The sequence below is a fragment of the Eschscholzia californica genome, unplaced genomic scaffold (genome assembly GCF_041429995.1).
Source record: "Eschscholzia californica isolate CP2 unplaced genomic scaffold, dmEscCali1.0.p SCAF_2, whole genome shotgun sequence".
NCBI lineage: Eukaryota > Viridiplantae > Streptophyta > Magnoliopsida > Ranunculales > Papaveraceae > Eschscholzia > Eschscholzia californica.
This window is the reverse complement of record NW_028238309.1, coordinates 44,824,149-44,895,222: the sequence shown is the minus strand read 5'-3', so window position 1 is coordinate 44,895,222 and position 71,074 is coordinate 44,824,149. Positions and strand designations below refer to the sequence as shown.

The 71,074-nt window shown below is 36.2% G+C and overlaps 4 protein-coding genes and 1 pseudogene across 15 annotated transcripts; 1 reads left to right on the top strand and 4 right to left on the bottom strand.

Annotated features, from left to right (window-relative positions):
* Positions 1 to 8,664: 8,664 nt before the first annotated feature.
* Positions 8,665 to 15,151, bottom strand: LOC147558254 (uncharacterized). 6 transcript variants are annotated; one of them, XM_086659809.1, is made up of 6 exons: positions 14,478 to 14,947; positions 14,073 to 14,326; positions 12,673 to 13,982; positions 9,675 to 10,081; positions 9,524 to 9,584; positions 8,665 to 9,345 (listed from the first exon to the last, which is right to left on the bottom strand). In XM_086659809.1, exons 2-6 carry the CDS (start codon positions 14,260 to 14,262, stop codon positions 8,860 to 8,862), a joined length of 2,454 nt encoding a protein of 817 aa, XP_086515935.1. In that variant the 5' UTR covers positions 14,263 to 14,326; positions 14,478 to 14,947; the 3' UTR covers positions 8,665 to 8,859. The 6 variants fall into 6 exon arrangements, with proteins under 6 accessions (XP_086515935.1, XP_086515933.1, XP_086515934.1 ...); XM_086659807.1 differs by having other exon boundaries at positions 14,073 to 14,293; positions 14,404 to 14,926; XM_086659808.1 differs by having other exon boundaries at positions 14,073 to 14,293; positions 14,654 to 14,919.
* An 8,983-nt stretch (positions 15,152 to 24,134) lies between these two features.
* On the top strand, positions 24,135 to 25,047 carry LOC147558253 (GCN5-related N-acetyltransferase 8 pseudogene; annotated as a pseudogene). The gene has a single exon (XR_015234314.1). The product of XR_015234314.1 is annotated as a GCN5-related N-acetyltransferase 8 pseudogene (transcript).
* Positions 25,048 to 25,052: 5 nt separating this feature from the next.
* Positions 25,053 to 29,018, bottom strand: LOC147558252 (electron transporter, putative (Protein of unknown function, DUF547)). Its single transcript, XM_086659803.1, has 10 exons — positions 28,520 to 29,018; positions 28,225 to 28,281; positions 27,744 to 27,860; positions 27,110 to 27,646; positions 26,451 to 26,881; positions 26,246 to 26,345; positions 26,075 to 26,134; positions 25,900 to 25,989; positions 25,678 to 25,785; positions 25,053 to 25,562 (listed from the first exon to the last, which is right to left on the bottom strand). Exons 1-10 carry the CDS (start codon positions 28,934 to 28,936, stop codon positions 25,254 to 25,256), a joined length of 2,226 nt encoding a protein of 741 aa, XP_086515929.1. The 5' UTR covers positions 28,937 to 29,018; the 3' UTR covers positions 25,053 to 25,253.
* Positions 29,019 to 41,913: 12,895 nt separating this feature from the next.
* On the bottom strand, positions 41,914 to 57,145 carry LOC147558251 (ABC transporter G family member 28-like). Of its 5 annotated transcripts, XM_086659811.1 has the most exons (16): positions 56,403 to 57,101; positions 54,976 to 55,834; positions 51,369 to 51,537; positions 47,840 to 47,916; positions 47,370 to 47,645; positions 47,154 to 47,217; positions 46,917 to 47,063; positions 46,738 to 46,772; positions 46,410 to 46,483; positions 45,145 to 46,046; positions 44,041 to 44,337; positions 43,430 to 43,921; positions 43,094 to 43,242; positions 42,687 to 42,976; positions 42,459 to 42,589; positions 41,914 to 42,280 (listed from the first exon to the last, which is right to left on the bottom strand). In XM_086659811.1, coding segments are annotated over exons 2-16 (3,261 nt in total). In that variant the 5' UTR covers positions 54,977 to 55,834; positions 56,403 to 57,101; the 3' UTR covers positions 41,914 to 42,123. The 5 variants fall into 5 exon arrangements, with proteins under 5 accessions (XP_086515937.1, XP_086515939.1, XP_086515940.1 ...); XM_086659813.1 differs by lacking the exon at positions 51,369 to 51,537 and having other exon boundaries at positions 56,403 to 57,143; XM_086659814.1 differs by lacking the exons at positions 47,840 to 47,916; positions 51,369 to 51,537 and having other exon boundaries at positions 56,403 to 57,145.
* LOC147558250 (ABC transporter G family member 28-like) lies at positions 56,979 to 65,167 on the bottom strand. 2 transcript variants are annotated; one of them, XM_086659816.1, is made up of 14 exons: positions 64,261 to 65,167; positions 64,027 to 64,103; positions 62,971 to 63,246; positions 62,429 to 62,492; positions 62,199 to 62,345; positions 62,015 to 62,049; positions 61,694 to 61,767; positions 60,297 to 61,219; positions 59,241 to 59,537; positions 58,624 to 59,115; positions 58,303 to 58,451; positions 57,924 to 58,213; positions 57,697 to 57,827; positions 56,979 to 57,483 (listed from the first exon to the last, which is right to left on the bottom strand). In XM_086659816.1, the coding sequence occupies exons 1-14, from the start codon at positions 64,494 to 64,496 to the stop codon at positions 57,327 to 57,329; spliced, it is 3,348 nt and encodes a 1,115-aa protein (XP_086515942.1). In that variant the 5' UTR covers positions 64,497 to 65,167; the 3' UTR covers positions 56,979 to 57,326. The 2 variants fall into 2 exon arrangements, with proteins under 2 accessions (XP_086515942.1, XP_086515943.1); XM_086659817.1 differs by lacking the exon at positions 64,261 to 65,167 and having other exon boundaries at positions 63,863 to 64,039.
* Between the last annotated feature and the right edge of the window lie 5,907 nt (positions 65,168 to 71,074).

Genomic DNA, 71,074 nt, shown 5'->3' with positions numbered 1-71,074 from the left:
CAAATTTACCTCATACCTTAGACTGTGTATGAATCTCATACTATGTCTTAGGTGACAGTTTAGTTTGACTACCGTGATAGTCAGTTTTAAACTTTGCTTATTATCAATTAATTTGGAGATTGCTATCTTCAACCTTGATAATATCTAGTAATCTTTACTAGAGTTAAGGCTTTTAATTTCTTATGTAGAGTTTGCAACGGTTACGGCTTAAACACTTTTAAGCCTACTTTCCTTCCATGTCTGGAAGTTTGCTACGATGACTATTTGTACTACTTTCATCCTTTAGCCTTCTAGGATGTTTCAGTAGTGTTTCGGGTTTCCAATCCGAATTGGATGACTAAATGCTAATCACGTTCAACATGACTTGACTTTATGTTTTCAAACATAAACGTCTCTCTCATGCGTGCTTGCTCATCGGTGTCTTTTCAAACTCCGAGTCTTAGATTTTCTGTTTCGGATCTCAAGCATCTCAGCATACTAAGTCTCTCTAATCCTATTATCTTTTTGATCTATGCTTATAGATCTTCAGATGCCCAAAATGGCATTTCATCCTTGTGTGTGGTCCTTTTATTGAGTCAGTGTTTTCACTGTTACACAACATTTTATGTCGTACTCAATCTTTTGTATGTACTCTGCATACGGACCCAGAAGGTTTGTTTCTCCCAGTTACCTTCTAGAAACTCGTGATTCAAGATTTTTCTTCATTCCTCAGGAATCAAACTTCTTTGATTGCCTCTTTGAATGGAAGATTCTAACTCTTGCGTGCTTTTAATCCGTCGATGGATTTCTGAAGCATGCCTATGGACATAACTTGATTGGAAGAATCTTATTCTTCTTGTCTAGTTTCGGGAAACATGAATATTTCCATCCTTCTCAGTTTTCTACTTTAGAAAACCAATTTAGGCCTTCCGTTCACTTAAATTATCAAGCTTCATGTCTTGACGAGATATGGATTCCATGATGATTTTAGCTTCTAGCCAAAATCTAGAGTCAGTTTCCGTTTCTGCGCAGGTTTTTTATCTCTTCAGAAATAACCTTTATTTTCAGAGTCTTTGAGATTTTACTTTTGACCTTTTAGGGCTTTTGAACAACAGTTTGGAATTTTCTCAACTACTTTGAGATATTCCTTTAGAGACACTTTCACTTGCTTTGAGAGTTCTCCTGCGAATGACATTCGCTTTTGTGCGGTGGGTTTATAAAATCATATCTTTAACCTTTCCTTTTCAGAGGAGCCGCAGTTTGTTGCTCTTGGTCGAATTTAATCGTCTTGTACAAGTTTCATGATTGTTCTTCATGACTCTTCATGATTTTTCTCATGATCGAATTAAATCGGCTTGTACTTTTCTCCCACTTATTCTTGTAATAATTAGTACTTTTCTCTCAGACTACTAGGTGTGTTAATTACTAGAAGAATACTATCATGAGCAACAAACACTTTATTCTCTTGATTGGTTGTGGAAGAAGCCCAAATTTCTTTCAAAAATAAATTGCATCAGATATTAGCTAGTTTTGTAACGTTTTTTACAAGTTTTAGCTTTAGACGAAATTTTGATAGTTTTATGGAAAGCTATGTCTAGACTAGTGGATTTTGGAGGATAGAGTTTGATTCGTGTTCTTCATCTTAATCCTTTTGGACACTCCAAATATGGATAGGTTAGAAGTACGTTTGAAGATCGATCTCTGTTTCTGACTCAAGACTTTCTTTCTTGTCAGTTGATTCATGTTTTGGTTATTTCAACCTATCTTGTAGGTGTTAACCAAGTTTAGAATCCTTAGGTATAGATTGTTTAATTATTTAGCACTTTTAATAACATCTCAATTTAGAAATAAAGTTATTTATTGATTCTCCATAATACTTAGTACAGAGATGATGTTAAAAACGAGAAAAACGTTTAATTTAGATTAGTGCCTAAAGTAGACTTCGATCCCATTCAGCATCCTTAGCAGTCGAGGCTTCTGCTCCCTCTAGGATCTTGTCTTCCTTAGCCAAATACTCAGTTCCCAGCTGCACCTGTACATTCACAATGATAGGGCAATTTTAGGTATCATATACCAAAGTTTGGGAATTTTACAGTATTTGATAAGTTAACTGTTTATACCTGAATTAGAAACCACTGTTCCATTCTTCTTGTCCTCCAAGAACTTAGGGCGGTTTCTTTTCCAGTGGCCCTTGCCATCACAGTAGAAACATTTGGTGTCAGGAGGACGACCTTTGCCTTTAGGTTTGGCAACCCGTTTGCCTTTTCTTTTTGACGCGGTTTTCTTCTTCTGTTTTCCACCTTTCTTGAACCCTTTGTCCTTTTGTACCATAAGAACGTCCTTCTTAGTCTCCACTATAGCGACGTCCTTTTCGGCTGTTAGAAGCATAGAATGAAGTTCCTCCAATGTTTTATCCCATCCATTCATATTGTAGTTCATCTTAAACTGATTAAAACCACTATGGAGGGAGTGAAGGATAGTGTCGGTTGCCGTCTGTTGGCTATAATGGAAACCTAGTATAGCCAGCTTGCCCATGAGCCTGATCATTTCACGAACATGAGGCCCAACTGGTTTTCCCTTTTCAAGGCGCATGTCTATAATTGCTTTAGAGGTTTCAAACCTCTCCAATCTCGACTGTTTCTGGAACATTTCCCGAAGTTGTCGCATCATGGAGTAAGCATCCATGTCTATGAACTGCTCTTGCAGAGTCGGTTCCATGGTTGCTAGCATTAAGCAAGTTACAGGCTCTGCCTTTTTCCGCACACTCCTTTCTTCATCTATCTCTTCTTTAGTCGAAGTATCATCCAATACAGGAATTGGAGTTTCTAGTACATGTTTCTTGCCTTCCATCCTGAGAACTATTCTCAGGTTCTTCTTCCAGTCGAGGAAGTTGTGCTCATTCAGCTTCTCCTTGTCGAGAAGTGAGCGGAAGTTGAAAATGTCTTTTGTCATCTTTAAACTACATAAAAGAAATGACAAAGTTTTAAAACTCGTTATCGTTTTGAAAAACTTAGTTTTCTCACATTATTCAATAAAAATCGTACCCGATTGAATAAGTGATCCAAGATCCCAGTTCTTCGGAGTAAAGCGGACGAAGGCCCTACCCTTTGACTCCGTCGTTCCGGGTGAGTGAACTACTTCACTGATCATACCTTATGACTCTTGGTTGATAGATTTCATTGATGAGTGACTAATCTATCCTTTTGCCTCGAGTATCCAAGACTCTCTTGCTGATCTCGTTGAGTAGAACCATTTAGACGTGTAGGTCTCTTCTATAGACCTACCCGCATTGTCCCAAGGTAGAGGAGGTACTCTGCGAAGGCCGACCCACCTTCCTCGAACAAGGGCGCAACGAGTGTCTTAATCTGGATAGGCGATTACTCAAGATTACGTTTTGGGGACTTTTACGCTAGTCTGGCGTTTGTTATAGTGAACTATTTAGCCTAACTAACATCCACGACATAAAGCGTAAATAAGTAAGTAAATGCGCGCGAGAAAAATAAATCAAGCAGACATGGATCCTAGTATGGCCCCTAACCTAGAAGATCTAATCTCCTTTGGTTTGCTTCTTGTTTCGCCTTTTGGTTCGTCAAGATCTCCATCTTTGAACCTCCATTGATTTCTCCCACTCGCCTTTGGATTCCTTCCTTGAATTTCTTCAATGGACTCATAGACCCTAAACTCTAATTACAAGACTTTAACGATTCGCAGATCGTATAAACTTGAAATTAAAATTAATTACAAATATGCACCCATCCGTGCTTAAAACAAGAATATAGAAATAAATCTATGGCCATACTAGTTTCCCGCATTCACATCACATGCATTCATATAATATATTAAGGCTAAGAATTATATATGCATGATTATCTTGGGAGACACTTTTGTCGACATCACATGTCACATTACGGACCTTAAGTCTAAATTCGAAGAATTCGACTAATGGTGCGTTCCGGTTTTATCTTCTATGATTTCTAAAATCAACTTCAAGAAAAACTCTGTTTCGGGTTTTGAAAGCCCGGATCAATTTCGAAAAAAATATTGGTTCGATTCTTAATGATTTCATAAATCAATTTAAAGAGAAATCCGTTTTGGCCTTCTGGATGGCCCGGATTAATTTTGGAATTATTTGGTTGGAATCGGAAGAAAATTTGGAAAAAACTCCTACTCGAATGATGGTCCCTTTTCGTGGTCCGAAAAGTCTCGAAAAAGCCCGGGACAAGTTCTAGACAAGTCCCGACCCAAGCCCACAAAAAGGCTCGGACAAGGTCCGGATAGCACGGCCCATAGGGCCGGCATGTCCTGGCCGAGGCCTATTAAGGCCTGGTCTCATCCTGGCCGGAGCCAGGACGCTAGTCCATGTACCAGACGCGTCTTAGATGCGTCTGGTGCTGGACCGGACCAGCACTAGGTGTCTCTGACCTAGCCCGAGACACCGAGAACCTCCCAGACGCGTCTCCAAGACGCGTCTGGTCGTGAGCTCTGGACGCGTCCAGGAAGCTACCAGTGCAGCTTCTGGTCGCGTCCTAGACGCGTCCAGATGTTTCCATCGCAGCTGGTGGTCGCGACCTGGACGCGTCTCCAAGACGCGTCCTAGACGCGTCCTGTAGCAATCTGGTTGCAGTTGCTGGACGCGTCCAACAGCTTCTGTCTGGCCAGGAAGCTTCCTGGCCGGACACTAGGGTTTCCAAAACCCTAGTTTCCAATTTTATTTTTTTATTTTTTTTGCATATCTCTATTTGCTAGTTTCCAGATTTTAAACTCTTTCTAAATTTTGAAATCCCTTTTAGAACACTTCTAAAATTTCTCAAAACTTTTAGAAACTTTTAAAATTTCCAAACTTTGTTTTTGGGAGTTTCTTAAAACTCAAAAACAATTCCTTTTAGAATACTTCTAAAATTCCAAATTCTTTTTTTTTTTTGAAGTTTCCCAAAACTCAAAAACAATTCTTTTAATCAACCAATTTTGGATCAAAATTCTAGGTTTTTGAAACTTTTTCAAGAACAATTTTGAAAACCAATTCAAAATCAATGAAATTCAAGGTTTTGACACACTTTCAATCATCAATTTTGATTTTTTAATTTGAAAAACTAGTTGAATCATATTCATTGTAATCAAATTATGAGTTTGTAGTACTTTTAAAACACTTTTAAAATACTTTTATAAACTCAATCTATCAAACTATCAAGCATATCAAATATCAATTAGTTCGATTCTTAGCAAAAACTAGTTAATTGCTAACTTCCCCACTGCCAAACGTCGCGTCGTAAAAGGAAGTTATAAAAGCGCTCACCGGGTTAGTCACGATAGACATGAAGTTAAGTGGTAGTACAAGACTGGATTATGCCCTCCTAACCAAGTTAGGATAAGTATCTCTGGGCCACTTGAGGAGAAGCAACTGGAAAATGTGCGGTCGCACTCAAATATATTAATAGTTAATCATTTATTTTGACAGTTGTTCTTCAGATCAAAAAGTCCGAAAGGTATGACGTATCAAATGAGATACGAAGTGACAAGTGAATCGGGCATTGCACGTGTTCAAAGTACAAGTGAGAGACTGAAGGATATATCCGTTCGGTCTGAAGGAGATGTCCTTCCGAAGGAGTGTTCTTCGACCAAGATGGAAATGCGCTCAATTTGTCAGTTAGGATAACGATGACCTTATCTGGAATACCATCTAGTCCGGTCGAATTAGGGGGTGTAATGCTTAGCTAGATATCGCTTATGATCGTCGGATCACTTCGGTGATTCGCAACTAACATAGATCGGATCCTGCGACGGGTTACACCAAATAATGGTGATTTGATTGGAGAGAGTTGACTAGTGGGAGCTGCCTATAGATGGATATGATCCAGTTTGATAGGCCCAAAAGGATAGAAAGAACCGAGCTCGAAAAGGAAGCCCAAAAAGGCTAAAAAGGGGTCGGCCATGAGATGGCTGACCAGGAGCATGGGTCGGCCATATGATGGCCGACCACATACATGGGTCTGACAGACCAAGCCCATTAAGGGTGCTGGTCTGGCTGGCTATATGTAAGGGAACCCCTAGATGGGAATCCCTCCCATCTAGGATTCCCAGTCAGAAAGAGTTATGACTTATTTTTTCTGTGGTCCGGATTAAACCCTAATCTGAATAGGATTCGTATTAGGGTTTCTCTATATAGGGACCATTATAGAACAGAAAAGGTGTGAAATTTTCTCAAAGTAAAAAATCATCTCTCTCTCTCTCTCTCTCTCAGACAGCTAAGTGGAGAGAGATGGATTATAGAGAAAATGCTCCCAACCTATCTATCTAGGCAAAACAAGAAGAGTTCTTCTTCTCAACCTTCAATGAGGTCCTAGCTGACATTAAAGAAGAGAGATCAAGTCAACTTGCTCGGGTATCTCAAGTAGAGGAGCGAGAATTGGAGCTCTCATCTTCGGGATAAAGGCATTGGAATCTAGTTCGAGGGAAAATGATTAAGGTAATCTTCTTTCAGTTTCTAGTTCATCTTTAGTTCCTGCACGTGATCCTGGTAGCTAGTGTTAAACATTAGATGTTTGAGATTCCACTTACAACACTAGGTGACACCAAAACCCAACAATATACTTGTTGAATGGATGCCCCACCAAAAATGTCCATATGACGACATCGGAAGAGGCCTCAGGCTATTATAAGCCAAGTGTGGCTCATTTAAAAGTATTTGGGGGTATTTCTTATGCAAAGATACTGGAAGCTAGAAGAACAAAATTTGATGACAAAGGTGAGAAACGCATATATCTTGGTTATAAAAGACACTTGCAGATACTTGCAGACCCTGAAATATATAAAAGAAATTTTAGGAAACTTATCTATCTGACTACACACGACAAAATATTTTTATGTTGTGAGTAGTGTTGGTCAATTCATGACTACCCCTCGTGGTTCTCCTCATCTTGAGGCACTGAGTCTGATTCTCGAATATCTCAAAGGGCATGTGTCTGAGGTTTACTATATTGCCCCAGAAACTTGAACATTTAAGGGCATACGGATGCCGATTGAGCTGGATTTCCATCAGATAGACGCTCCGTAACAGGGTAGTGTACTTTTGTTAGGGTAACCTAATTGCTTGGAAGAGTAAAAAGCACTTTTTGTTGTTTGATATTGCTGATGTCAAAAAATGGTCTTCCGCTACATCAGCATGAAACAGGGAGTTGATGTATGAAAACCTCCGTTAAGTTCAAAGTTCTGTTAAGCCGGGTTAGATCCTATCGATTGTTTCTGCCTCCAGCTCTGGTTCTCTGTTTCTTTGCTCCTGCTCCTTGCTCATGTTCCTAGCTCCTTACTCTTGCTCCTTGCTCCTGCTCCTTGCTCCTTGCTTCTGCCTACTGCTTCTGTTCGTCTGTTCCCAAAGGGGGAAAAACCTGCAAAGGGTTTGAAAACCGCTTCGACGCTCAAGACAGTCATGGTGTTCTTTGCAGTAAAAGAATGAGTATTGATCGATCCTTTTGGGGGCGAGTTATGAGAACTCAGGGTTTCTTGCGATCTTCTAGGGTTTAGAGATCGTGTCCTTTGAAGGACGATTTGGGGGGCTTTTATAGGCTTAAGAGACGGCGATGATTGACGTGGAAGAAAGTTTTCCCTTTGTGTTTATCTCGCATCCAGGATAGATGAAAGTTCCTAAGTTCAAGGATCTTTCGTAAATATCCTGCCGATGTGATAGATCTTTGGGAGAAGTTTCCTCCTTTGGACGCGTGAAGTCCAAACTTGCTTAAACACTTAGAGATCTATAGCCGACTGAGATCTCTGTGGAGATTCTGGGATTAAGTCGGTAGATTGCTGGTGCACTTTGCTTTCCCAGTTCTGGGCGTAAGGCATTGACCAAACCTACGTGGACCCCCTTATTCCTTTAGAAACCCCAGGGTTGATCCATACATGCCAAGGGCGTTACAGGGTTGGTTTCCTCTAGCCGACCTCCTAGTTATGGGAGTACGTGACGGGTCGTCAAGGGTTCAGTTTGCCTGCTACCTTAAGCCGGTTTGACCCGATGGATTTCAAGTCTGATTTTGACTCTTCAGACGTCAGTCAATGTCTAGACATTTTATGCATCATCAGATATAGTTCCGAAGCAGAGCACTGTGTTATGGCACATACCATATGTGAGTTTGTATGTGTAAAATCGTTTCTAGCAGAACATCGCTACTCTTCTTCAAGTGCAACTCCTCTTTATTGTGATAACCAAACTGTTATTCAATATCACAAGCAATCATGCCTTTCATAGGCATTCTAAGCACATGGAAGTAGATTGTCAATCAACTCGCAGATATCTTCACTAAGGCTCTTCTTAAGAGTCAATTAGAAAGTATATGTAACATGATCTTTATAGATTATTCGTGTTTACATATAGGGTGAAGAAGTTCAACTGAGATCGACTTTTCTCACCATCTTCTTCTCTATAGAATGAAACAAATTATTTCATAAAATCCACCTTTAAGGACGGTAAAAGTTAACTGTTGCGAATATCACGGTATGCAAACTTGCAAGTGTGGGGGTGACACGGATAAAGCCATTGTTAATTCTCAAATATTAGATTTGTCAAACTCCAACTATCCTTTTAACAAAAAAAACCCAAGGTATCTACTTATTTTATCATGTAATGGAATTATATATATTTCAGAATGATCATAAAATTTATCATTATTGGGTAGAATGATGAGAAAAAGTGGATTTAAAGAGAAAAGAAGAGAAGATGATTTAGATGAAAAGCAATATCACAAAACATTATGACATTTTGATCATGTCTACCCTTTAGACTCGTCTTCCCTTCAGCTTCAAGTCAATATGACAGTTTACATGTTTAAATTTCGTTCCTACTGCCAAGAACTTTATAAGAGTTATCACACTGATAAGGAATCCTAGAAATCAACCAACGAAATCGTGAAACATCTGACCTCCAAAATGTCCACCTAATTGATGCTCGTGTTGTTGTTGTTGTTGCTGTTGCTGCGCATTTTCGGAACTGTGCCTTAGTCCTAACGTAAGTGACACAGCTCCAAGTCCCCCAATCTCAAGCGCACTTTGGTGGTACGGGATAAAACCCATTAGATTCCCATCAAGCCCTGTAGGAATCTGGCACTCCATTCTAGACCTCTTATCATGGTGCCACTGTTGTCGTGAACTCTCTCCGACTTCTGCATTCATTGTTGTTGGGCTTTCTCGTCCTTCAGATGACACTGGATCTATCATGAGTTTGTTGGAGCATTCCTCACCAACCCTCTCTCCACTGCTATCTCGTCTATTAGGTTTTGCCATTCCCGTTTCTGACGATGCTTTAGTTTCCAGCAAGTGCATTTCCTCAACCATGGGCTTCCAAACTCGCACTCGGGCATTTATAAACCAGTTTGATACCTGCTCCACACAATCAAAAACTAGCCCTTAATATATATGATGTATCCAGTTAGCAGTTTTTCAGCTGTTTATATTATATATGTATTCATTCTTGAAGAAGTTTAACATCAGGTAAAAGAAGTCACACTGAGACACAAAAAGGTTACAATTCTTGAGGTAAGTGAAGTTTAGTATCTACCTGGTTTCGTGTTAGACCTGCTTGAGTAGCGAGCATATGCTTATCTGTGTCTGTCGGGTACCTAAAAAGTAGAATAACCTTTTAGCAAAAATTGAATGTGTGTGTGTGTGTTTGTTTATATGTAGAGAGTGGGAGAGAGAGGGTAGCTCACGGATGAAGAAAATGCTCGAACAACCAGGCTCTGAGAACGGCAACTGATCGTTCTGGGAGGCCTCTCTGGGGTCTCCAAACATGCTGCTGAGAATCAAGAAAACCTAGACTATTCCCTGTAGCTGTTTGTTTTCCTAGGTTGTGATCATTGAAACTTAACCTTGGAATTGTTGCATCGTCTTTACTACTACTTGTTCGGCTAGTAAGTGATGAAAAGTCTTCACCCAATGCCTTCCGTATGTACCTGAGGTGGTCAGCAATTGTGTTCTTCAAGCACCGGAAATGCTTTGAAACAGTCTTCAAAGCCAATGAGGTATAAGGTGTAGCTGCATCAAGACCCGCCACTGATTCAAAAGACGAAATCACCATTTGCATTTGTTGTTGGTACTGCTTGTATTTTCGGCAGACCTGGTGAAGGCATAAGAAAATGAACAACCATGAATTATGTATTATTTTGTCTTAGAAGACAAGGAACAGATATGCAGTTTTCTGATATTATGCGCAAAAAATGATACAACTAATGACGATTGAGATGATGTACATGAAAGCAACTACATATTCTGTTCTTCTGGCATTGGAATAGTAGTTCGTTCTTTATGCTTTGTCTGAACTTATGATTCTAATCATCAATAAGACCGATAGATTACTCATGGGCCAGTCTAAATTGAGAATGAAAAAAAGGCATCGACAGAAAGCTTGTGACAAAATTCAATGGATCATTTACCTTTAAAATTAGGGCCTACAAATGGCTTTCACAAAAGATGAGGGTTTTTTGGATTCTTTGGTTAGGGAAAGTAGCTAAAAGTTAATGGAGGATACTGCAGATAAAAATTGTTATCCTATTGCATTATCCTATGCATATGCTTGAAAAACATCAAACTCTTTCGTTCGAATATAAGCGATGAAGGTGTTTTCGTGACATAAAAGAGGCAAACACAAAGAAATTCTTGCTTTTCACACAAAGTTGAGTGACCACCACTTACTGTTTCGACTACAAGTCCTTTCAGAAGACTAGTAACTGTATAAGAATAAATAAGAATCTTGAGGAACTGTCGTGCCATATTCCCATCATATCAAAGGTGCATGCTGAACAGTTCCATTTGATGATTAGCCAAAACCAATTAATCGTATCCGTTAAGAGAATGGAATATCGACCGATACCGACCAACCCTCTCAAACAGTATATTTTGCTTTATCTCATTAGTTCCTTCTCAAGACTTACTATCATAGAAAAATGTTACAAAGCTCATAGATCCCGGAAAGTCTATGTTTAAGAAATGACAAGTCATAAGTTACGGAGACATTCTGAAGTTGCGGATGAAAGTATTTAACCACCAACCAACAAAAGTACCTCGTCTACAACTTACCGTAAAACTCTGATCAGTGATCAGATCACAAGCCCTATCCTAGGTCAAAATCGTCGAAGAAGAATACATGCAGAAGTGACCGCCCGAAAGCATGTTTATACCTAAAAATTAGTCGCTCATGTTCCTAGACCAAAACCGGTTCACTAGACCCATACCACAAAATATGGATTTAAGGTAAAACCTTAACTGGATTTTGGTGCTGATCAAATAAAAGTACTGTAACTCTAAATTCCTCAAGTACTTCATGCCGAGACAAATAATGTGAACAATGAGGTGAATTCGATATAGAAATGAAAAAAATGGATTGGGAGTCAACATTATCAATATTCTTAACTTCTTTTGTGTTGATTTAGACAAGGGAGGTCATCGAAGTAAGGATTAATGCACCTTCTGAGATCAAACTAGGCGTTGACAAAAGCAACTGGAAAATTCAACATGCATTTTAGCATCCGAAAACAGACTAACATGCCAAAATCTCCCATGGGATGCCAAAATCTCCCAAGGGATGCCAAAATTTACATGTTATATGACATCTAAAATCTCAAATTACGATTAGAATTTCTCCCCTAAGACTTACCATCAAGAACTTATCTACGCGTAGTGTGACTAACTTGCGTAGAAGACTACCAAACCGTGCTTAAATTGCTCCTTATCGACATGCTTGTCCAAAAAGCAATAAACTCCCAGCAAGGTTCATCTTTTAACTAGGCTCTCTAGAAGACATGGCTAAAAATGAACGCTTACCACTGAATAATTAAAAAGCAGCGTTTCGTAATTAGATTCACATTTTCGATACTACATCGACAATTTTCATAGTAGATGTAGTAAAGGTATTAAATCCCAAAGCTGTGAGCGATTATGGAAAAAATTGTATGAAGATGGCCTTAAGTTTTCAATTTTTCATGTACTTAAAAAAGCAGTATTTAGTCCAAAAAAACAGTTAATAAAAATGGAAGGAAACTGCAACAACAAATGTACGATAATCATTTTTTTTTTTTGAAAACATGATTGTGTCAATGTACGATAATCATGTTTTCAGTATGATGCATAAAATCCCATTGCACAACTACTTATCCACTACCTTATAACGAAAATTGACACAATCAATTCGAGTACATGCCAAAGTTACCTGATACCCGGATCGCTCTGGTACGCGGCACCGGTACGCGGTACGCTACCATGTGAGTATCGGGTACGCTAGGGGTATACCTCTTTGGTACGCCATTTTCGATTTCAGTTCGTTTTGGACTATTTTCCTAGACAACATATACTTTCTACGATTCATTTATAATAAGATGCAACTACTCTCGGACATCCTATCTCCACAAAACTTATAATTTGTTAACTACCTTACTAGTCAATTTTATAGATTTTTACAAATACTTTGGTTATAATTAAGACCAAAAACTCCGGTACGCTAATTTTGGAGTACTGGATCGCGAACTTGCCCAAAAAGGGTATGGGTGCACGGTACACAAGGGGGATGAGAGTATCTGGTAACGTTGGTACATGCACTTAACAGTACCATTTCGACAAAAGATGGAAATAGTAACTTTTCGAATAACTTGTGCCATATGCTAGAAAACAAAATAAACTTAATGTAAGAACTCTTAAAACAGTGATAGCACTGACCTCCTCTTGCATACAGACGAGCTTCGACTTCTTCTGCTGGAATTCCGGCAGATTAGATTGACAATGTCCACTCCCAGCTTTGCCTTCGTCATATGATTTTGGACTTCGTGTCGAAGACGAGATACCGGAGTTCACATCCTTCCTGCCACACTCATTTTCAACATTCATAAGATCTGATGAAACCGCTACGTCTCTAAAACCCCTCTCAGACATTTCACTTGTAGACGTTACAACCTTTGGAGCAGTTACCCTACAAAATTCATCCAACAGCTGTTGGGAAGGTCTCAAGAACTTCGAGTTCTTCAGAATTGTTGCATACCCAGTAAAGGGTCCAAGAGGACCCGTACAAAGACGAGCGTAACTAGAACAACCCCCAAAACTATCGACCGTATTCCCAACCTCTCTATTACTACAAGATGCTTGATGATCCTGAAAGTAATAACCAAATTTACTAGATCTCATATCTTGAGAACCACTAGAAACACCAACCCTAGATTGAACATTACCGGACGCAAACCTTATTCCATAATGGGGTGCGAGCAATTCCGAATGAGGGTGATGTGAAGAAAGTGATAAAGACAAACTTTGAGTGGTCGAATCGCCAACAATACCCTCAAAGTTCCTTCTACTCCATTGATGACTTTCTACATCATCTGTTTGGTGGTTCCCATAAGTAGGAAGAAGAACCAACTCATTCCCTCCATTATCAACCCAAGATCCATGACTTGTTTCCCTAACTTGTTGCATGTTATTAGATTGGTAATTAGTCATCTGAGGAGTAGTACTAAAGTTTATTTCACCAAATGACTTTTGATCTGATATATCACTGCCTTGTTGGTGGTGGTTGTTGACAAATGAAGATTGAACATGATCTTGGTATCCTTCATTATGGGCCACTACTGAAACTGAACAATCAACTTCCTTGTACCTTGGTGGTGGTAAGTTTTCACCAACTAATAAAGGACAGGCTTCATTACTATTACTACAACCACCACCCTCACCACCACCACCACCACCACCACAAGAAGAAGAAGACCCATTCACAAATTTAGAAATCCACTCACAATTTTGTTGTGCCCCAACACCCACTTCTTTCCAATGGCAGGGGCTTGGTTGAGAATGTATTACTTTAGAAGAAACCATGAAGTTTGATGGAACAACATGAGAAGAGCTAGCAAATGAAGTATCGTCCGACGGATCGGAACCTAAATTAGCCCTACCCGATTCATCTTCACAACGATTCGATTCTTGGTTCATTACCAAACACTCTTTTTGAGCAAACAAAAGATTGTTGTTGTTGTTATGAACATCTGATGATGATGAAGAAAACATTGTTGGATCACCAAGTAAATCATAGTTTCGAAAACTTCTAAGTTGAAAAAGATCTGGATTACTTAAACCTGAATATGATCTTATTGGTAAATTTACTGAATGGGTTGATGAAAAATCTTGAATATGATGATGAGAAGTGGTTGATGTTTGTGGGACTCTAAGCTTATCACGGCGGCTTTGTTGAGCTACATGAGATTCAGGCCTGAATCCATTAATACCCATTAATGAACTCTCTATGTTTGTAAATCTATCAGACATGGTTCAAATAGTAATGATTTCTTTTAATCACCTGTAAAAGTAAATGTTAAGTAAATGTTAAAACCTAAGAGAGATGAAATGAAAACCCTAAATTCAAAGTGAGACTAGTTATCAACAAAACTAACACTTCAATTAACTAACCTTGTGAATCTCAACTTCTTACAACTCAAATCACAAAATTAACTTCCCAAGTACTTAAAAGTTAAAACAGCAACTCATACACTACTTGAGACTCATGAATTCTAGAGAGAGGAAGATGGTTTAGAGAGAGAAACTCCGTTCTTAATCTGATCAAGCACGTTTTCATTTCTTCTTAAAAAAAACTCAAAAGATGAATTTTAGAGAGAGAGAGAGAGAGAGAAAGATATGTATGGGTTTTACTATAGTCTACCTATAAAGAACATGGTCGATCTTAGCTTTCTCCGTCGAAGTCCGACGACGAATTTGAAGATTCCGACTAACCGGGTTAGTGTGTAATTTTAATTGGGTGGTAGAGTGAAAAACGTGAAGAGAATAATAATGTCTTCGAGATGATGATTAAGAACTGAGAAAAACGCCGTTAAGTTCCGCTAGATAGATAAACGTCTTTCTCGGTTAAGTTTAACGTCACAGGGCGAATTACCACTTCCAGGCTTCCAGCTAACATTTTTCTCAAACTTTTTCTACATTACAAAGGGAGAGCCATAAAAGAAGAAAAAGCTAAAACTAGAGGTATGGGCCCTTTAACCCTACATAAAATAAAAGGGTCAATTCTGTTTTGACACCTAATTTAAGCTCAATTAGCTATTTTGACCCCTAATTCTATCCGGCAGTTTGTTATAGCCTCCTGTGAATCTTACATATTTTTCTCGCTTTTCCATTTTTCAATTTTCTTTCTCTCTCTCCCCCATCTCTAAAAAACTATCTACTTTTTATGCTTTCGCTCGTTCTCTCTCTCTCTCCCTCTCCTTGTCTCCTGTTTAAGTATTTTGGGTAACAGAAATCCTTGTATATTTCGGTTGAATAAGATTGCACATAGTGAGAAGCCCTAATTTGGGTTTCCAAACATTAAAATCAAGTCCACAAGATTTTTCATACTCCTATTTCATTTGAAGTCGAGATTGAAATTTCATGCTTCTGTAGAAAAAAAACCCTAATTTGGTTTGTTAAGTAGAGATCAAGTCAAAAACTTGACAGATTTGATAGAAATATCATTGATATGGTAGAAAACCCTAATTTGGATTAGGACCCAACTTTATTGAGAATGAAATTATGATGTCTGCATTTAGATATTCATGAAAGGTTATGGTTAATACTAATTCTTGGTGTTTGGATGTTCGTGAAAGGTTTAGGGTAAAAAACAACTCTTTGAGTTTCGATATAAAAAGCTTAAAACTAATTATCTACAGATTGAGGTTGTCGAACGGTGTAAGGAGTAGTAATTTGGGTTGTAGAACTTTGGACTCACATTACAGAATTTCTTCTAATTACATTCTTATTGACTAGAACCAATGTGGGGAGGGCTATAAAAAGAGGTAGAGAGAAATTGAATTTGAAGATCAATGATACCTTTTGACTGTGATAAATTATAGGTTTTTTCTCTCACGGAAAGAGATGTAGACAACTGTGAACAAAAGAAAGAGAAATGTAGAAAAATAAGAACAACATCTACAATTTAAAATGCATGAAAAAGGAGTGTACACAAAGGACACATGGCAAAACTTAGTAAGTTTGGCAAAAATTTGGGACCTAATATACTATCGAACACAGTTGGAGACCAAAACAATAAGTTAGCCACAAATTAGGGGCCAAAAAGAAATTAATCCAAAATTTAGTTCACTGAAGTACAATCCGGATTTGAAAGGTTTGGCGGGGGAACTGACGATGTAAACCGATGAATGACGTACGTGGTCAATAACGTTTCAGTTGATGGATATGACTAGAATATCCTCTTCAAATAATATATTTACAAAACTACCCTTTAATTTGATCATTGACGTTCGATTGACAATGACAGCTATAGTAGGTGTCAGATTTTGATTGGATTGAAGTCTGATAATAAACAAACAGAGTGTGACGTCATGGTCCTTTCACAATTGTTTGAACCGCCAGATCTTTTGCTTGAGAGAGAAGGTTATTTTTATTAATGGAAAAGCTGGGCAAAAACTGTACCATTTTAACACACTACTGTGTTTGTTTGATTGGTTCTTTTTTTATCTCTCTAAAAATCTGACTTATCTCTCTCTCTAGTTTCTGCCACAGCCCACAGGACTCTCTTTGACTCACTCTTCCATGTTTATGGCAAAATTAGTAATCTCATACCAGGATCATTTGGGAGCCATTGATCTCTCTGGGTACGTAATTAGGAAACATACTAGGTTTATAGATGATTAATATGACAACCTTGGAAAAAAAATGTAACAAGGCAAAACTCTTTTGCTTGTGGAGGAAGTAAAATAGTTTGATTAAGCAAAAAAAAAACATAGATTGTAACAAACTATACTTCCACCAGAGGTGGATAGATTAATGAAACCTATCATGATTTCATGGTGGTGTTTTTTTTTTGTGTTAAAAAGCATCGGCCAGGGGAAGAATCGCTGGACAACACTTATGGATAACTGCTCGTCCGGTCTAGGCAAAACGAACACAACTAACACTTGTACACTCAGACAAATGGACTGGCATTTTAGATTTTTTTTGTACAGAAATATTCATCTTTATTTTTCCAATAGCACATACCAGACACAAGACAATCGGGCGATATGAGTCTAAACAAATCTAAAAATTTGAATAAATAGTTTTGTAGCTTACACTTAACAATTCACAATTTCACAAATACCTCGACTAACGATACGAAATAAAAAAATAAAAGACAAAAAATAAAGATCAGAAACAAGTTGGGGTCCAGTGTTGACTTGCAAAGAACAAACCCAAGTCAGAAACAACCTCCTAAGAATGAACAGTAACATATAACAAAAAAAGACCAGAAAGAGGATAATATATGACAAGAAAACGTAAAAAAATAAGAGAACCGAAACTTGATGTTATTTAGGTTATTTGAGATGATGGTATATACGATCGTTCGACTACAACCGATAACATATATGGAGAAGTAATAATTACAACAAGATAACAAGAGAAGATATTAATAATAGAAAAAGAGTAAGGTTAGGATTACTCACGGTCTTAGAAAAATCCAAACAATAGATGGAGACAGTGAGTTTCGAACTTTGAAATTTATTCAATCAAAACCGAAAGCAGGAAGAACAAAGAGAATATGATTTGATAGAATCAATTAAATTTTACGGTCAGTTTTTTGTCAAAAAGAAGAAGAAGAGGGAGTTAGTGAGACGCAAAGAGAAGAAGAGAGTCGAAGAGGCAAAGACGAAAGGATTTGGGCTTTTTCTGGTTTTGAGGATTATATACGATAATCCTCGAGACCGAACGACTACCATTAACACTGGACATCTAATGGTTGATACTCATTTGAACATAGGAGAGGGTATACGAAAACTGAAAGTATGGGGCAACATAAGTGGATGAGTTCGAGCAGCATGCACCGTTGCCCGTGTCCACTCGCTTGGGATCTTTTAGGCAAGCGGGTTTCGACAGGTTCGATCATTGGACACACGTATTCTTCAGACAAGGGTGGATGTGGGCGTGTTCCGGACAGTCGGGCCAAAATCCTACCCTAGTCCAAGCAATCATTGGGTCGATATTAATTCTTCACATCTATGAGAATTGCCTTATATTAATGTTATGGATTAGTTAAGTTTAAGCATGACTAATGGTGTTGATATTGAAATCTCATACGTGAGTGAATAGTAAGAACTTGATATTTGGACATTGGAATCATAGAAACAAAATTTGAACACTTTATAAAGAGAAAAGCAATAGATAGGTAGAAAAAGCTATTATGCTTTAATTCTTCAATAATTCAGTGACAGCTACTAATACACAACCAAAATGAAAAAGAGTTGGCAGACAAAGTGATATTCCATGCACCCTAGCTAATATCTAGAGTGTGGAAAAATATATCATAATCTAATAGTATTCAGAGTCTGCTGAAAAAGTTGAAAATGAAATGCAGCTCTAGAAATTTCACATATAATATGATAACTGCTCATGTACTAGTAATAACTTAGGTAATGTTATGATTTGACCACTTCACTTCATTTGAATAAAATGTCACCACATTTAGATAATGTTTTTTTTTTTGTTGAACTACATTTAAATAATATTAGAAGGCTTTTTAGATTATATCACCACTTACATTGACAAGAAAATTATGGACTCAAATTTGTAAGTTCCACCAATGGAACTAGCATTTGTTTAAATTTGGTCCCCGTTTTCGAAAAGAAAAAGATTTGAGAGGGATATAAATTTGATGGAAATATCCTTTTGCCTCCCTTTCATTGCCTATGAATTTTGAGAAGTTAGGTTCAAGCCGACTTACATTTACAATAAACAATTCATTTCATTTTCGTCTCCTCCGATTACCACGACCATTTTCTTCTTCTCTTCTCTTACAGAGGGGAAAATCTCTTACGTCGTAAGTCGCATTTGGTTGTGTTATGGTTTGGAAATTCCTCAAACCTCAATCTTTTCTCTTTCTACTCCCCCCTGCCTCTCTTTTTCGGCGGAGGGAACAATCTTCGCCAGAACTCGCGACTAGTTTTAGGGGTATGAGTGATAGTGCAGGGGATCCACTATTCGCTGGAACAGAGTGAGTTAAAAGGAGCAAAGACAAGAGGAAGGAAATAGAGAAGAGATAAAGATAAGAAAATAAAGGAGGAAAGAAACAGAAAGGAGAAAGAGAGTCCGTGGTGGACCTGGTGGTAGTGGTTGCAAAAAGATAGAAAAAAAAAATGTTATTTTGCAAAAAAGAACAAAGATAAATATAGGGTGATGAGTTTGGGACATAAAGATGTTCTTTACGAGTTTGGGAGATAATTTAGATTCCTAACAATATTTTTTACAATTTTTTCATTAATATTCAAAATAAAAAATAAAAATTTGTTAAATAAATAAAATGTAGATTTACATAAACTTTCTTCCCATCAAAGGAGAAAAAATGTTTCAACTAAATACTATCTCATAAATGAGGTGGCTTGAAGCTTTAAAATCAAATTGTCATCTCATCTGGTCCCATCTCTTTATCTTCTACCCCGTCACTTTCTCTATTTTCGTTTACATTCTTCTAATAAGTCCAGTAACATTTTTCCTTTACTATGTGTTTTGATATATTATTATAACATGTGACTTTAGGGTTTACGTGGATGGGGGTTTATCTCAAATGGAATCATGGTGAGAGAGATGGAAAAGATCTACCGGACCTGAGACGAAAGGAGAGAAATGGGTTTTGATTAAACATTGCTCTAATCAATCAGAAGTTACCCTCAAAAACCTGCAAAAAGAATAATCACCACTATTTAAAACAATGTATATGAAGTGAAAGATAGATAGATAGATTGAGAGAGAGAATGGATTGGGAACGGATAACGAAGTCTGAAAAATTGACATGACGCAAACCCTAATCTAATTACGTCACCTTTCACGTCCCAACAGAAACCCTACCTCTACCCTACCACTCACTGACTTGTGAAGGAAAAGCAAGCTCCTCCTACTTCCAGAAGCACCTTTGTTTTGAAAGAAATTACCTAAGTGCCATCAATCTTCTTAGTGTTGCAGCCTTGCAGGCCTATTCCCCAAGGAGTGGTAGAATTCAAAATGGGGACTCCCATATCTCACGACCCATTTTAAGCCCAAAAAACAGCAGATTACATGGCTCCTGACAACAACTTTCAAGGTCCAAAAGGACACCACACTATTATTTTTTTTTTTTTTGTTGAAAGACACCACACTATTAGGTCAAACAACAAGCATATTTTTTTTTTTTGATGAGATAACAACAAGCTTCGAGACATGTTTCTTTGGAACGGACTGCCTTGAAAGTTCTGTGTTCCATACTTGCTGATCCAACCCAAAGGAGATTTCTATAGATGGTTGGAGATATTTAGGAGAGAATTCTCTAGAATATGATGGAGCCAAAGTTATGTATAGATTGCTAAGGAAACCCCTACATTGTTCCAAGCCATTAGATGGATGCCATATAGTGCAATTGTGTCCGTCGATTTTGTAAGGCAACTAGTATAAATAGGGGTCACCTCCTTCATTTGTAATCATAAAGTGAGGATTCAAGCTAGAAAAATAGTGGAGTTACTTTGGAATTGTGCCCAGAGTATACTTGTAATCTTTGAGTTCTTATCAATAAAGATCAGGTTCTCTCAAGTGTTCTTGCGTAGTTTGAGCATACATATCTTGGAGCATTCTTAGTGTTGGAGCTTGCCTATTAATCAAGGTTACATAGGTATATAAATGGGAAGACTTAGACCGATGCTTAGAAAGGAGACTAGGACAAGTGCCATACGGTGTTAAAGTATAGGTCGAACTTTTCACACGTGACATGTAGCTCTGTAGGCGTTCCCACATAACTGATACAGACGTCTCGGATGACTGTAATGGGTTCCCTTTCGAAGGCAATTTTTTCATGTATGTGGAGCGCCTCCAACAATAATATGGTTCGTCTTTAAAACTTCCCAAATAGCTTATTTTTTAGAGAGATGCTAGAATCACAAAAGATTTTGACAAAAAAAAATTCTCAACTGATGTGGCGGTTGTGATTTTCATCTCTCAACGGCCTAGATTTGGTCAAAGTTTGAAACCACACCCGCCACATCAGCTGGGAACCTTTTTTTTGTCAAAATCTTTTGTAACTTTATCATTTCCCTATTTTTTATAAAATTGTAAGTTAACCGATAAAATTATCATATGTTCCTTCACTCTTTTCCAATGTCTAATTAGTTGTCGTTGGCGGCCAATCAACTGAGTTTTTTTCTATATTTTTTTTCTCTGCTTTCTTCTTCTCATTCTTCTCTGCTAGAAATAAAAAATATTTCATTTCTGAAAGATAAAGAACAATATAAATGCACAGACAAAGAAAAATAAAAAAGACTGGTAATTGAGTTTAATTACTCTAGTTAACTTATTTTTAATTAAACTATAAATACTGATCTATTTATAGACTAAAACTTTAACCCACTGACTATGACCACTACTAATATAATCTCATTACTTAACCACTAACTCAATTAAAGAAAATAATAATTAATTCAGTCTTAAATTTGAGTTTACATAAATTTAACACCCTCCCTTAAACTCATATGATATAATGCTCATCATGATTTTCAAAATAAACCGACCTTTAATGGCTTAGTAAAATATCAACCATTTGTTGTTCTGACTTGCAAAATTTCATATCAATTTGGTTTTTGTTCGTACCCTTTTACAACTAATATGCCCACTTGACCATCATCTGGTTTGTCCCTGGTTTTTAAAAACCATTTCACCCTAATGGACTTTTTTCCTGCAGGAAGAGAAATTAACTCCCAAATTTCATTTTTTTAAATTGAATGAACTTCATCATCCACAAATGTAATTCACTCAACATTTTTTATTGCTTCTTCAAAAGCGATAGGAGCACAATACGCAAATCTCTCGAAATGTTGTCCCAAACTCAATAAAATCCAATGCAAACTAAAAGCACAATAGACATCACATATATAATCATATGAATCATTTTTGATACATACAACAATATTATCTTTATCCATTATTAATACTTTTGATTTGTTTCAAACTTCACATCTCCACGTTCCGATGGAAAAATAGTTCTGTCTTACGACATCTATGGTTACTGCACCCTGTATCCAAGTACCATTTGTCGGAATCATCATTATCATTGATTATCATTGTTTACAGCATAGTCATGAAACCTTGATGACATAACTTGAGTACGAGTTAAACTGGAACGTAATTCTAGATTTGAAGTATCGTCGTTATCGAGAGAAATAAGTGTATTTTCACTTAGACGAGAATCTAAAGCTACTGTGATCATCAACATTGATTCCAATTTAATGCTTTTTTTCAATTGAAAACTTCCAAACTCCATCTTCATCATCTTCTCCTAAATAATCATCTTCATCAATTATGCTAACTAATAAAAGAGTTTTTTTGTCTTCCGCATCACTTGAGCAAAGTTAGCATGCTCAGTATATTTCTTAGAAACTCTACATTCTGATTAATAATGACCAAATTTTATGCAACGAAAACATCTAACTTTAGATTTGTCATACCATACATTTTTTTTGTATTCTTTACTATGGGTTTCTTCCTTTTTGTCGGTAGGTGCTCCACCACTAGAACCACCATTTTCAAACAAATTCACTCTGCTTTGAAAAGCTTGTTCTATAGACCATATGCAACAACTCTCTAGTTTATCCTATGTTCATGAGAACATAATGAACTCATTAAACCTTCAACTGACATAGTTGAGAGCTAATTTCCTTCCTCAATTGCAGCAACAACATAGTTAAAACGACACATCAACGATCTCATGAGCTTCTCAACAAACCACAGATAAGTTAACTTTTCACTTGATGATCCAAAAAATAGTCATAAGTTGACTATGGTCAATACATGATGATTCAATGGTCATCAGTTGACTACGGTCAATAAGTCAAGATAAAATCAAAAACCTAACGGATCAACCCATATCAAGTCAACAAGGAGGTTGAATCCCAAAAAAGTCTCCCGCCGTCTTTGTTCATTCCCTTTACACTCGACGAGGGTGTAGAAAGAGTCTTCAACGAAGGTTTAGGTGACCCTCGACCCACGATTTGGTTGCCGATGGCAAAAAGTAGATAAAACATATATATATATATATATATATATATATATATATATATATATATATATATTTATGAGAGAGAGAGAGAGAGAGAGAGAGAGAGAGAGAGAGAGAGAGAGAGAGAGAGAGAGACTGTATATTTGGTGGCGAAGGGGCGATAGGAACTAAATTGGTCAAAGTTAATGGGGCAAGTGAAGTATGACTTGGGCGAAGCTAAGGGGCGAAGGGGCGATAGGAACTAAGTTGGTCGAAGTTAATGGGCCAAGTGAAGTATGACTTGGGCGAAGCTAAGGGGCGATAGGAACTAAGTTGGTCAAAGTTAATGGGCCAAGTGAAGTATGACTTGGGCGAAGCTAAGGGGCGACAGGAACTAAGTTGGTCAAAGATAATGGGCCAAGTGAAGTATGACTTGTGTGTTGTGTGCCTCTGTAAGTGTCCCATAGGCTGCTAAGACCAAAGAGATGAAAGGCAAAGTTTCGATGGGAAGTTATAAAAGCGCCCTTCTCTGCATTTTTAATCTAACATTCTTTTTCAAACTTGGACCTTGACTCGATTAATGTTACAAAAACGACAGAGCCGTGTGAGGTGCCTCATCAAATGGGCGAGGACAGTCCAAAATATATAACAAAACTTGGACTCTCCCTACCCAATTTCGTAACCTATTTTAGATACTCCTCGCGGATTTTGACCCAACCTTCTCTAAGTTCTTAAAGTTGAAACCAGTGATGCCGAACCAAATATTTGAGATCGACCCCACAAATTTCAAAGTGGCCAGGCTGCCCTAATAGAGTGAGGCGGTTCAAGCAAAAATGCAAAGTTGACAACACCACACGTGAGTCGGGGTTGGGGGCGCTATTAACAAGAATGAGGCAGCCAATAAAACTTTACAAGTTCCATATGCAACATTTTTCTTGCTTAGCCCAGTTCATATTGATCTGGTTATTGATTTGGGAGTGGCAATAGAGCTTGAGAAATGTTAAATGCACTCATATTTCCTTTAACTTGAACAAAAAATACCTTTGAAATGAGTGTGGAAAACAAAATAGTGAGTGTATTTAAAATTTTCCCTAAAGCTTTCCCAATTATAATCTGATAGGCCCATTAATATCAGAATAAATGTTCCAAAGAAACCTAAATAGTGAACACTCTCAAGTCTCTCACTTTCCTAACTGAAACAACAGCAACAACTCCAGAACCTTCACAAAACCCCCAAAAATGGCCGCCGCTGCTCCTCCTCCACCACCAACCCCAACCCCTATTCCTTCAATGACACTACCGGAAAACCCCGCAGCTAACGCCATTTTCGTCAGAATCCGTCTCGCTGACTCATCTGACGTTCCTCATATTCACAAATTGATTCATCAAATGGCAGTATTTGAACGTCTGACCCACTTATTTGAAGCCACTGAAGAAAATTTAACAGCTACCCTTTTCAATTCTCCTCCATTTCAATCCTTCACTGTCTTCATTTTGGAAGTTTCTCGACTCCCATTTCAAGTTGATCAACACAGCATAAACCCTAATTACCCTCCCATCACCCAAGTTGTGAATCTCGATACACCTATCCAAGATCCTGAAGCTAGTATTTATCAAAATGAAGGAGACATTGTGGTTGCTGGGTTTGTCTTATTTTTCCCAAATTATTCATCATTCTTGGCAAAACCAGGGTTTTATATAGAAGATATATTTGTTAGGGATTTTTACAGGAGGAAAGGGTTAGGGAGAATGTTGTTATCTGCAGTGGCAGCCCAGGCAGTGAAGATGGGGTATGGGAGAGTTGAATGGTGTGTTTTGGATTGGAATGTGAATGCTATCAAGTTTTATGAAGAAATGGGTGCTCAAATTCTTCAAGAATGGAGGATTTGCAGGCTGACTGGTGATGCACTTCAAACTTATGGAAATTAGGGTTTTTCTTGGCTATGGCTTGTTTGAACTTTCATCTAATCTGGTTAAGTGGTACTTATGTTTTGTTATGTTTTTATGTATAAATGTGTTTAATGTAGAACTGAAGGAGTAAGAAACCAAAATTATCAAATGGATTTGAACTTTTGGAAGAAGTGGGTTGTTTAATCTTTCATCTTTAAGTATGAGTTCATATGAATTATCAAATCTTTAGTAACTATTTCAATACAAGTTTGTCTGAATTTAACTCTTCTTTTTCTTACATTTACATCCATGAAACCAAACAACAAGCAAATGCTTGAACTCAAACCAATTCATTCAACCCATTACATTAGATTTCTTTGCTACTTTTACAGAAACATTAAACAGATAAGAGGTACTGGAATTCGAAATCGTAAGGCATTTTTTCGACAATGTGAGATATTTTGCCACTGGTATGACCTCTAAGACAATCCACCATTAATTTCCTTAAAGAACAAGAAGTGGGTAGCTGGTGCCAAATCCATTCAATCAAAGAATCGACATCTATTGCAAAATCAAGCAAATTTTGTAGCAGAAGTTCAGGGATCACTAGTTTCTTTGTGCTAATTACTGCTATTGAAGCTTGTAAGTACTCTAACTTTGATTTCTCCAGTTCAGCTAAGATACCATCAGCTGTGTATATTCGAATCTACACATGAAACAGTTTATATATCATTAGGCCGACATGACCCATAGTGAAACAACCAAATCGGTCATAAGTTGGAAGCTATTACGTAACTTGCCCTAGTTTGTTTTTGACTTACAGATGGAGAAGATCTAGTTCCACAACACAGAGCAAATGTGACATTGGGTTCTGGCAACTCGAGTCCATAAATATTGTATGCAACAGTCTCTTTTTCATACTCATCATCCTTCATCACATAATCAACCCATTTATTAGAAAATACGAACTTCATACTGATCATAAACAACATTATACCATAATCCTTGGTAAGAATTGAGTTAGAATTGTAGTATTAACTTACATTTTTCAAATGGGTAGATGATGATTGTCTTAGTATGAAATGCTCAATTGCTAATGCCTTTATTTTATTGCCTCCTATTGTCATTGTAGCCTAAATCAAATCATTAAAATAGCATAATCATGTACCAAAGCTTCCATTAAGAATTTAGAAGGATTTCTTTTGTAGTGAAACTTACCTTGTTCATCAAAGCAAGTAGTTTTTCGGGACTAGAAGGCACTCCATAGACGAGAAATCCCTGAAACGATTAACTATATTAGTAAACAGAAAGTTATATAGGAAACCGACTGTTCAAAGAGCAGATCAGTGTCATAAAGAACGGTACAAGACAGGTATAATCATACTATACATGCATCATACAAGCATTGTACATGTTGATCCAGAATGCTAGTTTCTGCTGATGAGTCAAAAATCTTAAGTCCACATTCTGAAGATTGTTCATTAAGGCCCTGTATTTACATATAGAATCGATGAAAGAAGTTAAACTAGAATCTAGATAGAGCAAAATGCAGTTGTGATTAGAGTATAGACTAGCGAGGATTTCTTTCACTTACCTTAACTTTTGTAGTAGAGGAATGGAACTTGGACTAGAAATGCTTTTAGGGTCTAATGAAATTGAAGTGAACCTAACAAGATTTTTGTAAGGACCAACGTCTCTTGGAATAGAATCTTCGATATCGAATATACTATATGGGTCTTGTTGTCTTGATTCTTTTGATGAGTTTAAGTTAGTATCTGCTCTGAAACTTCTTGTGCTGAAAGGTGAGTGACTTGATCTTGAAACTGTGCTTAATTTCTCTAGTTCTAATGCTCTTGATTGTCTCATTAATCTCACATAAATGAATATCAAACACTTCATGATGCTTTCCGATAGCTTGTTTGGTTGTAACTTTTGGCTGCTAATATCTTGAAATGGTGATGAACTTTGTTTCGGAAACGATTTTGGTGGTAACTCCATCGATGAGTTGAAATCGACTTCAATCCGCTGAAACAAAACGGTTAACAGGCAATCAATTACTTATATTCAACAAACATAAGGACACATAGTACAACTATATTATCTTCTGTTATAACACCAGGTCACACAAAGATATGTAATGTTTTGGTATAATCATATGATACTCTTATAATATGATTCGATCAAGTACGTTTCGCTCGTCCCGCTGGGGGCAGCTTATACCTGGTGTATCTATATATATATGGAGAGACAAACCTTGGATGTTGCATGTCTAGGAGGTCTCATTGGGGATGTGTAAGGTTGCTTTTGTATTACTGAACTTTTCCTTGGAACCCTCTCTTGAAATAACCCAATATCATGTATTAGTCCACTCTTCTTTGAGATCTTGTCTTCAAATGACTCATCTTCTTCAATTCCAAAATTTTCTTTCTGATCAGTTTTTACTGAAGCTGTAACATTTCCCGTTCTTTGATTTTTAGTGAAGTCATTGATATTATAGTCACCTTTTATGGCTTTGCTAATGAAATGCAATGCCTTGGCTTCAAATGGCATCTTTTCATAAACCCATGTAGTACTGGAAGTTATGGGTTTTGGGTTCTCTGGTTGAAATGATGAAATTTCAGATTTAGGGTTCTTGCTTGGGTTTTCATGTTGTCTGTAGTAATGTTTAGATTGTGTTTCTTTAGAAGTTTCTTGTTCTTGATTCAAACCATTTTGAAGGTTTCTTACTTCCCCTTCAAGGCGAACGATCTCATCTTCAACCATTGCTAACTCCGCCAACAGCTCTTTTACCTACATTATCAGTAAAGGAGATTATATAACAAACTACTCCATATTATTTGACGACATGACATAGAAGAACATATTCGCATATGAAAAAGAAAGAGACCTCTGGTGGCAGGAAGCTAGGGAGGTGAGTCGGGGTGCCATCAGATTGACGGATAGTGCGCTCCAAAAAACTGTGAACGGATTCTTCGCGACGGAGCATTTTATGAAGCATAGATACCTAAACATAAATAAATTAAACCCCATTACAAAAATATGCAGCTAATTGATTATTTACAAAAATTAATAGTTAGGTAGTAGGTACATCAACAATATGGAGCAAAAAAATAGAATAAGAAACATTCATCATGTGGGACAAAAAGTTTCATAAAGCTAATAAATATGAAAAAAACAAATGTTTTTGGTTAGATTCTATGGACTAAAAAGGAAAAATAAGATGCTTCAATCAAGTGTTCATGAATATGCTTCTTATATTATTTATAATATAGTTTAAACTTAAGCATATTTATCTATATAATAATCAAATAATTTAATTTTTCATGAAATGATTTAGTTTCAAATAATAGGAGGAATCATATTCTTACCTCTTTCTCAAGCTCTTCCTTTTTATTTTGTTGCCGACTTTTCTTCTTCCGATCTCTCTGAAAAAACACGTACGTAATAAACTTCTTTTTTTACTACTCTTCAGAAATTTAAAAACTTATATAATCATGAAACTCGAAAAATTTTCACGAGAAACTACAATAAATAACGCCTGTAATTTACGTGGTTCAGTCAGAAAGAAAGGGTGCAAATTAGTTCATCGTTTTCTATCAACTATATCGAATAATCGTAAAATACCCATAAAAATAACAAGATCATGTTGGGTACTAAACTTACCCTTGTTGATGTTGGTATATAAACCAAAGTATCAGCTTCAGTAGCCATGAATAAAGAAAATGAGTTGCAATATAACCCAATGAATTTCCAATAACTAAACCTCCAGTTTCTTCTTCCTCTAAATGAATCAACATTAGAACAAAAAAGAGTACTACTTAACCTCTGTTTTTGGTGATGATCAGAACTTGGGCAATGCTTAGAATTGAAGAAACTTCTGTCAATGGTAGGTGTTATTCTTTTTCTTATGATTTTTGTGGTTGTTGAAGATGTTGTTGTTGTGTGATTTGAATATGTACTGGTAGAGAGAGAATGATGTAAATTAGATAAGAAAGAGCTTTCAAAAATGGTTGTGATTTTGTGAGGTTCATTTTGATTATCAGCTAAATTTTTTGGTAGAGGATGGTGTGATTTGGACATTACAAAAAGTTTTGTTGGACTTGGAGTAGCTTCAAGTTTCAGTTTTGAAAATATTTCTTTAGTTGCTTATGGTTTGTCAATAGTGGCTTTATTTTTAACCTCATCTTATATCATGATTAAGCAAATTACTAACATGCCCTTCGTTTCCTTTTATGTGACACTACTTTAGAGCTTAGTGTTGGGCTATTGGGGGCTAGTTTTGTGCCTGGAGCCCTAGCCGATTCGTCCTCACCTTCGACACAACTCAAAATTCAATTTTACGGAGTTCTGTTAAGAGGTTTCACTCGTCTGCCTAAAAATCTTCCACGTTTAATAAATTTGAGTTGACATTTATATTTCACATTATAGAGTCTAGACGTCCTCTCGAACGATATGGTATTCTCATCGCCTATCATCAGTAACAAAATCTCCCTGTTTTAATATCACCTGTAACATCAAGTTTATCAATTGTCTATATCGTCCTGCCACACAAACCCAAATCCAATGAGTTCAATATTGTATTCTAAAATAGATTTCATAAGCTCGTTAGAAAGATGTCGATACTTACTAAATTTACAAACAACAAAAATTTTTGTGCTATCTGACTGTTCGTTATCGACATTTTATAAAAATAACCCATATGTCATATGTCGAACAAAGAGTTTTTTTTGTTGCATAATCCAACAAAGAGTTAGGTTGTGTTTGTTTTTTTAATTTTTCAGATCTGAAATCTGAATTGGGTCCCAATTCAGATTCCAGGTGTTTGTTTTTTTCATTAGTGAAATCTGAAAATTAAGCTGAATCATGCATTTGTCTGAATTGGCTGAATTAGAGCCTATTTTATTCAGACTTCAAAACAAGTCTGAAATGAAGACATAAATTCTGAAATGTGTAAAATGTCATTTATGCCCATATGATTTAGAACAATCTTTCTTCTCCACCACCACTAAAACAAAACTACCACCACCACCATAAACCACCATCACCACATACCGCCACCACAGGCCACCACCACAGACCACCACCACCACATGCCACCACCACCACAGGCCACCACCACAGACCACCACCACCACAGGCCGCCACCACAGGCCACCACACAGACCACCACCACCACAGGCCACCACCAAAGTCCACCACCATATACCACCACCCCAGACCACCACCCCCAAAAGCCACTACCACCACCACGTAGGAAACACCACGGAGACAACCGCTCCATGAAAGCCATTGTAGAAAAGATTGTGAAACCTCGCCGGATCTGTGAGGGTTTTTTTGGATCCCTAGGGTTTTTCAATCAACCAACCATGACCTTCAGCCACGACGTGTAGAAGAGAGAGTAGTTATGTGTTCATTATTTGAGAAAGAGAGGGAAACCCTAGGGACCCATTAAAGCTTTTCATCCATGACCTTCAACCGGATCTGTGAGAGTTTTCTAGCAAAACCAGTCCACATATCTACTGTGTAGAAGAGAGAGTAGTTATGTGTTCATTATTTGAGAGTATATGTGTTCATTATTTAAGAGAGAGAGGGTTTTTTAATCAACCGGATCTGTGAGGGTTTTTTTAGGTTTCTGATATGTTGTGTAGAGAGAGAGAGAGAGAGTAGGGTAGAGAGAGAGTGAGCAGAAAGAGGAGGAGAAAGGTTAAGAAAAATTAGGGTTTTTTTCTTTTAAGAAAGATACATGAGGGTATAAATGTCCAAGCCATAATTCAGATTTAATTATTCAGATATGAAAAACAAACATCTTAATGTAAAATAATTCAGATTTTTCAGATTCAAACATTTCAGTTCAGCCAATTCAGATTCAGTAATTCAGATTCAGACTCAAAAAGAAAAAACAAACACAACCTTAGATTACCTTTATTTATTTATTTTTATTTTTTTTTGTTGAGGAATTAGATTACCTTTATTACTAATAAAAGGGTGTTATTTAATTAAGAATCTTTTCTTGGTTAACTTACAAGTAAATATTTTAACGAAAAAAGGGTACTCTAAAATTAGCTTGAAATCTAGGCCAAATAACAAAAGTCAAGCTATACCTAAACTTAACCAAATGTTATATATTCACTATTTCCCTTGTACATCCTCACATTTATTGACCTTTTAATCTTCTCTAGTTCTATGCAATTCTTCCGCCATTTGCAGGGGTTAGTGTTGGTTCACATTATATTCTTCTTTTTTTATTCTTTTTTTTTTGGATTTTTTACAAAGAAAATACCGTAAAACAAGTCTTTTTTTTTTTTTACAAGTCAAACCACATAAAATTCTAGGAGTGTTGTTAAAGGCACCTGAGTGAAGTGTTATAAGCGGGATATTCTATTAACACCCGACTAAAGTGCCATAAGCAGACGGTCCAAGCATCAAGTGCCTTTTGACTTTTTTTTTCGTTTTTTTCTTCTATTAGGTTCGATTTAAAAAAAAAAAGAACTCGTACATTTGTTCGTGTATTAGTATGACTAATATATGTAGTTCTTTTTTTTTTTGTAAGAAAAAGATCGCAGAACTTTAAAAGCCATTCATTTTCTTTGTTACAGATTGGTTCTAGAAAACTTAAAATGTTTGATCAGGTTATCCTAAATCTAGTGTTTGAATAGTTTTTGAATTAGTGCAACTTTTGAAAAATGTTTATCATCAGTTTCGAATTGATTTACTATTAATGCTAAAACGAGTCCGAATTTTTTTCTAAATTCAGAAATATAGTTCTCCTGTAGGGAGTCCCATAATTCTTTGGCAGTCTTAGTCTGGCAGTAGATATCGTATAAGGTGTTATCTAAGCAGTGAACAATATAGTTTCTGCATAGATAGTCAGCCTTATTCCAACCATCTACTGCTCTAGATCTACTAGGTGCATTCCCCCTACAACTGTGGTAGCTTCTTCGGATAAAACAAAATTGATATTCAAGGTTGTCAGAAAAAATAACATCTTTTGTTGCCATCTTTTAAAATTTTGACCATCAAATTTTTATGTTTTTTTATTGTTCATCTTAAAATCCATTGCCAGTCAAACAATAAGGGCTTTGGTCGATTTTGAAAAGAATTTGTAAGTCTTCATATTTTTAGTCTAACTCGTGCCTCTGTTCCACCATTACTGTTATATTGTCTACCTGCAGGTTCAATTCTCTTAGTTGGTTCATTTATTGTTTATTTAAGGCCGCGACTTTGGGGAATAAAGAAAATTCTCCGAGGAATAAATTCTCGAGGGAATCCAGATTTTTTTGAAAATTCTCCGGGGAATAAATTTTTATGGGAAATACAGAATACATTTTTTTGAAAGTTCTCCTCCATCTCATCTGTTCTCTCTGCCACTTCATCTTCTCGACACCTCATCATCTTCTCCGGCAAAAGTCGCCGGCCGGCGACTTTCAAACATAATTTTTTTTATTTTTTTTTTAATTTTCTCTCTCCTCTCTCTCTCTTTCCTTTTTTTTTCTTTTCTCTCTCTAGAACAAATCTAGAGAGAGAAGGTCTGTTCTCATGAACAGACCAGATCTGTTCTCATTCTTGAGCTTTCAGCACATTCGAGACGTTTCATAGTGGATCGAACTTGAGCAAGTTCAATTTCTAATTTCTTCCTCAGTTGTCTATTTTCATAAGCATTCATTCTAGATACAGGAAATATGAGAGAACGTGGTGGTGGTGGATTAGAGAGTTTAATGGCCTCGCTAGCCATAGTTTGATTAATTGTACTGCACCAATTTAAGAATGGGTTTGAGTCACTTGATTATAATACCACTGGATGGAAGATTAAAACCCTAAACTAACCAAGTAACAATAAAGCATGAAATAGGGTTTATGTTTGAATTTCACTGGGAGGGTTTAAGTTTGAGATAGACAATTGATTGTAAACAAAAAGAGAATTGGAAGAATGAGAAAGAAATTAAAGTACCTGAAACCTTTTCACTTACTTTCTAAAACCAGTGGAAGATGATGAATGGATTAAAAACCCTAAACTAACAGTAACAAGAACATACCTTCTCTCTCTCTCTAAATCTGTTCTAGAGAGAGAGAGAAAAAAGAAAAAAAAAATTTATGTTTGAAGGTCGCCGGCCGGAAAGTTGGCCGGCCGGCGACTTTCGCCGGAGAAGATGATGAGGTGTCGAGAAGATGAAGTGGTAGAGAGAGGTGATGAGATGGAGGATCCTTTTTTGTAGCATCTTCTAAAATTAGAAGCCCCTTAGCAATAAAAAAAATATAAAAAGTCAATCTTATTTGACTAGTTTTACGAAAAGTCTTTATTCTCCGGAGAATTTTCTTTATTCCCCAACGCCGCGGCCTTATTTAAAGCTCTGCAAAAAGATAAGTTACCTTCTTTAACTTACTGTTTTATTGCTCAATTTTAGTTTCCGATTTTGTTTAATTGGTTTTATTACTATTTTGATAACAATCTGAAGACTTAAAAATTCTTTTCAAAATCGACCAAAATCATTTACTGTTTTACTGACAATAAAATCCATTCATTTTTTTTTGTTAAAGATTAGTTCTAAAAAACTTAACATGTTTGATCATGTTATCCTAAATCTAGTGTTTGAATATATAGTTTTTGAAGTAGTGCAACTCTTGGAAAATGTTTATCATCAATTTCGAGTTGATTTAGTATTAATGCTAAAACGAGTCTGAACAATTTTCTAAATCATTCCAGACTGGTCCAGTCCGAAAGTACTTGTATGCTCTTGAATATCAAACATAACTAGATAAGGGCAGAAAGATATTAGGGCGCTAACAAAATCGCCACCGGTATGCGGATTTGTCTCTGTGAATTGGGACGCAATTAGTTACTAGACATCGATCTTTTCGGAAAGTAGACATTTTTCTCGAAAAGATTAATAAATTATTTTAAATTAACCCACAAAAAGATAAAAAACTTAACTATTCTATCTATAAACTCGAAACAAAAGGGAATAAAATTTGAAGGAAAAATTTCAAACAAATTAATAGAAATATGTCAGAATTTCGACCACTATGGTCGTCATAAATTAAAATTTCAACCAAAGTGGCCGAAATATTTCATCTTCACTAATAAAAATGGCCAAAATTCTAGCAACAAAGAAAATAAAGAAACCATGATAGTCCAGATTTTTCAGTTTTTGAGACAAAACTTCAATTAGTGAAACATCATTTTCCTTTTATGAAACATCATTTACGTATTGAGAAATAATAAATATATTACATAGGAAAGCGTGAGAAGAACTTAAGAATACATAGAATATATTGTTTACAACTGGCGATTGTTGGTTGTAGACTTGTAGAAGAGGTTAAGAATAGAGCTAAAATTTGTTGATCTAAAGAAGATAAACGTGTAAATAAAAACAAACTCAAACATTTGTACTCCCTCCGTCCCAAATTTGTAGTCTCATTTTGAAAATGTAATTTTTTTTGTCACAAAATTTACTTTTCCATTTTTACCCGTAATAATTTTTAGTATGTTTTTTGAAATCCAAAAGAATTAGTAGCACAATACATAAGACTAGTGAACTCTCCATAAACACTATTCTTATTTCTCTCTAAAAGATTATCAAAATAAGAATTATTTTAATGATGTAATAAATACTTTATATATTGTCAACACCAATACAAGGGTACAACAGAAAAAATTAGGGACTTAATATGATAAAAGAAGAAATGACACTCTTAATTTGGGATAGACCGAAAAAGAATATATGACTCTTAATTTGGGACCGAGGGAGTGTTATTTTAAGGTCGCCACTTAGGGAATAAAGAAAATCTCCGGTGAATAAATTCTCCGAAAAATCTATGTTTCTTTGTAAAATCTCCAAGACATATTTTCTATGAATACAAAAAAAATTACGATTTACAAATCAACTTTAAATGAAAAATTTCAATTTTTTTAATTTAAAGTCCTTTTCCCCTCATTCTTCTTCCCCTCCTCTTTCTTATTCTCTGGAGAAAAACTCATCTATCTCATCCCTTCCATAACTTCTAGTCAAACGTTTTGTTATTCCTTCTCCATCACTTCTAGTCAAACTTTTTGTTATTCCTTATCAAAATCTCCAACCCCTACTACCATTACTTTTCTAAAATCAGAAACAAAGTTAGATGAGATTAAGAGAAAAAATATTTTGAACCCTAGATATCTCAAACAAGATCTCTTCAAACTTTTAATACATCTTCCATGGAACGTTCAAATCAAGTATCTTCATCCACTAATCCCCCTCAAGATAGGTAAACACATTCTAAATCCTACAAATCGGTTAATTTTGAGCCCTAAACATATTTAATCACTTCTAAACATTATAGGTTTCCTCTCCATGTTTTTAGGGTTTAGTGATTAGAATAAAACAAAGTTTTGGAGAAGAATATGAAAGAAATAAGAAACATATGGAAGAAGTTTAGGGTTTAGATTCTTAGAAAGAGTTTGTTTAAGTTTATAATAGTTCTTTCCATATTCTTTTATGAGATCTGTTAAAAATTTAATTTTTTTTAACTCCCAATATTGAAAGTCCTATAACAACAAACAGAAATACAAAAGTCCATCTTAGTTGACAAATTTTTTTTAATTCTTGATATTTATCTAAATAAAAATTAATTTATTCGATTCAATCTAAAAAACCATGTCCGTTTTCCAATTAGTAGAAAGACTTAAAATCTAAAAAGATGATATTTTTACCCTAGTCCCTAATAAATCCGATGGAGTCAGGGTATGTCCGCCTGCTCATAGCACTTGTCTGGGTGCCTTTAGCAGCACCCAATTCTAAGGGTGGATAATATATGGACAAACAAATTTTTTATGTGGACAATTATATTAGGCTGAAATATACTTAATTACTATTTTTAAGGGGACAATTTGTTTCTTGTAAATTTCTTCGCAGATGCTTTCTCCGCTCAACAACCACCACCCAGGGCCGTGCCTGACAAATTAGGGGCCCGGTGCCAAACTTGAAACCAGACCCTTTTATATTAAAAACACGAGACTTGAAAGATTTCTTGTACATGATTTTTTTTTTGTACGATTTAACTATAAAATAAAGATTGAATCATTGACGAATCAAAACTCAATGTATGATGTTAATATATGATACTCCCTCCGTCTCAAATTAAGAGACCCAGTTTCCCTTTTGGTTTGTCTCAAAATAAGAGACTCGTTTCCCTTTTTATCATATAAAATTCATTAAATTTCCAACATTACCCTTTATCTCTATATTACACGTTTGTGCTCAAATATATATTGGCCAACAACCAAAAAGGTAACTAAATCAAAATTATTTAACTAAGAATACTTACTTAATTTTTTTTACTACGAATATTTTGTCCTTTAATTTTATTCGATTAATACATACACGAATTAAAAAGAAACAAACAAATCAAATTAAAAGACAATGACATCAATTGTTTAAAAATTTACTAACAAATACGTGGAAGTAAGAACTTTGTCAGACCATTGTTTCAAACTTGATTCTGCAGAAATTCTAAGACATTATCTAGTAAAACACGGTCACATTCAAGTTGAGAAGGAAGATTTCCATTGTTTTCTAACTTGAATTTCTAGTTTGGTAAACAAAAAATTACTCTAGCTAGAGGGTACACTGTGTATGAAGATGAAAGTCATGCCATATATAGAGCTCAAATTTTTGTATTCTTTTTCTAAATCAAGTTTTGGCGGCATACTGTTTGATTGATTAAATCTAATTTTAGTCTAAAAAACAAAATTTAAGTTTCAACCAAATTTTACCTCCTCCAAAAAACTTCAATTTAAGTTGGATCTAAATTTACCTCCAAAAAAATTTCAAGTGTCAACAATTTTTTTGTGAAAATATTTGTGTCAACGGAGGAATTCTATAGAAGTCTATTTGTATTTGCTTGATTATTGGTAACAATCTAACTTGGAAGAAAAAATACCATCCCATTTCAAAGAAAAATACCATCTAATATTAGGAATAATTTATATTTTTACCCAAAATAATTTGACCATTAAATTGAAATCCAATTTTCCTCCACCTATTTTCGGTAAAGAAATTCATTTTAGATTTAGTCCAAAAAAAGAATCACACAAACCTGAACATTAAATGAGGGTATAAGTGGAAGAAAAAATACGTGAAAATTTTGAAGGATTTTAGGTCAGGGTCTCTTAATTTGAGACGGAGGGAGTAACACTTTTCACGTAAAACTTCTTTGATTTGACAAGAATCATTTATTTCATAAAACATTATTTTAGAATTCAAAAACTGAAAATTAAACTACGAGAATAAGGAATTAACGCCGGGGGCTTGTTTGCTTTCTTTTTCTATGATGACAAAATAACATTCTTTTAGATAATCAAATATTAGTATGGTACGATCCAAGAAAAATTAGATTATCATCTTCTCAATGTTTGACTGTCCATCATGGTTTTGACTTAGAACAAATTTGAGAGGGAAGTGAAGTGCACGAGCAAAAGACTATACCAAAAGGTTAGTAAACTCAAACTGGATTTCGCGTTCACGCAATTAAGTAGCAATCACACAAGTATGGTGCTCTTAAAAGGAAAAAAGTCAGAAAGCACACAAGTGTTGTGTTTTTCAAAAAACCACATAAATATTATACAAATTGTCAGCCAGATAGCTCGAACTCGGGACCTCCCGCATGGATAAACAAACATTTAACCAACTAGGCTACTTCAATTTGTCTAGTTACAGTGTGAAATGTGTTTTACTTATTAGATCTCTACATCCTTCCAAGGTAGAAATGGGTCCCATGTGGTGGGGGCCCTGTGCAGGCGCACGGCCCGCACCCCCCACCAACACTGCCAAACAACAAAAACTTTAATTTTTTTTTTTTTTGAATAAAGCTTTCATACTAGATAAACCATCCATAGTTAGTTACAATCTTGATAAACAAGAAAAAGATAACCAAAGATGATACAAATTAACTGAAAGGACTAGAAAACTAATTGAGTTCTAGTCAAGGACTAAAGGCAGACTTCGCCAAATTATGAGCCTCCATGTTCGAAATTCGTGGACAGAATCGTAAAGTAATATCCACGGCTGATATTCGGCCACGAAGCATCTCCACTTCCCTAGATAGTCGCCACGGAGGGGTACAATCAGGATCACTTAGCATCTCGACCATTGCTTTACTATCTCCTTCGATTATAAAAGCTTGAAGACCCAGCTGAAGGCCGAGATTAAACCCTAATTCGAATGCCTTCAACTCGGAGTGAAGAGGCGAAACTGGTAAAAACTCCAACGTTGCCGTTCTCAAAATCTCACCCAAATGATTCCGAGCAAGCACTCCTGCAGCCGCGTGAGGTGGTTTGAAGGCTCCATCTACGTTTATTTTAATTTGGGACGGAGAAGGAGGCTGCCACTGTGTCTCCTGTTCATCATGGAGTTCAGACAAGGGGTTAGTCAAAGAAGATAGAGTCTGTACCTCTTTCTTTATTTGCCACCAGCAGCGAGTCGGATCTGGTACTGTGGATCTGAAAATCCAAGCATTTCTTTCCTTCCACCAGCCCCATAACAGATAAGTATAGATCTGCAAATCATTCTCCCCATTTTTTCCTCTTTCCAATAGATCTTTTACATTTCGAATAGGATCCACACTTAGGTTCATAAGACAATCAATATTGGTAATATTTATTAGCTCTCTGAACTTAGGGCAAGACCCAAATAGATGCATATTGGTTTCTATCTCTCCTGAGTTACATAGCTTACAATATGGTTGAATGGTGCTTACGAATTTAGCTAAGTTACCAAAAATTGCAAGCCCATCATGAAGTAGTTTCCAAATAAAGAGTATAACCTTAGGGATTATTGATTTCTGCTTCCACAATTTTTCCATGGGAAGTCTTGAATGTTTTGGTTTAAAATAGGTCTAACCCTAAGTTGTTGATAGTATGATTTGGAAGAAAAGTTTCCATTTTCACAAGGGGTCCATAGGAGTTTATCTGAAACTGAATTGGGATTGATACTAATAGAGTTGATTGCATCTACTGTTTGTTGATCAAAATGCTTTGTTATAATTTCTTGATTCCAATTATTTGTCTCATGATTTATAAGATCTCCTACCTGTTTAATGTAGTCAGGAAGTTGTTCTATTATAATTGGACGACAATTAGGTAGGTCTGCTAGCCAATTATCTGATTCAATTTGAATGTTCCTGCCATTACCCACCTGCCACAAAGTATTAGTAGCAAAAATAGTCCTGGTTTTGAGTATAGCTCTCCAAAAGGGAGTGGCTGAAGGACTGTTAGTATTCCAAAAAGAACCTGACTTAATGTATTTTGAATTTAAGAGTTTAACCCAAATAGAATTAGGCTGAGTCAGATACCTCCATGTCATTTTACCAATGAGAGAACTGTTTACTTCTGATAAGGCCCTTATGCCAAGACCACCATGCTTCTTTGAAGAGCATATAGTATCCCAATTGATAAAGTGGATTTTTTTCTCCGTACTTGTATGCCCCCACCAGAAACATCTTTCTATCTGTTCTAGCTTATGAATTACTTGCTGTGGTATCTGTTGGTAGCTGAATGAATAAATACAATAAGCACCCATAATAGATTGAATTAAAACAGTTCTACCTGCCTGAGATATGAGTTTGTTCTTCCAACCTGCTAAAGTTTTTTCAAATTTCTCTGTGAGCCAGGAAAAGCTATCAATTCTATTACCTGGTTTAAGGAGAAAAGACCCTAGATATTTGGCCTGATTGGTCATTCTAGGAGCCTGAAGGGTTGAGGTGAATTGAGCTTGGATGTCTGGAGGCACTCTTTTGCCAAAGAAGATGGAAGATTTATCAAAGTTTACCAATTGTCCCGAAAAGGTAGAATAAGTAGTAATAATATTAATTATGGCTGTAAGGTTGTTAATGGTGGCCGTCTCAAAGAGGATGAGGTCATCCGCAAAGAGAAGGTGAGAGATGCTAGGACTAGATGAGTTAATTTTGTATCCACTGTACAAACCTGATGATTCATAGTGATTGATAAGGAGAGAGAGAGAGATTGAGAGATAAGAAGGAATAGGTAGGGGGAAAGAGGACACCCCTGCCTAAGACCCCGAGAAGCCACAATATTCCCATAGAGTTGCCCATTAACCTGTATGCTAAAAGTAGAAGTAGTTATACAAGAAAGAATGAGGTCTAGCAATCGACCCGAAAAACCTGTGGCTCTCAAGACTGTCTTAACAAAAACTCTAATTATCTTATTATTTGTTCCTATAATTTGTTCCTATAATTTGATGAATAAAAAAAGAGTTAATTCCTATATGGCCCCCTACTTTGTGACCAGCTTCCTTTATGGCCCCCTTTTTTTCGTAAATTCAAATATGCCCCCCTATTTTCAAGTAAATGTCATTACTGCCCTTCTAATTTTAAATTTAAAACATTTAAAAAACATTATTTCCACCTCACCCTTCTCTCTCTCTCCACCTCATCTCTCTCTACAACTCACCCATCTCTCTCTCTCCAATTCACCTCTCTATCTTTCCAACTCACCTCTCTCTCTTCCAACTCACCTCTCTCTCTCTATCCAACTCACCTTCATCTTCCCCGAATAAGGTCGCCGGCCGGAAAATTTTCCGGCCGGCGACCTCAAAAAAAAAAAAAAAAAAAAAAAAAAAAATTCCTCTCATCTCTCTCTCTCTCTCTAAAAGCTCCGGCGAAGGGGGTTTCCCTTCGCCGGAGCTCGTGAACGAGCAGACCACTAATGGTCTGTTCGTGAACAGACCGATCTGGTCTGTTCACGAGCAGACCTTTAATGGTCTGCTCGTGAACAGACCAGATCTGGTCTGTTCACGAGCAGACCATTAGAGGTCTGTTCGTGAACAGACGGTCTGTTCACGAACAGACCTCTAATGGTCTGCTCGTGAACAGACCAGATCGGTCTGTTCACGAACAGACCATTAGTGGTCTGCTCGTGAACAGACCGATCTGGTCTGTTCACGAGCTCCGGCGAAGGGAAACCCCCTTCGCCGGAGCTTTTAGAGAGAGAGAGAGATGAGAGGAATTTTTTTTTTATTTTTTTTTTTTTTGAGGTCGCCGGCCGGAAAATTTTCCGGCCGGCGACCTTATTCGGGGAAGATGAAGGTGAGTTGGATAGAGAGAGAGAGGTGAGTTGGAAGAGAGAGAGGTGAGTTGGAAAGATAGAGAGGTGAATTGGAGAGAAAGAGATGGGTGAGTTGTAGAGAGAGATGGGTGAGTTGTAGAGAGAGATGAGGTGGAGAGAGAGAGAGGGGTGAGGTGGAAATAATGTTTTTTAAATGTTTTAAATTTAAAATTAAGAAGGGTAGTAATGACATTTACTTGAAAATAGGGGGCCATATTTGAATTTACGAAAAAAAAGGGGCCATAAAGGAAGCTGGTCACAAAGTAGGGGGCCATATAGGAATTAACTCATAAAAAAAATACTAGAACCCTAATAAGAATAATATTCTTCATCCTTTCATCTCATTGGTTTGTTAATAAATCAATGGAGGAACAAAACATGATATAATCTAGAGAGAGAAACTACCCTTCCACAAATTAATCTGTTTTTCTATCATAAGTAACTAAATATGTTTGATTTGATTTCCAAACCCTAGATACCAAGTGAGAATACTCCACAATCGGACTTATTGGCATCAAGTTGTCTTTAGTGCAGGGCTTAGCTAGTTCCTTCCCATCCATCTTCAAACTATCACCTCACAAGCACTTCTTAATAGTCTAACAAATCACAAGGAAACTGTTCCTTGGCATCTCATGCCTTACCCGAAGCCGTACCATCCTCACCAATTTGGCAATTATTAGGGTTTGGAATTGTGCTCAATAATCTCACTCCATGTAGTGATAACACAATCTGCCCTTATGGTTTACTGATCTTAAAAAACAGGTGTAACTCAAGCTTTGAGTGAAACTCTCGACGCTAGAAGTATTTCTCATCTGGAAATTAGTTTTCTCACTGTTTAGAGTAAATCACAAATGAACAAAAGTTGAATGTTCTAATTTCATCTATAATTTGAGCATTGTGAGGTTTGCTCTATTCAAATTTTATTTCCCACCAAAAAGAATTACATCAACACCATTCAATATACATAATATAGATCTATCTCTCTCTCTTCTGAAATCTGAAATCGATAACCATTTAGATGGTAGTGTACTAATAAACTACACTTAGGGGGTATGTGTTTCAATGTTACTATACAAAACTCTGCCCATGGTTACCTTCTATAATTCAGAAACTTTCGTCATCCCCTTTTTCTATATAAATTAAACAGAGTGACTAAAGATGATAGTACAATTTACTTCTTTTTTGTACTCACCATACAGATATAAGCCAATACACGACTAACTACACCATATATCAGAAGAACACCTACACAACGGTTCCAAGCTCGGACATCATAAGACTTTTCCATGAGTGAACCGCACCATGTTATCAACCAAACTCCAGAATACCTGCAAAAAACAACAAGAAAAACATTAAATCTCCCGAAATTTTCATAGATAAGAACATAGTTTTTACAGCTTTTAAGCCCAAATCGGGGAAGTCTTTCAGTTAAGAGAAGTGATTTTTTGAGGTGGATTGTTTCATAAACTAATGCTAACAAAAGAAAGACTAAGAATCATGTCAAACCTTTTCGCATTTGATATCATGAAAGCTTCCAAAGCCCATTTAGGATAGGAGAAATCAGATATCACCTTCAAGAATCCAGTTCTTGGCTTACTTGCTATAAGAGTAAAAACAACAGGAAGTAGAACGGATGCCTGGGCAAAATAAAAATAGCTAGTTAGAAACAAGAAAAATAGTTTAGAGTAGAAAAGCTAAAGCTTTAAGGGAGAGTCGTTCAGTGAAAGTACGAACCAGTTGGGCTGGACCAGGATGGAGCAAGATAGATAATGCATAGCCAATCCCAGTCACACAATAGACAAGGCAAACTAGAACAAAGTAATTGTCGATGAATGAAGACCTGGGACTGTTGAAGAAATAGAACATAGATAGATAAACGACAGGCTTAACAAGTATACTGAAAAGATCAATTGTATCCTTCGATAAGAAATAAGCAAGGCTGCTCATGCCCGAAGCGCTCTCCCTCCAGTATATTAACTTGTCCAATGAAAATGATCTCAAAGCAGCAATCTTACATAGGAGAGCTGCAAGTCGACAGAAAAAAACTTAGAGGTCTGACCTACGAAGGAAAAAATAGGCTTTCATGGAGTAACAAAAGAGGAACATAATCACAGATAGGAGCTCTAAGTTTTGCTACTTACAAACTGCTATGATTGTGAATGTGTAACCTTCTCCTCCAAAGTTCTCATCAGTCACTTTAGCAATTGTTCCTAAGCTGGCGCCGGCAAGTAATAAAATCAAAAGATCCATTGCTTGTACTTTAGCTTCTCGCAATCGTTGTTTGCTAACCCTGAAGCATAATCGTAGGACAGTAAGAACAAAAGATCTATAAATCAAAAATTTATTTCCCCTAGTATTTTGTTGAAGTCCAAGGGACTTGAGGAAGATGTTCACGAGAACAAAGGATATATGTGGTTTCGTTCAGTTTTTCTTTCTATCTAATTAAGAGAGGGCAATATTTAGCAGTAGTGACTCACCTCCCAAGGTAATATATGTACTGTCGATATACACCAGGAGTGTTGCGGTTGGATAAATCATTCAACTTTAAGAAATTGAGCAGTATATGCTCCCGCCGCAGCTCGACGTTACACTTAACATCTTGCCATAGGTCTCCTGCGAAAGAATGGTTGTCCTCGTCTTCAGCACTGGAATGATCTGCCACATTACTCGTATCCCGATAATTGGAAGTAGAAGCGATATCAGCTACACAGTGTTGCATATCTGGTGGTACCGGGTAACCATTATAAAGCATGAATCTCACGGGAAGCTGTGTCATGTCAATATTTGTAGTTGGTTTCACAATACCCTCCAGAATATCAATGAAGTGATCTGGAGGATTAACACGATCAGGAACAATAATCCCGAGGTTGGCGAAGTACTCTTCAACTTTCCTTACCGGTCCAAGATATACAGTAAGACCTCCTTTGGCTAAAAGTATTAGATCATCGAACATCTTGAAGAGGGTATAGCTGCAATGATTATTCAGCGTTTGAGAGATGAGAGAACATATACTCACACACTCTTACTGTCTTACAGATGCATATAGGTAAAGGTAAAACCATGTATATGAATGTTTAAGTATTGCTACCTGGGTTGGTGAACTACCATACAGATGTTTACCCCTTCAAGAGCCTCACGGCGAAGTGCTCTGAGAAGTAAGTGAGAAGATGAACTGTCCAGACCAGATGTTGGTTCATCCAAAAGGAGTAAAGAAGGTTCCATTACCATTTCCAACCCAACGTTTACCCGTTTCCTTTGTCCTCCGGAAATTCCTCGTTGCTCTACTGTGCCAACCAACGAATCTCTTACAGCTTGTAGACCCAAGGACTCGATAACTCTTTCAACAACGAGAACTTTATCCGCTTTAGGCATGTCAGCGGATAACCTAAAACAATCAGATATTCAACCAAGAGAATGAACCGAGTTAGAAATGAAATTAAACTTCCACTTTAAGTACCGAGAAAATTAAACGTAGAGCAGACGCCAAAGACCAAGACACTCCAGAGGAGTGGGGTATGGAATCTTGGAAAACACCACAGTTAGGCCATGACTCATCGGAGGAAGTTGACAAGAAAAACAAGTTTCAATGAACTAAAGCAAAAAGTCCCGATAACTAGTTGAAGTTTTAGGTAGTTAGGATGCATGCGTCATTTACTAGACTAAAGCAAAATGACGGGGCTGATTTGCAAGTGACAAGCAACTCTTTAGTCAAAATAAAACATATTTGAAGCTCAGAATCTTCACGATTGATGTATGGGAGTAGCAAATGGACCCAGTACCCAACCATTATTCATTTACAGTCCCTGGAGGGCCTGAAAGAATTGGCACAAAATCTAATCATATCCAACTTAGTAGGTTTTCATCTGACTGGGCTTAAAAGAGTTTAAGTTTTTAGCATTATAAACCAACACAAGCTCAACTGATTGACACTTCACAATTACCTACTTTATAATTCCATATAACACAAGAATTAGCTCGGGAATTCTGCTATAGTCTTTCTTATTTCAAATTAAACAAAATAAAGATTGGGACTTTGGATGGAGCAGAATGAGTACGGTGGAAACTGAAACTCGACTTTTTAGAGCCCATAACAAGGCCATCTAATTTGATCAAGTGTAAGTGTTAAAATGAAACTACCACGGGCGACTCTCACGTACAAAAAAGTACCGTACACTAACTACTAGTTGCATACCTGCACTTGGCACTGAACTGGAGATTTTCCTCCACTGTCAAATTCCCATGAACAATATCATCTTGAGGCACAAATCCAATAATCTTCTTATAAGAGTGGATGGATTCATTTCTTCCATTAATAAGAATCAAACCTGTCTTTGTGCATCCAGTAGCTTTTCCAGCCAAAGCATTAAGAAATGTTGTTTTCCCAGCTCCAGATGGACCCATGACAGCAGAAACACGCCCAGGACTGATTTTTCCAGTAACACACCTCAGGAGATGTTTGTGTTTTCCTTTTAAAGTAAGAGTTAGATCTTTAAAAGCAACCTCAATCTCAGGTCTGGTGCTCGTCACTCTTCGAGTAGCCATGTCAATTACTCCAGAAAACGACATGTCCTTGTTTTCTTGTTCTAGAGATTTCTCCTTCTCAAGTTTACCATAAGCGTATTCGAATATTTGGGTGTTAGTATGTAGATTTCTTACCTTTGGCTTTTTCCATTTAATATGCTTATCCCCACTTTCAAAACTGGAGCTTGAATCAAGTGAATGCACCGCTTTTGTGTGATTACTTAGTTCCTTATTATCTGTTTTTGCTGCTGCAGATGGTTCCTCAGATGCAACCGAAATATCTGTTGAAAATATAGGATCATCTGGCCCAGCCCTAGCTTGACCTATCACTATCATTTCCTCTGGTCGTGTACCAGAACTTTTAAGAGAAAATGTACGCGAAATTTGGCTCTGCAATCCAAGTACACTCTTCTTAGCAATTGCTCTTGCTGCTTTCCACCTCTCACGAGCACGTGCAGATTTTTTAGCGCTCCTTGCTGCAGTTTCCCTCGATTTGGCTTGTCTTTTTTCACGAATGCGGAGAACTTGATCTGAGCAGCTATAAATAATGAGTAACAAAGTACTCAATGCAGCCTAAGTTGACAATAAATTACTATTAGTTGTCGAGTCAGGAAAAATGTGATTATTCATCAATATGTATCACATGATTAAAAGGAAGATACTTGTTATCTATAAATTGTTGCTGTATCTCCAAAAAAAGGTTGCAAGAATTTTTAAAACGACCCAGGTTAAAGAAGCGCATTACTAGGTCAATAAGTCAAAGAGTAAGATCTATAAGGTTTAGTAAGTATATAAATTCCTAATGAGCTCCACTAGGAAATAAGTCAAAGAGTAATCAGATAATGCAAAAATCTCAAACAGATGATAATGCACTTAATATAAAAAGGGAGTGATCATTTTTGTAGGTTTCTAGGTTAATAGTGTGTCTATACTTACTATAAGGAATGCCCCATACACATGGAGATTTTGAGTTGCTGCGTTCGAATTGCAAGAAGTCAACTTGATGCACCCTGCGAGGAGACGACGAGGAATTCAAGGTCAATTTTATTCGTTAAGTTTCAGTGTGATGTTTCACAACAGAAAATTGTAAACCACTCAAAACTCAAAGTCTAAGAAGTGTATAACAAATAGAAATGCCAAATGAAACAAAATTAAGGCATGCAAAATACAGAAATCAAAATCTCTAAGTTTCCTCTTAAGTTATGTCAAACTGCAAAGACTACTAGCACTTCTTAACGTTTACCAATGAAGAGTGAAGACTTACTTTCTTGAGATGTAGAACCAGTGCGGCAGTAATGCCTGAATGGGTTGAGAAAAAAAAAGATCAGTAAAAGAGGAGAAAGTTGCTTATAAAGAACATAACTAATCGAGATGGAGACCAGAAGATACTGTCCATCGTGAGCAATAAAGGCATGTATTGCAGTTCCAGGACAAATTCATTACCCGCTACTGCATGGATTTTTTATGACGGGAGAGGGGCAGTATGACCCTGCTGGACAGAATAAGTTTCTACCACTCTCAATATCAGCCCAAGTATCTGCTCCCCCACAAGTATGGTTTGGTTGTCCATGAGGTAGTGGGTAATTATACCTGTAAAAATTTTGCAGCAGGTATTACAAAATATACAATAAATTTTTTTTGCAGCCGGTATTATAAAGTAACTATAGTATCTCAACTTACGGATTACATATGCCAGTAGTTTCATTGAGTTTTGCAAGTGGACAATAAGCACCTAAAGGGCAAGCTTCATGAAAAGATAAACAACGGCAATCAATAAAAATTAGCAAACCTCTCCTCGATGAATATAATCCAGATGAACAACTTGGCTCTGAAAGGGTCTAACAGTTCAGTTTGTTTAATCGTAAGAAGAAAGGATTCAACAGTTCAAATACTTACGTATCATACAAGTAATACCACGAGGGCAGAAAAAACCCTCACAACAAGACTGACATTCACGAGTTCTACTAGGTATGTCATCTGAATATTTCAGATCAATCTTATTTTGTATGGGGATTCCACAAGCCCATCCTGGTTCACAGCCAGAATTCCATGTGGTGGAATTACAATTCCTATTAGGTTCCAAGGAGTTGATGCTTTTTGATCCCTTTCCAAAGAAATTGCGGAAGTAGAAATCTATTTCTGCTTCTGTACAAAGGCGGTGAAGAATATCTCCTGTTGATTAAATTGACTACATTATTAAATATGCAATCAAGAATTCAAGATATGGTACAGTTAAACAGTTAAGCAGAAATATAATGGCTAGAAAGAAGCATTATATCGAGGGCGTTCATGGAAAAGAAAAAAATAGTTAGTAGAGTGATCTTACTTTCATTCATATCTCTCAAGTAGAAGTCCTACGTACGTACCTCTTGTTTTTTTAATGCAAGATACTAAGAAACTTGGATCAGAAGAATAATCAAATGCCCCATGCCATTCTGCATTCCTGAAAAATATCAAAAACCTCAACAAATGACTAATTCCAACTTATTTCCTAAAAAAAAAAAACTAATTCCCTAAATTAGTTAACAAATTTTCCAGACCAAGGGTTCCGGCGAAGGGACCATTCCCTTCGCCGGAACTTAAAGAGAGAGTGAGAAGAGAGAGGCAGTGAAGAGGGAGACGGCCGGAGAGAAAGATCCGGCCGGAGAACAGAGATAGTGGAGAGATAAGGTGCGTTTGGTGACTTATTGTTTTTGGGGTTATTTCCCAAATGGCCCCCAACTTTGTGACCAGCTTCCTGCCTGGCCCCCTACTTTAGCAAAAATACCCATATGACCCCCTTTTTCCGTAATCTTTAACATTCCGTTAACTAGTCATATTCTCACGAAGAGATGAGATGGAGGAGAGAGAATATGACTGATTAACGGAATGTTAAAGATAACGGAAAAAGGGGGCCATATGTGTATATTTGCTAAGTAGGGGGTCAGGCAGGATGCTGGTCACAAAGTTAGGGGCCATTTGGGAAATAACCCTTTTTTTTTAGGTTCCCACCTTTTTCTCTCGATTTTTTTTTAATTTCTCCGAACCGCCTACTTTGATTTTTAACACTTACAAGTGATTATCACTTAGTAAGTGATATCAATTGTAAGTAGGGTCGGGAAACCGATCCGAAAATTCGAAACCCGACCCTAACCGCCCGGACCCGTGACGCCCGACAACCGAGAAGAACCAGTTCGGGCGGGCCCGCCCCGAAATTTTGGTCGGGCACGGGCGGGACTCGGGTAAGGTGTCTTACCTGAGTTCCGACCCATTAGGTCTGCTCACTTGAAGCCCGCCACCCGCCCCCCCCGAAGTATCACCCGTTCTGCCCCCCGTTAGCTAGGTTTATCTCTCCGCCCGTTACATACCCGAGTCCAATTACGTGATCCAACGACTAAGACATCCCCAATAGTTGGATCATAAGGGGTCGGACTAAAAACCCTAGCCGACCCTTCATATCCTCTTAAATACCCCCAAACCCTAATACCATATTATAACTCTTTAGTAACCTCCACCACTCCATCGCCCCCTTCTCTAGGTCTCTCACTTCTCTGAATTTCTGTCTTTAGTCTTTACCAGTCCACTTAATCTCTCTCTAATACCCTAAGTTTCTTTCTCTAGTATGTAGAAACCTTCACCCTAATACCCTAAGTTTCTAAAACCTAGGTTCATATTACTCTAATTCATCTATGATTCCGACGATCGATCTTAAATTGGTTTCACTTTTAGTACCTATTCATAAATTTCTCATGGATTTTATAATATTCAAGTTGCAATCTTGCACCATTGAAGTCATTGGAAGTTCGAAATTGGGAATTCACTGATCACGAGTAAAGCTTAGAAACAGAACCATGTACTCTACAAAATGTATGTTTCAGAGATGAATCCTATTGATGTAATTTTTGTTTTCTTTTTTGATGTTGATATTGTTATATTTGATGTAAGTTGTAGTTGATGATGTTGATATTGTTATATCAGAGATGAATCCTATGGAAAGCACAGAGGATACAACCATTAAGCTTAAGAGAATGTCTGAATTCAAATTTGAAAAAACTTGTTAGAATAATGTGTTACAAATCAGTTTGACCTTCACTGAAAACTTGAAAAATTAGGGTTTCTTTTACTTGTAAATGAACCTTAAACTTAGGGTTTTTTTTCCTTGTTCTTTTTAAATACTTTTTTAGTAAAATTACCTGTGCCCGTCCGCCCGAGTCTGATGGAGCTCGCTCGGGCAGGCGGGCTCGGACGGGCTACGCCCCTGTATTGGTTGCTTCTGTCCAGCCCGATCCGCCTGGCAAGTAGGTGCGGGCTAGGCAATATAGTGCCCGATCCGCCCGAGTTCGGCTATATTATGCTCAAGCCCGTCCGAACTCGCCCGATTCCCACCCCTAATTGTAAGTGGTATGAAAATTTGTTTTCCGTCGCTTCTGAGTGCTTGATTTTGTATTAATTTTAACTGTTATAAAAAGGTCGCTGATTTGGAGAAATAAGAAACTTACTAGGACAAAATTTTTATAAAAAACTGGTCAACTAATATATTTTCAAATTGTTATTGGAAATAAAAATTTGTTCATCGTTTCATTTCCATACTGGCAAAGGTCTCCAGTAAACTACCATTACCGGCTGCCTTAACTTTTTTTGCAACTTGAATCTCAATGTTTCCATGGATGGGAGATTTTAGCATTCAGGTAAAAAGAAAGTCTTTTGTTTCTCTAATTAGGGTTTTCTTTTCTTCATTTAGGAAATTTGTTTTCTCTTTTAAGATTGGATTTTTTTGTCTAAAATCAAGCTAGGGTTAAACAATATAGATCTCTAGAAATAATCAACTTGAACAAATTGAAGCAATTAGTGGATATGAATTTGAAAAATTTAAAAAGAGATTATGTGGCAACTAAGGAATAAAGGTTTCTCCTTTGAATCTACCACCGCCAGTCTCGTGAATTGAGAAAAAACAATAAGTAGAATAGAAAAAACCTAGAACGAAGACTCTGCGGAGTCCAAGCGACCTTCTTTGATGAAAGGAAAGTGAAAGGCGGAAGGCAGAGAATCCATCAACCGAGTCTAAAGAGAGAAAGAGATAGTGAGAGGAAAGAAAGAGGGAGGAAATGAGTTACTGACTTTCTCTCTCTAGAGCAAAACAGAGAAAATACGAACAACTGAAAGAAAGACAAAGAGAGGGAACAAAGAAAAATGCCTTATTTACCTAAAATTTTCTTTCTTTTTCCACCACAGAAATTCAGGGAAGGCAATCCAAGAATATTTTAATTTCCCCTTAAAATTTGTTATCCTAGAAAATCTTCTGAATTTCATTCCTTTAAAAATTTTCACCATGGATAATATTTTTATTTTCCCAAATCCGCGGCCTATAAAATGAAAATATCTATTTTAAACTTAATGTATTTACATGTTAGCATTTCATATTAATTCATTAAGCTCAAGAGTTCAGGTAAAAGAAAATTACGATATATGAATACTGTGTCAAAAATATTAATCGCAAGAATTATAAAGGAGAAATAGCTTAGTTGTATCATGGAGTTAGGGTGTTACGTGATTAGTGAAGGAAGAAATGCAAAAAAAAGTTTAGGAGGAGAACTTATGTGAAGAATGAGTGAAGATGGGGATGAGTCATCACTAGAAAATCTTCTAAATAAACACGTCATTTTTACCACTTATAAATTAAGTGCAGAAAAATAAGTTCCACCTCTCAATTTACTTTTTCAAACTTACTTTGCCACCAATTTAGAAGTGATTTTCGGTTATTAAATGAAAACAAATGACGTAAAATTACCAACCCACACTTAATAAGTGAAAATGACGTGCAAAAATCAAACACCTCTATCTTTAATTCCCTGATTTTATGGCATCTCAAAATGAAAAGAAACATAAAAGTAGAAAGAAGTTCAAATAAAAACTTACACATCCTGGAAGCAAAAATCTAATTTCTTACTGACTATCCCCAAGAAGAAATTAGTGACATTGGAGAGACGGCTCTCAGCAAAAGATTTCAGTTTCGGAATCAAATTAGGGTTTCCTGTTTGACGATATTCTTGCCAGAATTGAGGATATTCTTGCCAGGATTGACACACTACTTGCCACCAGGAAAAGTTCAAAATAATCAATACAAAGAATAAGAACAACCGAATCCGACTAACCCCGATTCCAATTTTACTCATCTTGATCTTCAATAAGCTAGTTATAGAAAACTAAATATTTCGAATTTTATAGTGGATGATTGATTTTGTTACTGAATAAAGATTGATCCATTGTGTGATCACAGTATTAAATATATATATTTTTGATTAAGAAACAATGAATTTAAGAGGGTAAACCGATTGAACATTAATAATAAAAAAGGTTACAACATTTTACTGAAATCTAGGGTTTGGACATAAGAGAAGAAGATGGGAGATTATTAGGGGGGAAATGGTTGACGAATTTTTGGGGGGGAAGACTGCAAAAGAGTGAAATATAAAGAGAGTGGAGTGGAGGAGGGAGGAGTTGATTTTTCAGCTTGATAAAATGGAGAATAGTCGTCTTCTTGTTATAGCCGTTGGATTTTTATGGGATTGGATCCAACGGACAACTGTAATGATTAATATGGTTGACGAATTTTTGGAGGGGAAGACTTGAAGAGAGGGAAATATAAGGGAAGGGGACTAATATTAAGAGTGCCGTGGAGGACGGAGGAGTTGATTTTTCAGCTTGTTCAGAGATAAAATGGAGAACAGTCGTTTTCTTGTTATAGGCGTTTGGATTTATACAACAAATTAAAAATTTTGGTGAGGAATCTAATTGTTTTTAACATACATGGCATGACTGCAGGGCCGACCCTGACATTTTGGTGGCCCGAAACGAGTTATTATGATGTGGCCCCCTTTTATACGTTTTCATGGTTATGCAAATTTATACAACTATTTTTTTTTTGTTGAACTCTTATACAACTATTTATTTACAACAACAATTTAATGGTTAACGGAGATGTTTTATATCTGGATGTTAAGTAACAATTTTTTTCTATATTAATTTATTTAGCGAACATAAGAGATGGAGTGCAATCATTCATATTTGTGCATCATGTATCTGATGCTTTCAGAAAGCATATTTCACAAAGATAATCATGTAAGCTTTAATAATTTCGTAAAATTCAGCCGTGATACTGAAAGTTTTGTCATATTCTTGAATATGTTCTTCGTAGAAGACCTAAGTAATTACGGAGTTCGTCCAAAGGAGGTGCATCCCTAATTAAATAAAAAAATGAGGTAGATCCCTAGCACAAATTATATTTAAGAGTCAAATTTTTTTTTAATAATAAAAACAATAATAAGCACAAATAATAAATTAATAAAAAAATCTGTGTTTACATGGTTTATTCACAATTTTGTGATTTATGTAAAGTTTTATTCTCTTTGGTTGTTGTCATTTTTAGCATGTTGCTATGCTTAATAACTTTGTCATTACAAGAAGTAGAAACTAAATGTTACATACACTTCTAAAGATCTAATTTTATATATTGATTCTAATGAAAATAATATATACATAATTTTATATAATTACATAATTATACATATGCAATGAGTGATGTAACAAAAAAACGAGGCAGAGAGTGTGATATGGATTGAAGATAAATTTTTTTTTGGAAAGGATTGAAAATAAACTTGAAATAAAAAAAAGAAATTGAAAATAAAGAGAGGCCACCTAGAGAGATGAGAATACAGGGAGAGAGAAAGAGGAGTAATGGAGTGAGAGGGAAAACCGTAGAGTAATGAAGTGGGGCGTACCCTTATTTAGAGAAAGGAATGAATTGGGTTAAAAAGGATGGGCCCACCCTTTTGTGTTAGTTGGATAGCTGCTCGTTCCTCCCTCTCCCGTTACATAGTGGGCTTCCAAATGTGTCCTTGCCTCCAATCTTGACTGAACTCTATAAGCGCCCCTTGCAAATGAGGCCCCCAAAATTCGGTGGCCCAAAGCGAGGCTTTGCTCGCTTTGGGCCAGGGCCACCCTTGCATGACTGTTAGATTGTGAGTTGTGACTGAAATAATGGGTTAACATCGTTTTGGCTCTCCAAATATGCCAACGGGCTATTTCGGTCTCTTCATTAACATAAACGATAGGAAAATGTTATCTTTTGATTTTCTTTCTAATATTGTTCCTTTTCTCCCCAATAAATACTTTACTATTATTAATAACTTTATCTTTATTCTTTATTTTTCAATCATTAGATATTGATTTTCACAATACAAAAAAGAGGTTGGTTGACTCTGTTTTAACAAAATTATCGACCGACGAATTCATCAAGTGGTTAAAACAAATAGAGAGGGTCATGTCTCTCTTTTTCTAAAACCCCCTGAGGAGGTTTCTCCCTCCCTTCAAATGTGAGTTAGACTAGCGAGTGAAGAAAACCCCATTCAGTCAGTGTTTGAGAGAGAAGGGAGAGGAAGAAGATCTCTCTCACTCCAATTTAACCGGTCCACGAAATTTACCCACCGGTAATCTTATGCCAAGAAGGAAGTTGGATGACCTCTATCTTCATCCAAAATTTGATTAGTGACAAAGATATAAAAGAAAAGGAAGATACAGAAGATATTAACACGAGTGAATAAAAACTAAAGTTAACATTTTTCTAATAGTTTTGTTAACCAAGGGAGCAAAACGGCAGGTTTGAAAATGAGAGGCCTAAATGGAAATTGGTCATCTTTTGGGTAGCCAAAAGTGAACACTGCCCAAACCCATTTTATAATCAAAAAACGACAATTGTAAAAGTTTTCTAATTCTTTTTACCCCCTACAGATGACCAACTCACCAGAATGATCCTACAAAAGTGACCAATTTTCAAAATAGCCCAAAACTATTACAAGTTTGTCATTTCTTTATTTTTGTTACATTTGTATTCGTTCATTTTAATTCCATCTTGGTCACGTCTCAAACGCGACGGGGAAATCGAGTTTTGCATGTTGCGGACTCTAAGTTTGGAACGGTCTCGGCCAGATGGCCGAGACATCCACGCGGCTGGCCGGGACACGTCCCAGATGCGTCCTAGACAGTTTTTAACAACTTCTAACATTTCAAACTTCCAAATTTTTTTTTCTTTGCTTCTCAAGTTATTGTTCCAAAGTTTTAGAATACTTTTAAAACCCAATTTTGATTTTCAAACAACTTGTAAAATCGATGAAAATCAATTCTTTTGAAAAACTTTTCAAACCCGAAATTTATCAAAATCGAACTCTTTTGAAACTCTTTTCAATCATCAATTTTGAAATCAACTTGAATAACTTTTAAATCCCATTCAAAACTAAACAAATTGATGTCTAAAAATACTTTTAGACACATCTATCTATCTAAACAAGCATAGATTTAGTCCGAAACTTAGCCAAAATTAGCTACGTGCAAGATGCTCTGACGCCACTGTAGGGTTATGGTGTCTCCTAGTGTTCTAACCGGAATCTCAGACTTCTAATGTCTGACACTAGTATCCCCAAGATCTCATGCATAAGCAAATAACGAACTAAGTTTGTTAGAGATTAACTTAATCGCTATATCCCACAAACTAATACGGTTGAATAAGAAGACCAAGAGCTCCAATTGTTGCTCATCTACTTGAGACACCGAGTAATCAACTTGATCTCCCACCTTTAAGTTAGCTATAACTCCAATGGTGGTTAGACGAAGAACACCTTGTTCTTTAGATTAGATAGATTGTTGGGAACTATTCTCTCTTTCTTTCTCTACTTGATGTTGTAGAGTTAGAAATCTCTTTGAGAATTCTCCAGACCTTATTCAACTCTAATGAAGGGTCTTATATAGAATCCTTAAGTTAGATTCCAACCCTAATTAGGTTTCCTAAAAGCCAAAATAGAAGCAGAATAAGAATTTCTTCAAAAATAGAGACCTCTTTCTATTTCTCTCTCTCCCTTACTATGGCCGGCAAGAATAAGCCCTAATAGAGCATATCTGGCCAACCCTACTAATGGCCTTAAATCTCCTTTAAGTGCCCGATCCAAATACCCCTTTATTAGGGCTTTTGTATTATCTTTCCCTTGACTTTCTTTAAGCCTTTTGGACATATTTCTGGGTCTAACCCATGTTTATATGTCTCATCCCTATAGTCATATCTTCTGATCAAATCGACACTCTTTGGTGTAACCCGATGTAGGATCCAGACGAATTTAGCCGCGAGTGGCCTCGTGATTCGACGATCGTAGTTGGTTTCTAGCTACACACTGCGATCCCTAAACCATCCGGATTTGATGATCTTCATCAATTGTCTTATCCGACAAATTGCTCGCAGTGTATCTTTGGCCGAAGGACATCTCTTTGAAAGAAGACAAAGTAATTAAACTGTAAATCACACTTAAGACCAACAATAAGAGAGTGAGATTACTTCCCTGCCGTTGTTAGGGGTGTTCATTTAGTATCCAAACCGACCGATCCAATCCGATCCAAACAGATTTCAACGGTTTGGATACCGATCCAATAGTATTCCGGATTGGTTCGGATGTTAAAATGGCAAAACCGAGTGGTTTGGATCGGTTTATGGATTTGGTTGACGGATAACCGAACAAACCGAACCAAACCATGTATTGTTATTATATATATAAATATAAATGATAGGAATGATGAACGGTTGAGATTTAATAGTTAAGTTAGTTCCATGTTTGTTAATATCGTAACTTAATGCATGTGTAACAGAAGTAAATGGCGTGGAGAGTTGTAGCTTAATTCAATAGTTAAGTTAGTTCCGCGTTTTTAAGTCGAAAGTGCGAAATTTTATATATGGTAAAATATCACAGGTGGTTCGGTTATCCAACCGATCCAAACCGTTCATGCATAGTTCGGATCGGTAACCGAACCAAACCATGAGCGGATTGGTTCGGATTTAGATTTGAAAAAACCGAACCCTTCGGTTTGGACTTTGGATTGGCCGAAAAAGTCGGTTATCCAACCGATGTTCACCCCTAGCCGTTGTAGCTCCTCACGATCCTTTTCTTGATGTTTCTTCTTGAAACTGTTACTTGGATTGGTGGAATCAGTAGTGAGTTCCTGGTTGATCAGTGATTTGTTGTTGGTTAGAGTTTCGGCCAGCCAAGCGTCTTTTGGATCTACTCTTCGGTGAAGCTCCCTTATTGCTAAGTCAAATCTTGATGTCTGATTTCCAATTTGTGTTGGTATAGTAGATTGGAGGCTTTAGGGTTGAGATGATGATGATGACAGAGGGATTGAAGCTCTACGATTAGGTTTAATGGAGAATGGAAGATGGTAGTTAGGGTTTTGCGAAAAAAGGAAAGAGAAAGCAAAAATTGCCTGCTCCACGTCAGGCGAGGAACTCTCCTCAAGAAAAAAAAATGATCTATTCAAGTGTAACTCAAACTTGGAGTAAAACTCTCGAGGCTGAAGTATTTCTCAATTGGAATTTAGTTTTCTCACTGCTTACAGTAAATCACAAGTAAACAATGATAAAACTGTGAGTTTGAATCAAATAATAGAACCAATTGTTCTTCCAAATCCTTACTAAAAACTGCAATGTTCTCATTTTCGTCTATAATTTGAGCATTGTGAGGTTTGCTCTACAGAAATTTTATTTCCCACCAAAAAGAATTACATGAAACACCATTCAATATGCATAATACAGATTTCTCTCTCTCTCTCTCTCTCTCTCTCTCTCTCTCTCTCTCTCTCTTCTGAAATCTGAAATCCATAACCATTTAGATGGTAGTGTCCTAATAAACTACACTTAGGGGGTATGTTTTCCCAATGTTGTTACTATACAGAACTCTCTGTTCATGTTTATCTTCTCTTTTTTCATTCCCTGATGCTTTATAACTTCATCCCCTTTTTCTATATAAATTAAATAGAGTGACTGAAGATGATAAGTCCGATTTACTTCTTTTTCGTACTTACCATACAGATGTAAGCTAACACACGACTAACTGCACCATATATCAGAAGAATACCTAAACAACGGTTCCAAGCTCGGACATCATAACCGGTTTTCATGAGTGAACCACACCGTGTTATCAACCAAACTCCAGAATACCTGCAGAAAACAAAAAGAAAAACATTAAACAAGCAGTATACACATCTGGCAAGATAATATGAGATCTTCGGAAATTTTCATAGATAAGAACATAATTTTTACAGCTTTTAAGCACAAATCAGGGAAGTCTTCAGTTAAGAAAAGTGATATTTAGAGCTAGATTGTTTCATAAAGTAATCCTAACAAAAGAAAGACTTAAGAATCATGTCAAACCTTTTGGCATTTGATATCACGAAAGCTTCCAAAGCCCATTTAGGATAGCAGAAATCAGGTATCACCTTCATGTATCCAGTTCTCGGCTGAGTTGCTATAAGAGTAAAAACAACAGGAAGTAGAACGGACGCCTGAGCAAAATCAAAAAGCTAGTTAGAAACAAGAAAAATAGATTAGAGTAGAAAAAGTAAAGCTTTAAGAGAGAGTCGTTCAGTGAAAGTACGAACCAGTTGGGCTGGACCAGGATGGAGAAAGATAGAAAATGCATAGCCAATCCCAGTCACACAGTAGACAAGGCAAACTAGAACAGTGTAATTGTCGATGAATGAAGACCTGGGACTGTTGAAGAAATAGAACATAGATAGATAAACGACGGGCTTAACAAGTATACTGAAAAGATCAATTGTATCCTTCGATAAGAAATAAGCAAGGCTGCTCATGCCCGAAGCGCTCTCCCTCCAGTATATTAACTTGTCCAATGAAAATGATCTCAAAGCAGCAATCTTACATAGGAGAGCTGCAAGTCGACAGAAAAAAAATTAGAGGTCTGAACTACGGAGGAAAAAAGAGGAGCATAATAAAATCAGAAGATCCATTGCTACTTACAAACTGCTATGACTGTGTATGTGTAACCTGCTGCTCCAAAGGTCTCATCACTCACTTTAGCAATTATTCCTAAGCTGGCTCCAGCAAGTAATAAAATCAGAAGATCCATTGCTTGTACTTTAGCTTCCCTCAAACGTTGTTTGCTAACCCTGAAGCATAATCGTAAGACAGTAAGAACTAAAGATCTATCAATTGAAAACTTATTTCCCCTAGTCTTTTGTTGAAGTCAACCAACGGACTTGAGGAAGATGTTCATTGGTTTCATTCAGTTTTTCTTTCAGTCTAACTAAGCGAGCGCAATATTTAGCAGTAGTGACTCACCTCCCAAGGTAATATCTGTACTGTCTATATGCACCAGGAGTTTTGCGGTTGGATAAATCCTTCAACTTTAAGAAATTGAGCAGTATATGCTCCCGCCGCAGCTCAACGTTACACTTAACATCTTGCCATAGGTCTCCCGCGAAAGACTGGTTGTCATCGTCTTCAGCACTGGCACGATCTGCCACATTACTCGTATCCCGATAATTGGAAGTAGAAGCAATATCAGCTCCACAGTGTTGCATATCTGGTGGAACTGGGTAACCATTATAAAGCATGAATCTCACGGGAAGCTGTGTCATGTCAATATTTGTGGTTGGTTTCACAATACCCTCCAGAATATCGATGAAGTGATCTGGAGGATTAACACGATCAGGAACAATAATCCCGAGGTTGGCGAAGTACTCTTCAACTTTCCTTACCGGTCCATGATATACAGTAAGACCTCCCTTGGCTAAAAGTATTAGATCATCGAACATCTTGAAGAGGGTATAGCTGCAATGATTATTCAGCGTTTGAGAGATGAGAGAAATTAAATGATTCAACATATACTCACACACTCTTACACATGCATATATGTAAAGAGAAAACCATGTGTATGAATGTCTAACTATTGCTACCTGGGTTGGTGAACCACCATACAGATGTTTACCCCTTCAAGAGCCTCACGGCGAAGTGCTCTGAGAAGTAAGTGAGAAGATGAACTGTCCAGACCAGATGTTGGTTCATCTAAAATCAGTAAAGAAGGTTCCATTACCATTTCCAACCCAACATTTACCCGTTTCCTTTGTCCTCCAGAAATTCCTCGTTGCTCTACTGTTCCAACCAACGAATCTCTTACAGCTTGGAGACCCAAGGACTCGATAACTCTTTCAACAACCAGAACTTTATCCGCTTTTGGCATGTCAGCGGAGAGCCTAAAACAATCAACCAAGAGAATGAACCGAGTTAGCAATGAAATTAATCTTTCACTTTTCATGAAGTAGCGAGAAAATTAAACGTAGAGCAGACGTCAAAGATCCGAGTGGAGTATGGAATTGGGAAACACCACAATTAGGCCATGACTCATCAGAGAAAGTTGACAACAAAAACAAGTTTCAATGAACTAAAGAAAAAGGCCCCAATAACTAGTTGAAGTTTTAGGTAGTTAGGATGCATCCACCATTTACTAGACTAAAGCAACATAACGGGGCTGATTTGCAACTGACAAGTAACTCTTTAGTCAAAATAAAACCTATTTTAAAGCTCGGAATTTTCACAATTGATGTGTGGGAGTACCAAATGGACTCAGTACCCAACTGTTATTCATTTTACAGTCTTCCATGGAGGGCCTAAAAGAACTGGCACAAAATCTAATCATATCCAACTTAGTAGGTTTTCATCGGACTGGGCTTAAAAGAGTTTAAGTTTTTAGCAAGGTCGGCTGTAGTCTTTCTTATTTCAAATTAAATAAAATAAACGTTGGGACTTTGGAGGGAGCAGAATGAGTGTGGTGGAAACTGAAACTCGACTTTTTAGAGCCGATAACAAGGCCATCTAATTTGATAAAGTGTAAGTGTTAAAATGGAATACCACGGACGACTCTCACGTACAAAAAAGTACCACAGACACAGACAGTCAAAAGTGACAAAACCGCAAATTGCTTTCACATGCTAGACTAATTACTAGTTGCATACCTGCACTTGGCACTGAACTGGAGATTTTCCTCCACTGTCAAATTCCCATGAACAATATCATCTTGAGGCACAAATCCTATAATCTTCTTATACGAGTGGATGGATTCATTTCTTCCATTAATAAGAATCAAACCTGTCATTGTGCATCCAGTAGCTTTTCCAGCCAAAGCATTAAGAAATGTTGTTTTCCCAGCTCCAGATGGACCCATGACAGCAGAAACACGACCAGGCCTGATTTTTCCAGTAACACACCTCAGGAGATGTTTGTGTTTTCCTTTTAAAGTAAGGGTTAGATCTTTAAAAGCAACCTCAATCACCGGTCTGGTGCTCGTCACTCTTCGAGTAGCCATGTTAATTACTCCAGAAAACGACATGTTCTTATTCTGCTGTTCTAGAGCTTTCTCCTTCTCAAGTTTACCATACGCGTATTCGAATATTTGGGTGTTAGTATGCAGATGTCTTACCTTTGGCTTCTGCCTTTTTATATGCTTATCCCCACTTTCAAAACTGGAGCTTGAATCATAACTTTCAGAATGCTCATCAAGTGAATGCACCGCCTTTGTGTGATTACTTGGTTCCTTGTTATTTGTTTTTGCTGCTGCAGATGGTTCCTCAGATGCAACTGAAATATCTGTTGAAAATATAGGATCATCTGGCCCAGCACTAGCTTGATCTAGCATTATCATTTCCTCTGGTTGTGTACCAGAACTTTTAAGAGAAAATGTACGCGACATTTGCCTCTGCAATCCAAGTACACCCTTCTTAGCAATTGCTCTTGCTGCTTTCCACCTTTCACGAGCATGTGCAGATTCTTTAGCGCTCCTTGCTGCAGTTTCCCTCGATTTGGCTTGTCTTCTTTCACGAATGCTGAGAACTTGATCTGAGCAGCTATAAATAATGAGTAACAAAGTACTCAATGCAGCCTAAGTTGACCATTAATTACTATCAGTTGTCGAGTTAGGAAAAATGTGAAAACTAGAAGTGTAAAACCAAACATGATTATTCATCAATATGTATCACATGATTTGAAGGAAGATACTTGTCATCTATAAATTGTTGCTGTCTCTCCAAAAAAAAGTTGCAAGAAATTTTTAAACTGACCCAGCTTAAAGAAGCGCATTACTAGCATCATTTTCAAGAAATCGATAGCACCACAAGAATTTTTCTTCTGAAACATTTTATTGCGTATCATCTACGAGTATGATCTATAAGGTTTAATAAGTATATGAATTCCTAATGAGCTCCACCTGGAAATAAGTCAAAGAGTAATAAGATAATGCAAAAAACTCAAACAGATGATATCTTCTCTGGTACAACTTTTCCAATAGGGAGCAATTAATATAAAAGGGAGTGATCATTTTTGTAGGTTTCTAGGTTAATAATGTGTCTATACTTACTATAAGGAATGCCCCATATACATGGAGATGTTGAGTTGCCGTATTTGAATTGCAAGAAGTCAACTTGAAGCACCCTGCGAGGAGCCGAGGAGGAATTCAAGGTCAATTTTATTCGTTAAGTTTGAATGTGATGTTTCACAACTGAAAATTGTAAACCACTCAAAACTCAAAGTCTAAGAAGTGTATAACAAATAGAAATGCCAAATGAAACAAAATAAAGGCATGCAAAATACAGACATCAACATCTCCGAGTTTCCTCTTTAGTTATGTGAAACTGCGAAGACTACTAGCACTTTTTAACGTTTACCAATGAAGACTTACTTTTTTGAGATGTAGAACCAGTGCGGCAGTAATGCCTGAATGGGTTGAGAAAAAATAGATCAGTAAAAGAGGAAAAGGTTGCTTATAAAGAATATAACTAATCGAGATGGACTGATGGAGACCAGAAGATACTGTCCATAGTGAGCAATAAAGGTGTATTGCAGTTCTGGGACAAATTCATTACCCGCTACTGCATGGAAATTTTTTGACGGTAGAGGGGCAGTATGACCCTGCTGAACAGAATACGTTGCTACTACTCCTAATATCAGCCCAAGTATCTGCTCCCCCACAAGTATGGTTTTGGTGTCCAGGAGGTAGTGGGTAACTATATCTGTAAAATTTTGCAGCAGGTATTATAAAATATACAATAAAAGAACATAAGATCCACTAAGTAACTATAGTATCTCAACTTACGGATCACATATGCCAGTAGTTTCATTGAGTTCTGCAAGTGGACAATAAGCACCTAAAGGGCAAGCTTCATGAAAAGATAAACAACAGCAATCAATAAAATTAGCAAACGTCTCCTTGATGAATATAATCCAGACGACCAACTTCGCTCTGAAAGGGTGAAGTAACCAAGTGCAGTTACTGGGTATAAAAAAAAGTAGATTTTGGGGAAACGAGTGGTAGATTTTACAAATTTTCACCCTGGTATTGGATACGTAATAGCAACTTTCAGCAGATATGTGAAACTAAGACTGTTTCAACACTAAAATGTAAAAAAGAGAAAAAGGAAAATGTGAGCACGTTATGTTCGGGACGTTAAACAAACTGCATATGGTGATTTCCTGACCAAGATGAGGTCTTAGTATTTTAGACATTTCTGACCAATAGATTTTACTATTTTAAACATAATTTGCCGTCCATTCTATTGCATTTATCTTCTCGGTATTCAATCCAAAGTTCAGTTGTTTAATCGTAAGAAGATAGGATTCAGAAGTTCAAATACTTACGTATCATACAGGTAAGACCACGAGGGCAGAAAAAACCCGCACAACAAGACTGACAGTCACGAGTTCTACTAGGTATGTCCTTTGAATTTTTCAGATCAATCTTTTGATCTAGGCCAATTCCACAAGCCCATCCTGGTTCACAGCCAGGATTCCATGTGGTCAAATTACAATTCCTATTAGGTTCCAAGGAGTTGATGCTTTTCGATCCCCTTTCCAAGAAACTGCGGAAGTAGAACTTTATTTCTGCTGCTGTACAAAGGCGGTGAACGATATCTCCTGTTGATTGAATTCACTACATTATTAAATATGCAATCAAGATACGGTACAGTTGAACAGATAACATTTTGCAGAAATTAAAAAGGCAAATGGCTCGACAGAAGCTAAGATGTTTGGTAAATTTAGATTTTTGTCACAACATTTGTTTCATTCCCCACAGGTCGGAATTACAAGTTCAAATAATGAGAACGTAGCAACGCAGGATACAAATTCTTTTCAGAACTAGGGATGACTTGAATCACATCTTCATAAATAACAAAGAATTTCGAGGTACAATAAAGCTTTTTGTACGGGAGAATCGAGGGCGTTCATGGAAAAGAAAAAAATAGATCAGATGTTGCCACTAATTCAAATCCATGTAGGCATGGTTCTTTGATTGGAAAATTTTCTGTAAGCATGGACATATTCTACTTTATGATCATGTAACATATAAACCAATATATCACTCCAAAACCGAAGATTCTGTTTCGACAAAGGGGGAAACGAAATTCATAGATCTGATTCAAAATTAGCAAACATAAACAGAACATTAGCTAAACCTATGATAATGAGAAACATAAACTAGAAAGTATTTGTTTTTGATCTAGTATGGTGTAAGAAACAGCAGACACAGTACCGATCCGCCATATTAATCAGCAAATCTGGCTATTTTGATAGATTTACAATGTCCCATGGGATTTTAAGTTCTAAGAAATTGAACAAAAGATATATTAAAGAAGTAGTTAGTAGAGTGATCCTACTTTCATTAATATCTCTCAAGTAAAAGTCCTACCTACCTACCTCTTGTTCTTTCAATGCAAGATTCTAAGAAACCCAGATCAGAAGAATAATTAAATGCCACATTCCATTCTGCATTCCTGAAAAATAACAAAAACCTCATAACTAATTCCAACTAAATTACCCATCAAAACGAACAAGGACAAAAACCCTAATTTCTGATTTTATCAAATCTTAAAGTGAAAAGAAACATAAAAGTAGAAAGAAGTTCAAATCCAAAAAAAAAAAACAACTTACACATCCTTGACGCAAAAATCTAATTTGTTACTGACTTCACCCAAGAAGATATTAGTGACATTGGAGAGCCCGCTGTAAACAAGAGATGTCATGAATGGAATCAAATTAGGGTTTCCTGTTTGACGATATTCTTGCCAGGATTGACACACTACTTGCCGCCGGGAAAAGTTCAGAATAATCAATATAAAGAAGAAGAACATTGGAATCCGACTAACTCCGATTCCAATTTTACTCATCTTGATCTTCAATGAGCTATAGAAAACTACAGATTTTGAAGAAACAGTGAAAAAATTTGTAAGTAGTGTAAAATCAACAAGCTGATTGGTAAGTTTCTATTTCTGGAAATTTTACAGTTCATGATTGATTTTGTTACTGAATAAAGATTGATCCATTGTGTGATCACAGTATTAAATATATAAGAAACAATGAATTTAAGAGGATAAACACTTAATTAGTTGAGATCAATACTGAGAGTAATCACCGTCATTACTGATTAGAACATTAATTTAATAATAATGATAAAGTTACAACATTTTACTGAAATCTAGGGTTTGGACATAAGAGATGAAGATGGGAGATTAATTAGGGGGAAATGGTTGACGAATTTTTGGGGGGAAGGCTGGAAGAGAGAGAAATATAAAGAGAGTGCCGTGGAGGAGGGAAGGAGGAGCTGATTTTTTTCAGCTTGTTCAGAGACAAAATGGAAAACAGTCGTCTTCTTGTTATAGGCGTTGGACTTTTACGGATTTGGATCCAACGGTAGCGATGAATTCTAGGACGTAGTCAAATAGTTGAATGATAGTTGAGTATGACTAAAGAAATTAACCAGCGATTAACGGCTTATTGTATAGTAATTAGTACAAATTAATGAGAGTAATGCTACCTTGACCCCCGCTTACACATAGATGTGATTAGATTAATTAGTACAGTGTGTTAATTTCCAGAATCTGGATCATACCATGTCTCATTAAATTAACCTTGTGGTGTTTAAAAATGGTTGCCCCATTCAAATAAAGTAACGTATCGGTCTCTAGAAAACGTTACACTTGTTAAGAGAAACTAAAAATCTTCGTGACAAATCTAATAGCTTTTAACGTGCATGGCATGACTGTTAGGTTGTGAGTTGTGACTGAAATAATGGGCTAACACAGTTTTGGCCCTACAAATATGACCAATTGGCTATTTTGGTCTCTTCACTGACAAAAATGATAGGGGCATGTTATCTTTTGATTTTCTTTCCAACCTTGTTCTTTTTCTCCCCAATAAATACTTTACTATCATGAATAACTTTATACTGTTCTTTATCTCTCAATCATAAGAGTCTTATTTCAAAATACAAAAAGAGGTCGATTGACCTCCTTTTGACAAAATTAGCGACCGACGAATTTGTTGAACGGTTAAAACAAATAGAGAGAGTCATGTCTCTCTTTTACTAGAACCTCATGAGGAGGTTTCTTCCTCTTCAAATGAGAATTAGACTAGCGAGTGAAGAAGAAAACCCCTTTCAGACAGTGTTTGAGAGAGAAGGGAGAAGAAGAAGATCTCTTTCACTCCATTCAAATAAAATAACGTATCGGTCTCTAGAAAACGTTATACTTGTTAATTAGGAGAAACTAAAAATCTTCGTGACAAATCTAATAGCTTTTAACGTGCATGGCATGACTGTTAGGTTGTGAGTTGTGACTGAAATAATGGGCTAACACCGTTTTGGCCCTACAAATATGACCAATTGGCTATTTTGGTCTCTTCACTAACAAAAATGATAGGGGCATGTTATCTTTTGATTTTCTTTCCACCATTGTTCTTTTTCTCCCCAATAAATACTTTACTATCATGAATAACTTTATATTGTTCTTTATCTCTCAATCATAAGAGTCTGATTTCAAAATACAAAAAGAGGTCGATTGACCTCCTTTTGACAAAATTAGCGACCGACGAATTAATTTGTTGAACGGTTAAAACAAATAGAGAGAGTCATGTCTCTCTTTTACTAGAACCTCATGAGGAGGTTTCTTCCTCTTCAAATGAGAATTAGACTAGCGAGTGAAGAACAACACCCCTTTCAGACAGTGTTTGAGAGAGAAGGGAGAGGAATAAGATCTTTCACTCCAGTTTAATCGATCCACGAATTTTATCCACCGGTAATCTTGTGTCAAGAAGGGAGTGGGATGACCTCTATCTTCATCCAAAATTTGATGAGTGACAAAGATTAAAAGAAAAAGAAGATACAGAAGATATTAACACGAGTAAAGTATAAATTGGAGACTAAGAGATAGGGTAATGTTGTGAATAAAAACTAAAGTTAACATTTTCCTAATAGTTTTGTTAATTAAGGGAGCAAAACGGTGTGTTTGAAAATGAGGGGCCTAAATAGAAATTGGTCATCTTTGGGGTGACCAAAACAGAGCCCAAAACTATTTTATAACCGAAAACGGTAATTGTAAGCGTTTTCTAAATTTTTTTGCCCCTACAGATGATCGACTCACCAAAATGATCCTATAAATATGACCAATTTTCAAAACAGTCCACAAGACTACCTCTTTTATTTTAGCAAAATGACATTTTGTGAATAAAGAAGGGTAAAAATGTCACTTTGCTAAAATAAGAATAAGAATGTCAATCCGTTAACAAAACAAAATAGAAATGGTAATTTGTCGATATACAAAGGTAAAACGCTATCTAATAACATACAAATAAAAGTTATAAAAAGGTAAAAATGTAATTTTAGCAACACAAGGCTAAAATTTCATTTTGACAATCAAGGTAAACATGTCATTTTGGTATTATAAAAGGGTAAAAATGTGATAGCCAATATATATAGATAAAAGTGCATTTTTCTACTATTGATGGATAAAAATATCATTTTGAACATATACAGAGATAAATACTAACTCGGTCCCAAATTAAGAGTCCCATACTAGAAGTCCAACTTATTTTCATACTTTTTCCTCTTCCATGTGTTACCCTTATTAATTTGATAACTTTTCTTTGAGTAATTCAAGGATTAGAATTTTCATTCAAGAAATACGTATAACCATTTATTGCTAATTTTATTTCTCACTTGGTTGCAACTAAATTTCTAGTGGTGGATCAATAAATTTGACCATTAATAATTTAGAGTAATTAAATTAATCCAAAAGAATGAATTTGTTTATTGAAAAAATAAGTTTTTTATTAGAAATAATCAAATGTCTTAATTGGCCGAATTGATGCCATACATTGGAAATATTAAAGAAAAGGTATTTATAGAAAAGTATCCAAATATATTAAATATTTTTTTTTGATTTCTGACTTTCTATGGAAGCTAATTCCTTAGAGGGTGCAAGGAATTAAAAGTAAAATATTTCATGGAAATAGATTTTCTAGGGAATTAAAGACATGGAAATATAATTCATATCAAACGGTGGAAATACCTATTTTCACGGAAACTCTTCCATTTCTACGGAAATATGTGATATCAAACGCAACCTTAGAGTGTGTTTGATTGGCAGTTTCCCAGAGAAAATAGAAATTGTTTCATTAAAATGATTTTCATGTGTTCGTTAGGTTTTTTAGGTTTCACTCACGTGACCAAAAATTCCTTATTTTCCATGAAAGAAGGAAAGTTCTTCTTAAACTTTGACCCCACGTCTCCCCTAAGAATATCTTTCCCAACGACTTTTTTTCCCACCTTCCATATTTCTCTAAACAACTTTGACCCCTTACTATTAAACATTCTTCAACCGAGATTTTCAGAAGTTTTTCTTCAGTCGAGATTTTCAGAATTTTCTTCAGCCGAAAATTTGAGGATCTCTTCTTCAACTTAGAATTTGAGAACAATCTAAAAGACTATTTAGCTAGTCTTATAGTAATTCCTCTAGTTCAGGTTTTCTTCTAACTTCTAAATTAATTTTCTAGTCTCCTCAAATTACTCATTTGCAATTTTGTTTCATATAGTTGTTTATCTTTCAATTATTCATTTTCTATGTTACATAGTTGTTTATCAAATGATTTATCTAAAGAAAGTCATAAAATTGTATTTCATTGGTTTGTTTGATCATCGAACTCTCTGTATTTCATTGAATTGATATTTTTCTCATTTACTGTTGTTCAGGAAAAAATACAGTCATCAACATTTTAGCTTAAAGATATTGGTTGTTTATCATGGGTTTTTAAGGTTAAGATCACATCTTTCCTGAATTAGTTTTTATGCTTTAACACTTTACATGATTCTAAACAAAATATTAAATGTCCACAAGAGTGAACTAGTCCCTATACTTATTTTAGGACAATTGGGATATCTTTAAGCTTTTGAAATAAATGTCTATTTAGTTCAATGAAATCTTATATGACGTTTTATAAATAAATAATTTAGAAAACAAATATTTTTCTATGCACCAAACAAACAACATAAAATAAAATATGAGAAAACAACTTTATTTTTCTTTGGTGAACAAAACAGTTGAAAATTTTTCTTTTTGTTAAGGATAAAACAGTTGAAAACTTGAAAAATGTTTCAAGGGAATCATTTTCTAAATGAAAATATTTTTTTTTTTTAGAGGAACACTTTTTTTTCTTTTCCCCAACTCCAAACACAACCTTCAATTTTATTTGAATTCTTGCATTGATGCAACAAGCTGACAATAATCATACAACAAATCTATCCTTGTGTTCTTTTTATTTGCACATAATTTTAAAATTTCAAAACGTATAATAATGAGTTGGAAAAATCATTTCTAAAAAGACCTTGTTGTATAATTAATAAAATACATTTATCTGAATCTTTCTTTTCCCAAATTGTTTTGCTCTTTTCAGTTTTAAACGTTTTGAATCTCATTTCACCATAACCCGTTACAGTACCATTATGATATTTTTCGATAGTCAAGTCTATAATAACTAATATGTTAGAATATATTAAAGAATTGTTATTATGTGTAAATAAAAAAAGTTTAACATAAGGAAGAACCATTCTAAACCATATCATATACCAAATTCCAACTTTGTTTATATTATAAATAAACCATATCATATACCAAATTCCAACTTTGTTTATATTATAAAGAAGTCTACTTTGTATTTACATTTTAATAAGTTTGGTCTAAAATCTCAATTGTTGAATGTAGACTATTGAAATTAAATTAAGAGAAATTTTGGTTCGACTAGTGAACGTAGCATTGTTTATGCTCGAATTTTGGTTAAGTTTCCAATGATATTTATAACCTTTTACATAAATGTTAAATTGTAGTCTTGTTTTTGAACTTATTTTTTGCTGACTTTTTCTTTAGAGTATTTAAAATAGCACTTGTCCATATAATATACATCTAAATCATTTTATTATTCGTTTGATTAGTGATTATGGGAGTTATAAATTGTAACAAGCTTATTAAATGACTAAATGCACATCAATTCACCTACAACGTACTACTTCCAAAATGATAGTCACTCCTACTAAGGAGGCGTCACAAATATGAAATATGTAGAGTAATTCAATTTGTTTCGTGAATTCAAACTATTGGGAGTTAACTATCACAGAGTCGTTTGAAATTAAAATTATAAGAAAAACTCTATTTGAAAACATTATCAGAATTAGGATACGTATTGAAATGACGAGACCAACTTTGCACTGTTGACCGTCTTCTTTTAGTTACACCGTATGTAGTGGCTTTTATGGTTGATAAAATAGTCGACGAGATCAACTTTGCACTGTTGAGCCTCTTCTTTTAGTTACACACCGTGTGGAATGACGTTTAAGGTTGACGTGATCAACTTCACATTGTCGACGGTCTACTTTTAGTTGCACACCGTGTGGAATGACTTATGGTTGACAAAATAGTTGAACTAATACATTAGTTTTGTTTTTCCAACCGTGAAATTTTTATTTTAAGCCTAAAAAACTTCAATTGAGATTATATAAGAAGAGGAGAAATAAGAAAAATTCAAATGTGAAATTTCCCAATCCTTTTCACACTTTCCTAAAAGAGGCCTTATTACGTAGTGTAATGTGTGACAGTGGGAGTAAGCCATATGCCATTGGCGATATATATGTCCCACTATTCAGGTGTACTTCTAACCTAGGAGTCTGGGATGTAGAGTTTCCCAAATGCATCGTGGAGTGTTATGTATATGTTATATATTCTATAAGTAGTGTTCATGAGACAAATTTGTAATTCAATATTTTCTCATGAACACATAAGAATCTAAGGACTCATGTTTGTCACAAAATCAATATGAAAAGAATAATGCTACTCAGACTCCCAAAGTACAGACAAAGTCAAGAATGTAGGCACTATTTGGTTAAAGATTTGTAAATCACTTTTATTTTGGTAAAGGTGAATAAAACCCACACCCTCAAAATGCTTACATTCTTGACTTTGTCTGTAATTTGGGAGTTTGAGTAGCATTATCCATATGAAAATATGCACATTAAGTAATTATTAACATGAAATAATTACATACCTTTCTCCAATGTAGAGATTAGAAACAACTTCTTACTATAACAAATATAAGCTCCTTACTTCAATAAGCTTAATTCCTTACTTCCTAGAAGATGAACTCCATACTTCAATAAGCTTAATTCCTTACTTCCTAGAAGATGAACTCCATACTTCAATAAGCTTAATTCCTTACTTCCTAGAAGATGAACTTGTATACTCTTTTCTCTTCTATTCTTCAAGCACTAGTGATGGAGAGACTAGCTTGAGTTAACGAGCAAGAGCATAGCCTTCATCTTATTCTCCATCTCTATTTATACTAGTACAAGTCTCTAATCCATCATAGAGTTTGTACAAGTTACCACATGGGTGCCATGTGTCCCTTATGTGTCAAGCAACAAGTC

Bases quoted from the DNA above. Each gene is read 5' to 3' on its own strand.
- LOC147558254 (XM_086659804.1), bottom strand. From the start codon at position 14,262: ATGTCTGATAGATTTACAAACATAGAGAGTTCATTAATGGGTATTAAT. The intron at 10,082-12,672 runs GTCAGTGCTATC...TGCCTTCACCAG, and splicing joins TCGTCTGTATGCAAGAGGAG to GTCTGCCGAAAATACAAGCA. The intron at 9,585-9,674 runs GTGAGCTACCCT...TCTACTTTTTAG, and splicing joins TTCGAGCATTTTCTTCATCC to GTACCCGACAGACACAGATA.
- LOC147558252 (XM_086659803.1), bottom strand. From the start codon at position 28,936: ATGTCCAAATCACACCATCCTCTACCAAAAAATTTAGCTGATAATCAA. The intron at 26,882-27,109 runs GTTTGTCTCTCC...GTTTTGTTTCAG, and splicing joins CTAGACATGCAACATCCAAG to CGGATTGAAGTCGATTTCAA. The intron at 25,563-25,677 runs GTAAGTCAAAAA...TTTCATGTGTAG, and splicing joins GAACTAGATCTTCTCCATCT to ATTCGAATATACACAGCTGA.
- LOC147558251 (XM_086659810.1), bottom strand. From the start codon at position 51,625: ATGAGTAAAATTGGAATCGGGGTTAGTCGGATTCGGTTGTTCTTATTC. The intron at 46,047-46,409 runs GTAAGTATAGAC...TTGTCAACTTAG, and splicing joins TGTATGGGGCATTCCTTATA to GCTGCATTGAGTACTTTGTT. The intron at 43,243-43,429 runs GTGAGTCACTAC...ATTATGCTTCAG, and splicing joins TACATATATTACCTTGGGAG to GGTTAGCAAACAACGATTGC.
- LOC147558250 (XM_086659816.1), bottom strand. From the start codon at position 64,496: ATGAGTAAAATTGGAATCGGAGTTAGTCGGATTCCAATGTTCTTCTTC. The intron at 58,214-58,302 runs GTAAGTAGCAAT...GTCGACTTGCAG, and splicing joins ATACACAGTCATAGCAGTTT to CTCTCCTATGTAAGATTGCT. The intron at 57,828-57,923 runs GTTCGTACTTTC...GATTTTGCTCAG, and splicing joins ATCCTGGTCCAGCCCAACTG to GCGTCCGTTCTACTTCCTGT.